The 70,000-nt window shown below is 38.8% G+C and overlaps 7 protein-coding genes across 15 annotated transcripts; 4 read left to right on the top strand and 3 right to left on the bottom strand.

Annotated features, from left to right (window-relative positions):
* The first annotated feature begins 2,960 nt into the window (after positions 1–2,960).
* On the top strand, positions 2,961–8,047 carry LOC112184766 (beta-glucuronosyltransferase GlcAT14A). Of its 8 annotated transcripts, none has more exons than XR_005806555.1 (10): positions 3,571–3,826; positions 3,913–3,988; positions 4,123–4,238; positions 4,650–4,723; positions 5,865–5,926; positions 6,335–6,387; positions 6,713–6,760; positions 6,850–6,933; positions 7,333–7,399; positions 7,676–8,047. XR_005806555.1 is itself a non-coding variant. In XM_040514725.1 (7 exons), the coding sequence occupies exons 1-4, from the start codon at positions 3,490–3,492 to the stop codon at positions 4,673–4,675; spliced, it is 555 nt and encodes a 184-aa protein (XP_040370659.1). In that variant the 5' UTR covers positions 2,961–3,489; the 3' UTR covers positions 4,676–4,723; positions 5,865–5,926; positions 6,335–6,387; positions 7,333–7,399. The 8 variants fall into 8 exon arrangements, 2 of the variants coding, with proteins under 2 accessions (XP_040370659.1, XP_024178773.1); XR_005806552.1 differs by having other exon boundaries at positions 6,335–6,501; XR_005806554.1 differs by having other exon boundaries at positions 6,335–6,506.
* A 3,154-nt stretch (positions 8,048–11,201) lies between these two features.
* On the top strand, positions 11,202–13,202 carry LOC112187128 (GDSL esterase/lipase 1). Its single transcript, XM_024325786.2, has 5 exons — positions 11,202–11,573; positions 11,646–11,767; positions 12,010–12,234; positions 12,306–12,561; positions 12,776–13,202. The coding sequence occupies exons 1-5, from the start codon at positions 11,312–11,314 to the stop codon at positions 12,997–12,999; spliced, it is 1,089 nt and encodes a 362-aa protein (XP_024181554.1). The 5' UTR covers positions 11,202–11,311; the 3' UTR covers positions 13,000–13,202.
* An 8,965-nt stretch (positions 13,203–22,167) lies between these two features.
* LOC112184764 lies at positions 22,168–23,296 on the bottom strand. The gene is made up of 2 exons (XM_024323004.1): positions 22,975–23,296; positions 22,168–22,877 (listed from the first exon to the last, which is right to left on the bottom strand). Exons 1-2 carry the CDS (start codon positions 23,294–23,296, stop codon positions 22,168–22,170), a joined length of 1,032 nt encoding a protein of 343 aa, XP_024178772.1.
* Positions 23,297–35,178: 11,882 nt separating this feature from the next.
* On the top strand, positions 35,179–42,568 carry LOC112186927 (phosphoinositide phosphatase SAC2). 2 transcript variants are annotated; one of them, XM_024325495.2, is made up of 17 exons: positions 35,179–35,307; positions 35,469–35,702; positions 36,364–36,568; positions 36,653–36,818; positions 37,509–37,731; positions 38,005–38,081; positions 38,423–38,610; positions 38,694–38,791; positions 38,928–39,061; positions 39,181–39,309; positions 39,476–39,845; positions 40,404–40,525; positions 40,629–40,742; positions 41,201–41,380; positions 41,601–41,777; positions 41,874–41,964; positions 42,140–42,568. In XM_024325495.2, exons 2-17 carry the CDS (start codon positions 35,604–35,606, stop codon positions 42,242–42,244), a joined length of 2,478 nt encoding a protein of 825 aa, XP_024181263.1. In that variant the 5' UTR covers positions 35,179–35,307; positions 35,469–35,603; the 3' UTR covers positions 42,245–42,568. The 2 variants fall into 2 exon arrangements, with proteins under 2 accessions (XP_024181263.1, XP_024181262.1); XM_024325494.2 differs by having other exon boundaries at positions 35,198–35,702.
* Positions 42,569–43,133: 565 nt separating this feature from the next.
* Positions 43,134–45,057, bottom strand: LOC112190786 (40S ribosomal protein Sa-2). Its single transcript, XM_024330264.2, has 5 exons — positions 44,819–45,057; positions 44,412–44,674; positions 44,112–44,309; positions 43,782–43,983; positions 43,134–43,482 (listed from the first exon to the last, which is right to left on the bottom strand). The coding sequence occupies exons 1-5, from the start codon at positions 44,961–44,963 to the stop codon at positions 43,385–43,387; spliced, it is 906 nt and encodes a 301-aa protein (XP_024186032.1). The 5' UTR covers positions 44,964–45,057; the 3' UTR covers positions 43,134–43,384.
* A 909-nt stretch (positions 45,058–45,966) lies between these two features.
* On the top strand, positions 45,967–52,980 carry LOC112186888 (CCAAT/enhancer-binding protein zeta). Its single transcript, XM_024325444.2, has 16 exons — positions 45,967–46,738; positions 46,884–46,959; positions 47,354–47,473; positions 47,673–47,748; positions 48,048–48,116; positions 48,254–48,334; positions 48,595–48,666; positions 49,256–49,348; positions 49,596–49,751; positions 49,984–50,067; positions 50,145–50,288; positions 50,651–50,740; positions 50,939–51,021; positions 51,107–51,472; positions 51,691–51,913; positions 52,118–52,980. The coding sequence occupies exons 1-16, from the start codon at positions 46,084–46,086 to the stop codon at positions 52,775–52,777; spliced, it is 3,048 nt and encodes a 1,015-aa protein (XP_024181212.1). The 5' UTR covers positions 45,967–46,083; the 3' UTR covers positions 52,778–52,980.
* Positions 52,981–52,997: 17 nt separating this feature from the next.
* On the bottom strand, positions 52,998–53,872 carry LOC112186889 (17.4 kDa class III heat shock protein). The gene is made up of 2 exons (XM_024325445.2): positions 53,586–53,872; positions 52,998–53,496 (listed from the first exon to the last, which is right to left on the bottom strand). Exons 1-2 carry the CDS (start codon positions 53,811–53,813, stop codon positions 53,239–53,241), a joined length of 486 nt encoding a protein of 161 aa, XP_024181213.1. The 5' UTR covers positions 53,814–53,872; the 3' UTR covers positions 52,998–53,238.
* Between the last annotated feature and the right edge of the window lie 16,128 nt (positions 53,873–70,000).

Below are 70,000 nucleotides of genomic sequence, written 5' to 3'. Positions count from 1 at the left end.
TACAATTTTAATAGAGTTCTAGTTTATCTGCCATGATAGCTTATGGGAGTAATGGTTGAGGTTGCTTGAGACCAGATGGGGCCCGAAAACCAAGAGTCACAGATGGTGACAGATGGTGATCAATGGTTGATCTGAGACCAGATGGGGTCTAAAGATCATATGTCACAGATGGTGACAGGTTGCAGATGGCGACCTTGATGTTGATTTCATGATCAGACGGAGTCTGAAATCATATGTCACAGATGGTGACAGGTCGCAGATGGTGATCAAGGCAGGAAATAAGTAATCACGTCCTTGGTAGGACGAGTGATTACGATTTCAATAGAGGTCTAGTTTATCTGCCATGATAGCTTATGGGAGTAATGGTTGAGGTTGCTTGAGACTCATATGTATGCAGTTGAAAGGAGAGTTCAGATGGCATTCTTCTTTAATTGTCTAGATGAGACTTGAATTGCTACTTGATGGTTAAGTTAGCAAATAAGGCATGGTCACAGCGGTGACTCATGTTGTCCTTTCTGTGGAAAGCATATGGAATGTTAGAAGGAATCATGGTTGCATGTTTCCTTAAGTAGATTGATGTGAGTTATTGATTGATGTTCATGAGTTACTCATACGGGCTTGCAAAAGCTTACCAGGTTTGTTGTTTGGCAACCCCTGTGCACCATTCAAACGGTGTAGGGGCTAATCCTGCAGGTCAGGAAAATCATGGCTGAAGCTGAGGTAGCTTGTTGGCAGCAGAACGGGCAGGAAGCAAATTTTGTTGGCTTTGCCAGTATATGACTTCCGCTATGTAGTAAGCTCTGAGGAGCATTTACGTTTTATTTTGTGATGACAATTTAATTCGTAAATTTGTGTAATATATAACTCTGTGGAGCGAGTGTATATTAACTTGGATGGTTCAGTGCATCAGTAAGTACTTGTTTTAAGGGAAAGATGTTCCAGGTATTTGTATTGATGACTGAACATTCACGCATGTATAATTATGTGATTATATATATATCGATTTTTATTATTGTTAAAAATCATCACGCATGTATAATTATGTGATTATATATATCGATTTTTATTATTGTTAAAAATCAGGGGCGTGACATGACTATTGGATTGTCAGTTACTAAAGGTAAATCACAAGTGCTTCGAATATGGCGAATCATGGATCTTAACCAAAAACATTCTGGGCCAGCTTCATATAATGCAATTATTTCTGAATGATTAGAGGAAGTTGCCACGAGTGTTTGCTTAGATGATCGCCATGAAATTGCCGTGTCTCTACAAGTAAAACATATCCTGTTTAAGAGAGAGCTCTATGCGGATTAGAGAGATATCCTACATCAGCATATCCAGCAATCGTGGGATTATCAACAGATTTATTTGTATAAAATAAACTTATCTATGTTGTACCACTAAGGTAGCGTAAAATGTCTTTTATGCCTTTTCAATGGTGTGATGTTGGAGCAAAGCTATATCTTGCCAACACTCTAACTACAAATGCAATGTCTGGTCTTATACATTGTGCCAAATAAAGTAGGGCACCAATAGCACTAAGATATGGTACTTCTGGACCAAAAATAATTTCATCATCTTGTCTTGGACAAAATGGATCTTTCATAGTATCAAGACTCCGAACAACCATTGGGGTTCTCAATGGGTAAGCTTTGTCCATACCAAATCTCTTCAAAAAAATTTCTATATAAGCGGATTGATGGATAAGAATCCCACTATCCAAATGCTCAATCTGCAGCCCAAGGCAATACCTTGTTTTTCCAAGGTCTTTCATTTCAAATTCTTTCTTTAAATATTCAGCAGTTTTTCCAAGTTCTTCAGAACTTCCAATCAGATTCATGTCATCGACATAAACTGTGACTATTGCAAAACTAGAATTTGATTTCTTAATGAACACACAAGGACATATAGGATCATTGGCATATCCTTCCTTAAGTAGAAACTCACTGAGGCAATTGTACCACATTCGTCCAGATTGCTTCAATTCGTATGAGGATCGTCTCAGTTTGATTGAGTATATATTGCGTGGTTTTGTAGTTGCTTCAGGCAACCTAAGTCCTTCTAGGACTTTCATGTAGATATCAGTATCTAACTCACCATATAGGTATGCAGTAACAACATCCATAAGTGGCATATCAAGTTTTTCAGAAACTACCAAACTTATTAGATAGCGAAATGTGATAGCATCCATTACGGGAGAATATGTTTCCTTATAATCTATCCCAAGCCTTTGTGAAAAACCTTGCGCAACGAGTTGCCCTTTATATCTTCACTACTACACAAAAGGCTTCACACGACGCCTCTCAGACGACGTAACACTGTTTTCCGTGGTGTGAATAATTTCTCATTATTGAGACGACGGTTGTAAAATTTCCGTCTTCTAATATGAATTCAACCAACGGGTGTTTTTCATGCTGAAATTATGTATTGCTTCAGAAGACGTTTATAAATGGAAGCGTGGTGTGAGGTTAAATTATTATAGAGGCGGCAAGTTTCTCACAATTTGGTATTCCTCAGCATGTAGTGGTGATACGACGGTTTGTTTAAAACCGTGGTATGAATTTATAGATTTGCAAGGGCAAAACATGTCCACCAACATTCCCTTCAACATTTCCCTCTTCACCCCTCCAAATCCATTTCCCTCTTACCGGACAACAAGAGGCGGCAAAACTGAAAATTTTAAAGTGGCATTCAGACAACATATATGTGGAAAAACATGGTCTGATGCCTTGTACATATATGTGAATCAACATTAATGGCCGTGTCCTAGCTAGCTAGACAACTACACTAGCATATATCCATTCAGACCAAATTATTAGAACACTAGAGAAAAAGTCTTTCCAAAACTAATGCCTTAACTTAGACCAGCCAAGCCTATACCCCGACACGGCATTCACTCCACAAATCGACTCACCCCGACTCTCTCTCCAACTCACTCCGACTCTCTCGATGTCTGACTCACTCCACAGCCACCCCGACTCTCTAGTACCCAACTCTCGTGGTAGCATTCACTCTCTTTCCAAAACTCCACTGCTACTCTGACAATCTCTTTCCCAATCCCCGACTCTGAAGCCCTTGACCACGAATCCACCGCCTCCGAGATCTCTCTGGTACCCCTCTGATTCTCCCCTAGTCGAGCGAGCTAGGCGCTGGGAATAAAGTCGGCCGCCTAGGCGGCCTAGGCGGGGCTGGGCGGCTCTGGAAGGTCGGAGCCTAGGTGCTTTCTCCCTTTCTGGGTTCGAAATCAAGAAGGAACGCCGCTCCTCGATCAGTCGATTCTCAGACTCTCAGTCTGGCAACCTCCGAGAAAGCATAAAGCCTCCAAGGAGAACCCGCCTCCGCCTTAGATCTCATATATACGGCCTCGGATTCAAAGCCTTCGGCGGCGGCCAAGTTGAATAGTTTGTTGTTGCCACGGCTACCGCCATTAAATCCTCTCACGGAAGCTTGAGATGCTTCCTGAGAACATTAACAAAGAGGCCTGAGATGCAAAGCAGCACCACCGGGTCTAAAGGCGAGTTGGGCCGGATCATCTGCCTCCTCTACGCCACCTACCACCCCAGAAATCAATACCTCCTCCACCTCGACCGCTTTGCTTCCCAGACTGACCGTGACCAGTTAGCCCTCAAGGTCCAATTTGTTCCCATTTTCAGAGCCGCCCAGAATGTCCATCTCATCGGTAAAGCTGACTTTGTCTACCGAAAAGGGTCGTCTTCGATCTCGTTCACTCTCCACGGCGCGTCGATTCTGCTCCGGTTGTCAACCAATTGGGACTGGTTCATAAGCTTCACTGTTGATGACTACCCACTTCTCAAACAAGACGGTACTAGTTGAAATCCGAGCTCAGTGTTTCTGGGTTGCTTGTGTTTTTTGTGTTTTTGATATGCTTTTGTTTTTTGGGTTGTGTAGATCTTCTTCACATTATGTCATTCATGCCCAAAGATCTGAACTTTGTGAATCATTCGAGTTACATTGGCTGGAAAGAGTAAGTGCATTTGCTTTTTTGTTTTTTGTTTTTTTTGTTTTATCTATTGTTTTTGAGTTTTGTGTTATTGGTGTTTTGAATGTTGTGGTGGATGCTGAAGTATGTGAGGGTTTGAATGTTTTGTGGGGCTACAGGTCGAAGAGATTGAAACAGGTCATTGTTGATCTGGAGCTTTATCTTTCTGAGAAAAATGTGATGTTCTATGCGGTACAGAAAAGGGTGTTGCCTAATGCTTACCGGTTGTTTACAGGTTCGTTTCTTTTCCTTACTTGGTTACATATTTGCAGTTTGTTCCTGCAAGCTAATTTGAGAAATCTGTTTGTTTTTCATGAACTCTTGTGGTTTTTGCTTGTGTTTGGGACTTTTGTTAATGTTGATTTGGTTATGGAAAGTCCAAAAAAGAATGTTTGTGTTCTGCCTCTCTGATTTTTGGTTTGTACATCTTTGGCACCGGTTTGATTTTGGTTATCAATTATTATGCATGTGGCAGGAGATCGATGGGAAAAAGCCTTGGTAAGCTAATTAAATCTGGTTGTTGGGTCTGATATAGCTTTCTTGATAGATATTGGAGTTTCAAACTTTGATCATATTTGAGATGTATGAGATATTGGTAATTGGTTTTATATAGAGAGATTTTGGTCTGATATAGCTTTCTTGGTAGATATTGGAGTTTCTGAGAGATGGTGACAAATATGTGGCAGAGTTGATGGATATTGGGAAACAGTTTCTAGGGAGGTAATGGTTTGAAGATTGTAACCATTATCAAGTTTCTCTTATTTAGTTATGTGGACCTTTATCAGGATTGCCTAGTTTGTTGAACTGTTGGGATTTATGTGTGTATTTATGTGCATATTTCTTTTCAAAACGGGAAGCAAGTTCTTCGGGGTGTTCAATATCTTGAAAGTTATGGTGTAGGTATAATGCTCATTCTCATCTTTGTTAGTTTGAGAAGCCAGAAACATATAATTTACTGCTGAAAAATTTGTCACAAATATGTTATTTAAATCTAAGTGAGCAAAACTTCCCAAAGTTTGATTCTTTATCTCTCATATTTTCATTTGGTTGTGGAAACAGTTTGTTGGGTTTTGATTTGTCTGTTTTGGGTTTGATTGCTGTGTGTGAATGGATTGATTGTCACAATACTTCGGGATCCGAATTGGGTGTTTTGGTAAGAGAAAGTTTGAAAATTGGGTTTATAGAAAGGGAAAGATTACAATTTTATACCATATAGCAAAACAGAACTTAGAGCTTCATTGAGGGTCTGAATTTGTTTTGTTTTGCTATTTCTTTTGTCTTACTTTTTGTTTTGTGGAATTTCTGAAGTGCAATGTGTAGCAGATGAGATTAGTTTATAGGTGTCATCAGATTAAGCTACTCTAGTACAAGGACTAGGACTACCCTGAGAATAAGTTATTGTGTTGGAACCATTATAGATTAATGTGTTGAAACAAGGTCTACATTGAGAATTTGCTTTCAAAGATAGTGATATGTGTCTGTGTGTCTGTGTGCTGCACTTTTGTTGGAAATTAAAGGTTATAATTTAGAGATAAGTTAGCTAGGTATATATATATATATATGCCTTGAGAATTAAGATGCATATTTTTACCTTTTTTTTTTTTTTTTGGGTTTATATCAGTTGAGCTGAAAAATGACCAGTAATTACTCAAAACTTAATTTGGGTGTGATCGATCAGGTGAAAACTGGTTGTAAAACTTTGGGTTTAGTTATAAGATCTGTGGTGTTGGCAATAGCAACCTTTTTGGAACAGTAATTAGCTCTACATATTTAAGTAGAATTATGGAGAAATCAGGTAGAATTGGGTGGGGCATATATGGCATTCAGATCAATCCTCTTGATCGAACATATAATTATGCAGTTGCCTGCCACAAAGCTGGAATACTGGACTGTTCAAAAGCAAAAGCATGTGAATTTGATTCAGTAAGTCTGTGCATGATACAATTATATTATGGTCAATTTGTCCAATTAACTCTACAGCTATCATTATGATTGAGTCTGCCAAAAATTGCATGTGATCAGATTATTGCTTTCACCATATAGTTATACACATTACTAATCATGACTAGATTAACAATAATCATCGAACCAGTACTACTTGAAGCTCAAGTTCATATGCCATATGATTCCTGTGTATACATTCACTACACACACATATATATGCTACATCATACATATATCTCATATATAAATAATTGTAAGTAACTCTAGGTGAACATTAGAACCTATGTTTTTCATATTAATTATCATGGAAACTAATAGTCTGTGAACAAACTCTTATGTGAACATTAGAACCTACATGATACACTAATAAATAGTCTGTGTTTGCAGTGAGAAAACTGGCAACTCAAGTGGAGAAGCTATCCCATCTGGTCTGCCAGGAGGTACCTGGAACTCTACTTTCTCTGAAACTCTCTGGCCTTGAGATCAATGAGTTCAATTTCATGTCATGTAGATGTTTTGTATCTCTTACTTGAAGTTCGAAGGCATATAAACGAGTAATGTATACTCCTCTTTATCAAACACGACCATATTCTGGTTTTTATGGTCTGGTTTTACGTCTCACCTTAACTTCATGTCTGCAATGTCCAGTTCTTTATTTGGCTTGCTTGATATATCAGAGATTTCTTATTTTGTTTAGCAGTTAGATTGATATCTTTCAATGCTTTTTTGGGTTAATTGAAGATTCTGATGGTGTTTTGTTATTAGCTTGATCTTCGCATAATCCATACTTTTATCTGGGACTAGTTTGTATGGGTAAGCTTCAGCAGTTTCTTGTTTCATCAAAGCATAAGAATACCTGCTGTTGTTAGCTTGAGTCTCATATGTACTTTGGTGTGTATAAGGACTTGAACAACTTTGAAAGTGATCCGGAGGAGTTTGCTAAAACCTTGTGTGCAGATTTAGGTGTTCATGACCCTGAAGATGGTGTAAGTCACTGCATTTTAAATCATTCTTGTTTAACAAATGCAATTTTTTTTTCATTAGTAAATGCAAGGCGTTTTGGTTAAGACTCTTGGTTTGTGTCAAAGTTGGAACCTTGATCACTTTTCAGTGTGCTAAAAGAAGTAATTCTTATTGCAGCCTACTATTGCTTTTGCAATTAGAGAACAGCTATATGACGTTAGATTTTATTGCTTTTTTTGTACCTCACATGAGGTACATTGTATGTGCGATTAATTTAGTCTTTGTTCATTTACTGTGGGGAAAATGGTGAAATTGAGGTTGTGTCCTCTATGAATGAGGGCTTGGGGAAACCTGTGAGGAATAGATAATGCAAGGAAATTGTGAGGGACTGTGACATTTTGTGCTCATCTACTTTTTTGTAGATGGGCTGGAACATGGAGAAGAGGACATTGTTTCGTAGATGGACTAGAACATGGAGAAAAGGTTAAGGTATGTAATTGATTTCTAAAGTTTTATGTTTCTGACTGTAAGTTTCTTTATCTGATAGTTTGTCAATTGGTATTTTTAAAGATTGTCTCAAACTTCTTCTCTTCAAAGAAAGACAATTTGAATATTTGGATGCTAATATCTCTATATTACGGATATTCCAATGTTGATTTCATATTGTTGTCCTGCGAAGGCTGGCACTAGTTTATTTTGCTGTCATTATCACAAGTTAAAATTTTATGTAGATCAGTGCATGCCACACTGTTTCTTAATCTACAGATGCACAATTCCAGAAATCTACATCGCTATGAGAACCTTGGTGGTAAAAGGAAAATGTGACAATTCAGTATCCTTTTGAGGCATGAAGTTTGACGTGGTGGTTTTGTTCTGCAAGGAGAAGTGGAAACCCTATCTTTAAAAAGCACATTTCTGGCCAAGTTTGTTGTGGTGGTTTTGTTCTAAAAACAATGATCCAGGTTTAAAGGCTGCTTATAAACTGGACAATCATGTAGAAGATGGAGCAGTGACGAAAGCTTTTGAAGTGATAGAGAGAAATTTGTTTAGCTAGTAGTTGTACTGAGGCTAGAAGTTGGTCTTTTTTGGTTTGTCCTTAATTGCAGTTCTCCTATAGATGTGATTATGTGACATTTTTAGGTACATTTCTAGATGTATTTTGTTATAAGAGTTTCAAAGATGTGATCCCTTATTTTGTGGATACAATTAGCATTATCGGATCCATTTAGATTGCTATGGGATTATAACAGCTTTCTATTACGATTAAATTACTACTCTTTTGGTCATTTTTGCTTCCAGAATCTGAATTTTGCCATTACAACAATAGTAGGAAAATATGTCGTCTGCTGAGGTTTTTAGGGTAGAATCAAACAAAATTTCTACAATTCAGACGACGGTTTGTATTGATGTCATTGTTGGATACACACAAAGACAACAACTATTAAGAAAAACCATGGTCTCAAATGTCATGGTACAACAATTTGAGTTATATGTGTCGTGTGAAAGCATACATGCACTGAATTTTTAAGTCATCACACCACATTTTATGCTGTAAGAACTGTCGTGTGTATACAATTCACACAACGTCTTAAAAATAAAAAATGACTTCTGAACAACAAAGAGACAAGGCTAGAATCCTAAAAACGTGGTATGAATAGAAGTCACACCACGGAAAATATCTAAAACCGTGGTATGAATAGAAGTCACACCATGACATATTTCTGTCGACAGCCTGTCGACAGCATGTCGGTAGATCTGCCGATCCATCAGAGGACAGAGTTAGCTACAAACCGTCGACCCAATGATCGGTATACGACGGTTAAAAACCGTCGTCTGACAGCGTTTCATCAGACGACGCCTCGATAGACCACGGAAATGCAAAATGTGAGACGACAGTTTTAAACCGTCGTGTGAAGCCTTTTGTGTAGTAGTGCTTGCAATCTCATTTTTCTTATTTCGCTTTCTTACAAATACCCATTTATATCCAACCGGTTTGACATTGGGTGGTGTTCGGACAACAGATTCGAAAACACTGCATTTTTCTAGAGAATTTAATTATGTTTGGATTGCATCTTTCTATTTGAGCCAGTCATGTCTCTGTCTACATTCGTTAACAGAGCAAGGTTCAGTGTCATCGCCTTTTATTATTTCAGTAGCTACTGCGAATGAGAATATATTGTCTATGATCATATCTCTACGATCCTACAACTCATTGGTGTACACATAGTTTACGGCAATTTCCTTATTTTCAGGTACCCGAGCCTCTTCATGGGCTTATGTCTCACCGATGTCATTTTCCTCTTCTGTAGTTACATAGTCATGAATTGTGGATCGGACATTAATGTCTTGCCCAATATTCTCTTCAGGGGTGATTTTATCAGGATTCAAATGTGCCTTTGATTTCCTCTTTCTAGAAACTGAATCTTTTGAACCTACATGTCTGCCACGCTTCAGGTGTGCAACATATGGCTCATTGGCCGCCACATTATTTTGTCCAATTTGGACATTAATTCTTTCCGGTGCATTTATTGCTGGGATATGTGATCTTGTCACTTTTGCAGTGTTAGCGAATGCATCAGGCATTGTGTTAGCAATATTTTGAAGGTGCAGAATCCTTCATACTTTTCACTTTGTTTGGTACGAGGATCAAGATGAGATATAGTGGGTACAGTCTACATTAACTCACGACGTTCATTTAGAACAGTCTTATCTCCCCTTAACGACGGGAATATTGTCTCATCAAAATGGCAATCTGCAAACCGCACAATGAAGGTATCACCCGTCATAGATTCTAAATACAAAATAACGAATGGTGAATCAAAACCAATATAGATTCTCAATCGACGTTGAGGACCTATTTTTGTACGTTGTGGCGGTGCGATAGTTTAGGCACATAATCAGCACAACCAAATGTTCAAAGATGGGAGATATTGGGCTGGCTCCCAGAAACAAGCTGTAATGGGGAATATTGATGGTTGGCTATGGGCCTCAATCCAATTAAAGCTCCTGCATGCAAAATTGCATATCCCCATGTAGAAACTGGCATATTTGTTTTCATTAGCAAAATGTGCGCTATTATTTGAAGTCGCTTAATAAAAGCTTCTGCCAAACTATTTTGTGTATGAACATGAGGAACCAAATGTTCAATTTCAATTCCCATAGACATGTAATAATCGTCAAAGGTTTGAGATGTAAATTCATCAACATTGTCTAGATGAATGGACTTGATAGAGTAGTCTGGGAATTGAGTTTGTAATTTTGTTATATGAGCAAGTAGTTTGGCAAATGCCACATTACGGGTAGACAAGATGCAAACATGTGACCATCTTGTAGAGGCATCAATTAGGATAATAAAATATCAAAATGGTCTACAAGATGGGTCAGTCGGTTCACAAATGTCCACTTGAATTCTTTGTAGAAAAGATGAGGATTCAATATCTATCTTTGCATAAGATGGTTTAACCACCAATTTCCCTTATGAGCAAGATTTGCAAGGGTTGCTTGGCAAAACAATATGTTTAGTCATCAATGGATGTTCTTTGGAATTTGTAATGATCTTACTCATCATCGTGGATCCGGGGTGACCCAAACGGTCATGTCCAAGCATAAATGTATGTTGATTTTTGAACTGCTGGTTCACAGCATGATATGCCTCAATTGGTTTAATAGTTGTGTAATACAACCAAGATGATAGGGCAACCAATTTTTCCAATATCTACTTTTGACAGTTTTTATTGGATGTAATGCAAAGATATTCCACATGATTATCATTTGTGGTCTCAATGTGGTATCCATTTAAGTGGATATCTTTAAAACTGAGGAGATTTCATCTAGATCTCGAAGAGTATAAAGCCTCTTGAATGGACAATTAAGTTCCATTTGGTAGCCTAATGTGGGCTCTTCAGGAGCTCTCAATCAAGTCTGCATGACCTGATATAGTAGCAACATGTAGAAGATATTAAAGTGGAGAAATAAACTCGATCAAGAAAGATCGTGTGTGTAGTGACACCGTCAACAAGACATATATTTTCTCCATCCTCCATAACTTGAGAGCATCTTAAATCCATTTTCATGCTTTGTAGAGTGTCACCAGATGCAGCAGGTTTAATAAAAATAAAAGAGCCGAAGCATTAAGGGCAAAGTTAGACGGAACAGAAATAAATCAATAAATAATGAATATGGCAAATGGTGTTGTGAACTACCAAAAGTCACCTCCTACCAACAAGTCAACGCTCGACAACGAATAGTACTATTTATACCTTTTGTAATTGTGTTTTAGTCAAGTACTTTCAACTTTAATTGTTCCTCTGACAAAGATTAAAGTTGTTGCAGAACATAACCCATTTGAAATCAGACATAAAAGGATCCCCAAACGCTAGTCTCCTACTGAAGTAACTCACCATGGCCAGTCTTGGATACCTTTACTCTCTGTTACTAACCCTCGTCAATTTCGACCCAGTAAGCTTCTCTCCCCACCGATCCACACCAGAAGCAAACCACAAGGCCCTGTTTGTGTTTGGTGATTCACTCTTTGATGCCGGAAACAACCAATACCTGAATGCTAGTGTGGAAGGATCAGCAGTTATCTGGCCATATGGGGAAACCTACTTCGACCATCCCACTGGTCGAATCTCCGATGGCCGCATTGTCCCGGATTTTATTGGTAAGATGATCGGTCAGTTATGAGTTGTTGGTTTTCTTGATTAATCCTTAGTTGCTTGTTTAATGGCTGCAGCTCAGTTTGCAAATCTTCCTTTGCCACCACCATACCTGGAACCTGGTGCTCATCAATTCAGTGATGGAACCAACTTTGCTTCTGCCGGAGCTGGTGTTCTGCCTGAAACTCAACCCGGAACGGTGGGTAGAGGTCACTTTCGTACTTCAGAAGTTAGTGTTAGGTCCATATATCTTGCTTAATCCTTAACTAAGTTAGCTGAACTAGTATTCTTGATAGATTCTATATCAGAATAAGTTAGTTGGTCCAATTAGGAAATCACTTTGTTACCAAAATGTTTAGTTTAAGTGGTTTTTAGTTTTATATATATATATATATATTTATTTATTTATTTTAAGAGCTGAATGTCCCTTTGATTTCCCAGATAGATCTTCCAAGTCAGTTGAGCAATTTTAGGGACATGAAGAAGTCACTGCATCAGAAATTGGGTGACAAAGAGGTTAAGAAGTTGCTGGGGAGAGCTGTTTATTTCTTCAGCATTGGAGGAAATGATTACATTAACCTCTTTTCCCAACAGCCAAAAGCTCCTCATAGCTACAAGAGGCAATATGTAGCAATGGTGATCAGGAACTTGACCATTGTGCTCAAAGTAAGAACATCTGCTGCTCTGCAATGGAACTTGGATTTTTTTTATGAACTGACCGAACTTCATTTTTATAGGAAATATATGATTTAGGAGGAAGGAAAATTGCATTTCAGAATGTGGCACCTCTGGGCTGCATACCTGCAGTGAAATCAGGAAATCCTGATGTTGGTAGTAAATGTCTTGAAGAACCATTAAAGCTGGCCAGACTACATAACAGAGCTCTTTCTACTGCCCTCAAGAAGTTAGAGAACCACTTACCAGGATTCAAGTACTCAATATTTGATTACTATAATGCACTTGGGGACAGAGTTAACGATCCTTCAAAATATGGTAGGGCTATTTCATTCATTGCATTCAGTATGCTTTTTGGCTAGCATTGCTTATTGTTGGTTCCTACACATTGGAGAATTGGACCTGTTGTCTCAATTTTGGTCTCTAAACTCTAATTTAGAGACTAAATCAAGATAAACTAGAGTTTCGGGTACCAAAAGCAAGATTAAAAAACCCTAATTATATTTCTTGTTTTGATTGCTGAATTGTGAAGGCTTCAAGAATGGGACATCTGCTTGTTGTGGTAGTGGGGCATTTAGAGGGTCTAATTGTGGGACAGAACCATACGAGTTATGCAGCAACGCCAGTGAGTATGTGTGGTTTGATGGTGGTCATACAACTGAAAGTGCCAACCTCCAACTGGCTGAGCTAATATGGAGTGGACCTTCAAATGTGACCGGGCCTTACACTATGAAACAGCTATTTGAACAATCTTGATTCTAACAGCATATGCCCTTCAGGCCTTATGAGTCCAGGCTGCTTTGTAGTTCTAAAACCTCTTTCATTATCAGTCTCCTAAATTTGTGATTTTTAGAGGGCTTTTAGATGTTCATCTTGGAAGCCATCGAAAATTCCTTTAATTATCACGGGTTGTATATAACCATGTATTTATTGTTTTGATAGTATCTTTTTTAATCACGCCTCTGCTGGTACTTCAATCATTCTGGAAACTAGAAGTGAGGGTCTTTCCAGTCCAGACAGGACCACAGTTTGTTACCGAACAACTAGTGAAGAAGACAACATTTTTCCCCACATGTGCTTCAAACTTCAAAATTCAAAAAATGAGTACTAAAATATCTGCAATGTTTTCTTCTTCAATTACCTAGAAATGTGAAGCCACAGTCCCCCGTATTTAGATTTCAGGTTTAAAAAAACTCAGGGAGGTTTTATTCTGCAAGACCCATTTAAACCGCAATTCAATATTAATTGGTACACTTTGTGCTCAGCATAATGTGATCTCATGGCTTCCCAAAGGACAATGGAGGCTTATCAGGGCTGTTATCAAGAAGCATGGCCTACGTTTCAAACTTTCAATGATCCAATTTTGGGTGTGACGAGAATAGCCACTCTCTTTTCATAACATCTAGGCACTAATCAAGGGTTCAGGTTGAATTGGCCAAACTGAAGATCAACGTCCATTCCAAACTAGGGTGATTCATAACTCGCATGATTTAAACTATATTATTTTGGGGAATAAGCCTTTGATCAAGGCCTAACTATAGCATCTTCTCAAAAAAAAAAAGGCCTAACTATAGCAATTATTTTCTGCGACATAATTGTTCAAATGGAATTGTGGAAGGAATAAATTAACTGAATCACAGTTTGGTGAGTTATATGTGCCTATGTGGTAATTGATATCACAATTAAATATTATCGAATTTGGTCTTTTTAGCATTGTTTAATCTTAACTACCATATCATACGTTGTTTCATAGAACTTGTCATATCATCGTTATGGTGACATTTCCGGAGATGATTTGAATTAGCTCCAATTTACTTTTGTTGTCAATAGGCTTACAAGCCATCATTGAATGCGTTTTAGTACATTTTGAACATGGGATGAAAAATGACGTTTGTCTTTCTGCTAGTTGACTTTAAGATGTTATTGAGATTGTCGGGATTATTCATTAGTTATAGCCTATAGAAATAGGCGATTAATTTAGTTGGAGTTTGGCTTATTCAGCTCAAGGTATCTATAACCACTCATGGAGGTTAGGTCTTAGGACAATCAAATCTGTTTTCTTTTTTTGCAAATATGTTTTCTAGTTGATTGAATGAATTTCTTTTTTCTTTTCAAAAAAAATGTGATGGCATAATAAAATGCGGTAGACTCAAAAAAAAAATGATAGACTTTAAACAACCTAATTTGCTCACTGTACTTACCAATGTTCTAATATCGCTAGGCGGTAGGGAATTAGAAGAGCACATAGTCGGATGTCTATTTTATTTTTATTTTATTATATACATAAGTGCAGTTAAAACCGAAACTATATCTAGGCTCTGTTAGGTATTGAAGTTTCATGAGAATTTCTGCTTATTTGAATTTCAGTTCGTTTGATTTTTTTTGTTGTTGTTGTTGTTGAAAGAATAGATAATTTCATTACTTAACCATAGCCAGAAGGCACGTACATCAATCGTTGTCTTATACCAAAGTCATAGGTGGCACAAGCCGCCAAACAAATTAACATGTAACCTTGATTGCAAACAAAATTAGCTCACTTATTGGAGCCTAAAACAAAAGGACCCAAACTCTCACTATCTAACTCTCCTAAATAATAAATCTAGTCGCCTAGTGACCTCAATTGGTGTACAAGTACAACCTCAATCGATTCCCTTCTTCTCTGGATCTGGATGGCGGTGGTTCTAGCGGGAAGCATTGGAATCCACTGGCTCTGGCAGGATTCGGCCTTCCTATTCTAACGTGCAGGTCTTCGAGCACTATTGGGGATGGTTGGAGGCCGAGCTTACTTGCCTGGTGCGCCGGTAGAGACAGTCGAGGCAAAGAGATGCTGGAGGCAGGCTCTGTGCTTTCGAGTGGAAGTCTGGCTCGGCACTTGGAGGTTTTGGGGGGTTGGGTCTGGACTTGGGCTTGGCTACGGAAGCGGCAGTGGTTTTGATTAGAACAAAGGCGGTCCTGAGTGCTGGGCTGGCTGTGGCAGGCATGATAGCCGTCTGGAAGCAGATTCCGACAGCCGGGGTCGTGGCTCGTTGTGGACTGTAGAAGAGCTAGGGTTTCTTTTGGGATCAGGTCCTCAAGTTGTTGGGCTTAGTATGTGGGCCCTGCATGGCATGGAGGTTGGTGGTTTATTGTGGCAGTTGGTTACTTTGGGTCTTGGGCTGTCTCTACGTTTGGGCCCTTCCTATTAGTAGTTTAGTCAAGTGTTACTTGAACCTGAGGGCGCCTCCTCTGCGTAAGGTGGTCCAAGGTTCGTAGAATAAGTTCTCTCCTAACATGGCTTAATATTGACATAGCCCTCTTAGGTAAGTCATGTTGTGTAATTACCTATATTTGATTATATTAAGGTGTGACGTCCTTCTCTTTAAAAATAAAAATAAAGTATATATAATTTGTTAGAGAATGCCCGTGTTTGACAAGGCAAGATTATGTTCGCCTCAAGAGTTTAGGCTCTATGGTCTATATAATACTTTTTTTTTTGTTATAAAAATGGTGGTCGGGTGGGACTACCACTCCGGGGCCGAGAGCAACATGGGTAAGACCCCTCCCCATAGAGTGTTTTTCACATGCGGATGATCGAACCAGGGACCTCCTTACTACCAGGAGTATCACTGTAGCGTTCGCCCAACATGCAGAAACAGCTTGCTACCACTGCACCAAACCCCATGGGTGGTCTATATGATACTTTGGCCTAACCTTCGTTTGAATAAGTTCATTTCCTTGAAAAGTAATATAGAAGAAAATTCAATGACAGATAATCAGAAATTGTACTCATCGAGTTTTGTGGTGATTTTATTTTTTCCGCTAGAATGGAGGTTCATTGCTGACTAGATGTTGCTCCACAATCATTAAGGGTTGAACCAATTCGTGTATGCATATCCTACACGTGAAAGAGCAATTTTGTTTGTATGCACATAAAAAGGATTGGTGAAGATGTAGATTGGAGAATAAACTCGCGAAAGTTATATGCCACAAGTTGGAAAAGATAAAAAGCTGAAAGAGACTCATTGGAGACTAAAGACGCTAACTTCCCCTCTGGAAAGCAGAGTCAGAAAACCATGTTCATCTCTATCTGATATGCTCTACCTATTAGTAGTTAGATGCTGACACTTTATGCTCAATTAGGTGGATGGAGAATCCAAAGAACTCAACCTCCCAGAGTCCCACTCTACTCATCAGATTGGGAGGAATCATTAGAAAGGCTTCTTTGACAATTTCACGCAAAGTGAGATTTGAAATCAAATGAAATATGAAGCACCTAGCTTTCACTGATCTCACTCTCTCAATTATTGCCCTCAAAATTATACGGGTCTTTTTCTAATGCAAATGCAGGCAGAGGTCCACCACGTTATGATATGATTAACCCTCACTTGGAAAACAACTCTCTGCCTAAACCAAGAAATTATATGGAAATATGCTATTCATACATCTCAGATTTTAAGCTGATATGTGATGCTGACAAGTGTGATGTTATTTTTTCTCTTATCTTTCCACTTTTATGTGTGATCCAACAACCTAAGATAAGATTTTCACCAAACAATACCAACTTAAAATGTGTTTTTCTCTCTACTGTCATAACATATGTGTTTTGAAAGTCTTTTTTTTTTTTTTTGAATGGGGGGTTTGGAATCCAGTCAAACTGGGAGACTCATCCCCACGCCTCTATTATTAGAGTGAATTTGTCGCATCGATGGGGATGTAATACCGATACCCCGAGCGCTCATAGAAACATTACATAAGTCTTCATAGAGGACATCTTGAATAAATCCCGGCACCTCATTTAACATAAAATCAATAGTATGATCTAAACTAGCAAAGTGCACTAACCTGTTTTTCTTTTTCTTTTTTAGTAGTGAGGTGTTTTAAGTCGTTTTAGTCTTCTTCTTTTTTTTCCTTGAGAGGAAATAAAAGAAAGCAAATTTATCCCTTATGGACTATAGATCAATATACAATTATCAAAATATATAATAGCATACACCTCTTTAGAAAATTATCGAACCATATACAAAGTTTTTTTTTTCTCTCAAAAAAATATGGTAATAGGTCAGAGAAGAGGACTTGCGAGACACCTTTAGCAAGTTGTATAATAGATATTGAAACGCTTTACCTAGATCAAGCGATAATTCAGTGTATGAGTTTTTGTTTGGAACACAGTCATATACGTTAAAGATTTGAAACTTGTAATCACCACGACCTGTATTATTGTTGAGGATATATAAAACCTATCCAAGCCTATTGTAATGCCCCAAGCTGCCCCTCACCAGCTTGAGCACGTCACAGTGCCACAAGCCTCTAAAACATAAACCGAACGCTTGATTTACATTCTAGAGAACCGCTAGGCATTTTGTTTAAAAACTTTTCGTAGAAACACAGCGGAAGCTACACATATTTTTGAGGTGAAAATAATTGAGTTGCTAAAATTTATTTCATTCGTCTAGAACTTGAAATGAGTTCTCACACAAGAGGTACGAACTCCAAGGAAATGAGAACTCAACCAACATTGACACAAGGCTAACTATTAACAAGTCTCGGAATACGAAGTTCGAGAAATAGAATTTAGATATAAGGTTCAAACGACGATTTACCGAACTTGTTTCCGCACACCCAGCTCCTTCCGTTATTGTCCCGTCACCAGTGCACAGTACCTGCATCCACACTGTTGTAGGGGTGAGATTTCGTCCTCGTTGCTCAACAGGAACTCTGTCTCGACTAGATTTGAAAATCGATAAATAAATTATTGAGGCCTCAGTATGAAAACATGCTTTAACCAAATATTTCAGTGAACGACAAAACTTTTTAATAATGCTTTCTGACTCACAAATCGATGCAAGGTACTTAAGTAAACATGCGCGCTGAAACTTACCGGATGGCCGGTCCCATAGACCCACTACACGACCTTATCTCAATTAATCTGTAAACCAGGTAAGCGTAGCGAGAGCGTCCACTACCTAGCTACACACACGTACCAGGCCCGTCATTACGATCGGAATACCCGGACGACCGGTGTAACTAACCCTCCGGAGGTTTTGGGGATCGAACCTAAGGAAGTCAGAGCCACCCTTCGCTCTCAAGCCATCACATTTCTCACATGGTTTGGTTAGTATGCATTGTATTTGAACATAACCAAACCATACCAACTAACATGCATCATTTAATAACAATATAAGAAAATCATTAACCGAGGAGAGTCCTGAATCCCCACCTGGATTTCGATGCTTTCTCTCACGTACTCCGAGAGTCGCGAACCTTCCGTTCCTCGAGTAACTGGATCCTAGATTCTGACATTTCGACCGTTAATATCTTTTGAACAATTATACGAAATCTCGACGATTAACAAATCGTACAACCAACTTTTCCTAGTTTGACCAGGAGTTGACCAACTTTGACCATTGTTTGACCAATCGAGATAGGTTCGATAATTAACTTAGATTATCGAACATTCACTTGAAGTTACGTTATCCACCAAACATATATTGAGTGCACCCGATTTACTAAGGCCACCCAATACATGTATACACATTAATTTCTTTTCTTTACTTAACGATTGTGTCGCACAATAATTCGGCGGAATTACTAAGGACACCCACACTACTTTAGGCCACTTTCACCATATAATTTCACTTTAACACTAATCCCAAATACTAGTCTTGAATAAAAATGCATCAACAATATCGTTCAACCAACAGCCAAGGCAATGCTAACAAAACATAAACTTGATCATCCAAGTTCATTCAAATAAATACACGACAACCCATTCTGCCTATGCATTCAAACTTATAACCAGGATATCTCAATCTCAACCACAGCACAACAATTCATTCAATCTGTCCTCCCAGTTCAAACATATTGTCAAACCACCAAAACTACACAATTCAACCAAAACCAACCGGCAACAGTAACCAAAATACCAAGACGGAAATAATTCAAGAACCCTTCAGCCCACAAGTTCGAATTCGTCACAAGAACAGCCTTTCAATTCAAGGTTTGAAATTATACCTTCAAAACTCTACGCTGATCAAGCTCAGGTTTACAAAACCTCTTGCCCGAAACTGGAACGTTGCTGAGCTGAAGATTTTGATGCCAACAACCCAGCAAGCCTCTTAATTCCTCGTCTACAGGTGACTCGAGATGGAAACTAAGCCCAGAAGGCGCCCGAAATGTCTCCAGTGTCGAAGAACACGGCGGAGCCGTGGCTACCCAGAAACGAAATCGTCAAAACTTGATTAAATCGAAAAACTAATTTTACTAGGGTGTTGAGCATGACGAGGAGGTGAGTTTCCATACCAAATGCAGCTTAATCGGTCGCCGGAAGTTGCAGAGGTGGCCTGAGATAGATCGGGGCTTCCCGTCGTTGCTGCTCCGTTCATCGCAGGTGCATGGACGATATGAGGATGTAGGGAGGTAGGCGACGCGGAGATGAAGCTGGTGGTTGTCCGTCAGCGATCGGTGGCCGGAGGAGCGGTTTCCGGTCGAACCCAGTCGCGGGTCGCGTTCCGAGTCGGAGAACTCTGGTTCTCTCTCTCTCTGTCTCTCGATCCTTCTGGATCTCCCAACAGAGCAGCACTTAGATATATAGACTGATCCACTTAAGGATGGACGGCTAGGATCAAGCGGTGGGTGAATCAATGGCTGGTATTTCACCACCTATTTTCTATTTTCTTAAATGATTTCCAAAATCTCAAAACTTTGGAAAATCGTTATAAATAGCTCGGGTAACCAGAAAATTCCCCGAAAATTTCCACGAACTCGTCGTATCGTGCAGTTTATCATTCAATCCTTAAATCGAGGATTTCACTTTATGAAAATTTAAGAAAATTTTCTCGAGCATCTTCACCTTTATCGAGATCGTTGAATAATTTCTCGTACAATCTCCGCTAGGCTCGATATATTTTTCCGGGGCTCACACCTATCATGCATGATGAAGACATCTTAACTATCAATCCGAATTGAGTTTATATGTAGTGAAAGGACGGGGTTCAAAGCAGGGACACAGCTATGCTTAGGGCTACTTAGGCTGTAGCCTATAGGAAATTTTAGGCCAAAATCTACCAAATAGGGGTATAGCCCAAATAAATAAAAAAATTATACTAATGTTGTAGGTCGACACACTCTCAGACTCTCCCGTAGGGGCTTCCAGCCATGACTCCTTCATCCCCTTCCAGTCCACCATCGAGCCACCTCCACTGCTCCACGCGGTCACGCCTGAGTCCCCTTATGTTTCCGGCCTCTTTGTCTATTCCAACGACAAGCAAAAGCTGCAAAACCCTCTGCTAGTCTGCTACTTTGCTTCACAAAATCCCAGGTAAAAACGAATGTCTTCATACCCTTTAACAAATAGAAGGAATTAATGGCCACCCATGTCTTTAACTCTTTGTTTTTGATCGTTTGTGTGGGTTTTGGCCTTTTGATTGATCTGAGATTTGTAGTTTGTGGGTTGTTGATAGGTTTGATTATTTTAGAGAAAAATTCATTGTTAGTGCCTGAACTTAGGTGCCAAGGCCAACGTGATACCCAAACTCTCAAGTGTACTAATGTGATACCTGAAGTCCTAATTTCGTATAAACATGGTCCCTCCGTCCAAATTCTGTGACGGCTCCGTCTAAATGCTGAAGTGTCATCCAAAAGATAAGCACAATGACATAAATAACCCCATGGTTCGACCGAGATTGGATTACCTCTAAATTTGATTGGGCCCACCAAGTATTCCCTCCATATTTAACCGTTCCCATTGTGATTTTCCCTCCAAAACATCTCAATTGTCAAAGGCAACTGACCTGACTTCATTTGGACAATTGAAAAACATGATTTCACTATATTTCAACCTGATTGAATGACATTATCAATGACAAATAATGAAACATGAATAAGCAACAATCAGGTGCATGTAAGCAAAACATATAATTTGTTACTGTATTAAGCAAAAGATGCTCAGAAATGAACATTAATACTGATTCAACAGTACATATAATTTGTCCATGAGTCAAAACACATACACATAAGGGGAACAGTTCTTGAAAAATGAAATCTAAGAGAGATTGGAACAACCAACAATGGTTTAAACTCCAGCATATTCAGAGGAAGGCTAGTTGGTTTGCATAGGCTCTGATGCACCTCTGTTAGGACCTCTTGTTGGATTTCCTTGAAAACCTCTTGCTGAATTCCTTTGACTCTTCCTTGCAGCAATTCTTGCTGCAGGATTCTGGCTACTTTGAGTAGGAGGTTGGTGAGTAGATTGGGAAGTTGATGCACCAACATTGGGACCAGAAGTACTCTCCACTGTGGTCTTCAATTTCTTCCATGTTTTCCTCAATCTTATGACTTGTTCCTTCACATTAGTGCTCCTCTTAGGGGCAAGGGCTCTTTTAACCTATAAATGAATCATAGAAGCCAACAGAACAACATAACCATACATGATGGCCTTCATTGTGTTCAAAAATGACAAATCAACAACTAGCATAAAATGCATACCAACTCAATTCATTTGTTTCAACACAACCAGCAAAAAATGCATACCAACACAATTCATTTGTTTCCACACAACCAGCTAAAAGATGCATATGAGGTTCAGAAACACAAACCTAGTTTTTCTGTCTTTTCTTACTTCCAGCTCCACTTAAGGTTTCCTCTCCCTGTTTCAATCAATTAGTTTAGTTAGGTGATAATACATAAGCATTTAAGCTAAAAGATCCATAAGAGGTTCATGAACTCACAGCTGCAGCCCTTGGTTATAGGACAACCCAATTTGTTGTGTCCTTGTTGGCCACAGATCTTGTAGAACATCTTGATTCCAGTTTTAGGCAGTTTACCCTCTTTAGGAGCAGGTGGTGGTGGGGCCTTTTTCTTCTCTCCTGGTTCCTTATGCCTCTTCATCTTAGGCCTACCAGGCTGCACCTCAAAAGGTAGAGGTGCAATGAGATAGTCAACTGGCTCTCAGTCATCCTCCCCTGCAATTGGATATATCATTGGGTTGTAGGACTCCAAATAAGATGAAGGCATGAGGTAGTCATCACAGTATAGGGCTGTCTCCTGCTTCTTGAACCTGATTGCACATATAGCATGCACACATGGTATCCCACTGAGCTGCCACCTCTTGCAGGTGCATGTATGGAGTCCTAAATCTATAACATGCTTACTGCCCATGTCACCACTTCCAGTAATTTGAAAGATAAATTCCCCACTTCTATGAGCTTTATAGCATGTAGCCCTCTGCCCAATCTTGTCTAATATCTTTTTAATCATAGGACCAACTAAATCCTTCCACCTCTCACAAGCAACCCTTCTATTTGCATTCCTAACCATCAAGTCCATCCTAATCTCCAACATAGTGATAATAGGCTTATCCCTAGCATGTAGTATGGTTGAATTAAAGGACTCACACAAGTTGTTTAGCAGGATGTCACACTTGGACTCATCTCTGAAATAGGCCCTACTCCACTGTGCAGGGTTCTTGTCTTCAAACCACCTCCATGCTTGCTCATTCAACACCCTCAGCTCCTCCATGTGTCTGTTATACCAGACCACAGTACTTGATCTGGCAGCATTCCAAACCAGCTGTTTAAGCCCCTCACCTGGATGCTTTGCCTTGAAGTTATTGTAGAGATGCCTAACACAGTGCCTATGCTCTGCATTTGGAAATAAACCTGAAACATGCATAAAGAAATAGTTAGCATTCCATATCTCAATTACATTAATAAACAGCAAACTGTTATCTCAACACTTAGATGCATAAGTACTAACCTGCAATGGCATTTCCCAGCCTCTTTTGCTTATCAGTCATAAATGTGTAATTGTTGTCCCTTTTTATTTTGATATCCCACTTCAGATATTGAAGGAACCATGTCCAAGTCTCTTGGTTCTCAACCACTGCTATGGAAAATGCAATTGGGAATATCCCATTGTTATCATCGATGCCAATGGCTGTTAAAAGTTGTCCAAGGTGATGCCCCTTTAGGTGAGCACCATCCAAGCCTATAAGAGGCCTGCAACCCTTCATCCGACCCTCCTTCCATGCTGCAAAGCATATGTACATCCTGTGAAACCTCCTTACAGGACCATCCATTTGAGTCTTGATTTCCACAGTAGATCCAGGGTTGCTTCTCAACAGCTCTTCCTATATGCAGCAAGCTTGTTGTTCTACTCAATATAGTACCCCTCATTTATCCTTTTGGCGGCTCTTTTTGCTCTGGTTATTGTTTGCACACCCACGTCCAACTTGAACTTCTTCTCAATGTGGTTGTGGATGCCTTTCCTAGACCAATTCTCATCCATCAATAGTTCTTTAGCTACCTCTTGAGCTATTCTTCTATAAGTCAAAAAATGACTTGTTTCCACTGGACTGCAATTATGCTTGTTGTTCAGAGTCTTGATAATCAAGGTCTCAACCTCACCTTTAGTTGTGCTAGCATACAACCTAAATGGCCAATCCAGTTGACAATTCACCTCTATCTTCTTCTTTGAATTTTTTTCAAACCATTTTCCCAAGTTGATTTCTGATAGCACACTCCTTTACAGCTTCCTTCAATTGCTCTGAATTTGGGAATGCTAGACCTAACTTAAACTTAGGATTTTTTTATACCAACAGATCTGATCCAAGGTCTGATCTTCACTCCCTTAAATCCCCTCTTTGGAACTGGATTTCCATCTTCATCTTCATCAGTCTCACTTCCACTTAAGCTATTTAACTCATCTGAATCATGTACTTTATCTGAGCAGTAGCCACTAAAACCTATCTCATCAAATTCTGGCACAACCCTTGGTTCAGAGACATTTCATTTTCTTGAAACGCCACATCAACAAACTTATCAGCATGCATTAAGATCAAATTTGAGTCAACATAAAAGTATCACCCTTCATCACTGTCTCCATCTTCATCTACAACTTCATAATGCTTCTACCATTAGTTCCTTGTGTTGTACCTAGGCTTCCTACCCCTTTTCTTTCCCTTACCTTCCTCAGCATTTCTCTTCCCTTTCTCATGTGCAGCTCTCCTGATTTTTTCCCAGTTCTCTTTTCCTTCCTCCTAGCAGCCTTCTGTTTCTTTTTAGCTAGTCTGGTCTCAACTCAGCAGCTAACTGCTGCCTAACAGCAAATGCATCTGCTGCCCTCTTTTCAACAGCCTGTCGTTCTCTAACCTCAGCCTCCTCTCTTGCTCTCAACTCAGTAGCTTCCCTTTCTCTTTCCTTTACTATCTCAGCAGTCCTCAACTCAACCTCTTGCCCACTTAAACCTGTAGAAACCTGGCTCTCCCTCAACTCAGCAGCTTCTCTTTCAACCTTCTCCAAGACCTCTTGTAATTTCTTCTCAGCTTCCTCTTTTTCTCTCCTCTCTATTGCCTCAAGTTTGCTTCTCAAAGCAGCCCTAACAATAGGGCTGGCAATTTCAGCCGAGAAGAACCGTACCAGCCATATTTGAGCATAACCAAAGCAATTGGTAGCCGACTTCATCGGTAACCGAAGTGTTGATACGGTTATACCGAACCGAATCCATGTAAACGGTACGGTAACGGTATTAATTTTTAGCTAAATACAGTATATCGTACCATACGTGTATTTCATACAAACCCCTAAAGAGGTCAGATCGGGTTACTCAGTTTCTCAATTTATCTCTCAGCCTCTCGCCTCTCTCTCTCTATATATATATATCGAACCGTGGAAGGTAGAACACTATAGAATCCAATCCAGCTATTGATTCAATCCAATCAATCCATGGACTCATTCCATCATCCTCTCGATTCAATCCATGATTCCATCATCCAGATGATTCAAATCCATTCTTCCTTTCCCTCATCAAATCTCAAATCCAAAGCTAATGGTTCAGTTCATATCACAGGCATCAAGCTTCTCAGGCCAATTGATACTCTTGTTCTTGGCCAGATGTAAATCTTCATCGATGAAAAAAAGCAACAAACAAGAAGTCTAATGGAAATTAAAGTAACCCATTAAAATGCCCAGCCAAATTGAAACAACCCATTAAAACTGAGAAGAAGCAAGGGGATGATGGACTTCATTTCATGCTAGAGAGAGAAATCCAGGTGAGATTCAACTAGAAACACACAAGTAATTGAATCTGTAGCTGAAGATAAGAAGTTAAGAACCTTGGTCTTGACTCGGTTGGATCAATTAATCAATAGCTGCAAACCCACTTTCTTATTCCCCCAGAAACTGTTAATTATTGAAGAAAGTAGATCTAGATGATAATGGAATATCAAATTGGGGTATTGATATGAGTTGGGAGTCTTGGAGTCCTAAGAAACATGGTGATCAAATAGATGCTTGAAGGAGCAAAGCCCGTCAAGTGTCTGCAATCGTGTCTTGTTCTTCTCTTTTGGTGGGTGTAATGAATGCGTGTCAAATTGAGTTTGGAGGGTCAATATGAGCACCGATTATTAGAAGCTCGGTTAGAGGCCAAACCGTACCTACCCAACCAATTAAGTCGGTATACCGGATTTTGTGGTCGGTAGTGGTATGGTTTTTAGCCTACCAATCTAAGTTAGTACGGTACATGGTATCAGTCCGAAGGCTTCAGTATCGAATCGAACCGAGCCCAGCCGTATCTGGCAGAAGCAAAAAAAGGCCTTCTAACACAATGTTTCACCCTTTTAGGTTTTGCTTCTCAGGTAAGTTACCACAATGCCTCTGTCCTTCACCATTATTACCACAATGCCCCACCTCAGGTTGGCCTCCACTAGCTTGTGAACCCATGTTCATATCCTTCATTATATCAGACAAACTAGCAAAAGTTCCCTCACTTGGTCCACCAACCTTATTGTTTCCCCCCACTATCCATATTAATTAACACCCTTACCCATCCTATTGCTGCTGCCTTCACCACATTAACTTCAACATCCTCATCATCTTCCAAGTCAATGACATTTGGGCCTGGTATGGCATTTCAGGGTTCTTCTTCTGACCATTCTGCATTAAATGGTTCTTCCTCCCCCATATCTGGTTCACTATAAAGCTGACTGGCCATCAGGTTTGCTTTAAAGAAATCCCTCTCCTTCTGTCTTGAAGTCTGGTTGTTCAATGGATTTTCCCAATCTGGGTTTGGTGGCAGATCAAACTCGAATCCAGCCTCCCTTTTCCTCCTTCTCCCACCACCAGTTATGTAAACATTAATCTGCCTCTTCTTCAATGGAATCACTTTAACCATCTCCACAGCATCTCTATCATTTCGGATTTGAATCCATCCTTCACTAGGGGATGTTCTGGGTAGCTTGAAGTGGTAGGAAATGGGCAACTCCCTGTACCCCAATACATGGGCTATGTTATCCATCTCTACCCATGATATCTTCTCAGGATCTAGCCCATCCAAGTATATCTAACCCCCCCCCCCCCCCCCCCAACTTGTTAAACCTAGGAACCTTATACCTCCTCGTCCCATCTAGCTGCTTGTCAAAATAACCTTTATGGAAAATCTCCATTGTAAACAAATGATCGGGAACTGAAACTAAAATTTAAGGAAAACTAGAGTCAGCTTCTTGTAAACCCTATACCCATCTTTCAATCATCACTAACCTAAACATAAAACTCCATAAAAACTACACATTTAATATTGAAACCCAACATAAAATTGATTATTTTTCTCATTTCTAGATTGGGGATTTTAAAATTGGAAAACCTTAATTCGAAGTCAACCATGTTCAACTACAATCCAACATAGAAAACATTAGAAAACCCACAACACACAATCGATTGCCTTTATTCTCTATTGTTTATTATTTAAGAACTATGAAACCAATTTTTAAATCTTGGTCGATGAAACCCAGATTTTTTTAATTGTTGTACGAGGTGTAAATTCACTAGATACTACATAAGAGACAAAACGATTTTGAGATAGAGTTATTCAAACACTTACTGTGTGGTGGTGGTCCAGATTCCCTAAAAATCCCCCACATCTTCGTCTCCTCCATGATCCTCTACTGTCAGAGATTCGCGAATCTCGTCTGTATCCTGCGGTGATCAGACTGTTAAAGCTGATAGATTTGGAAGGGTTTGGGTATGTCTTTAATTAGGGTTAGGAGATAATGGATACACAATGGAGGGAAATCAGGTTTTAATTTCGAGGATGGCTCCATTTAGATAAAATGTCCCTTTTGCCCTTTTTTTTGGGGCACATGCTTGACACATCCGCATTTAGACGGAGCCGTCACCGAATTTGGACAGAGGGACCACGTTTATACAAAATTGGGACATCATGTATCACATTGGTACACTTAAGAGTCTAGGTATCACGTTGGCCTTGACACCTTAGTTCAGGCACTGACAGTGAATTTTTCTCATTATTTTATGATGTTTGAATTTTTTTTTTTTTTTGAGGGAAACGGAGTCAGTTCCATTAATAATATCAACGACCTCACTTGGTCAAGCTAGAGAGATTGGAAATCCCTCGTAATACAACTCGAAGCACAAATCAAAGCTACCCAAAGTAGAAAGACCTAAAAAAACAAAAAAAACCATACTAAAAAAAGAAAAATGCAAAAAGGAAAAAAACCCTACGCCTATCCAATCCTAAATCAGAGCCACTATCTTGACAAGCATTGACGCCTAAGACCTCTATGGTGTACATCACCACTCATTAACCAGTATACGGCTACAATTGTGGCAGAACAGGTAAGAGAACTTATTTGAAATAGAAAAACAAAATAGGGCTTTACCACTCCCCCAAAGTCCACATCAAGCCCAATCTAACAAAGAAAGGTGATAAGAGATTGGGATCTCCCAGCTAGACCATAAAACAGCAGCCCAGCCCAGGTAAAGGCCCAATTGCCCTAGCCCACATCCATAAACCCTTCTCCCCAAATTGGTCTGCACCAAGCCTTCAAGGGAGCAGCCTCCCCTCAGCGATCCGGGGGCTGGAGCGATGCTCCGCCATTGTCTTGGTCAAGGGAAGACTTGGCTCAAAAGATGAACCCGCTGCCTACGCCGCTGCAACAAAAATCGATCAAAATATCGCCTCCAAACTCAGAAAAACATTACCTCAAAAGTTTGCACCCGCTGCTGCTAACCCCCGACAACAGTCCCTTGCGCACCTAAGCTAGAGCTCTCAACTGCCTTAGCTGAAACCACTACGAATCAGAGCCTTACCATCGAGCAAATCGATCTAGAACAACGCTGCTAAAGAACCAACAAGACTACACCACCTCCTCGTGCCCTCGCCGTCGCTGCCTGGTCTAGGGACCATGAGATCGCCACAGCCAGCAAACTAAACCCTAGGTTTCGCTATCGAGGTCGCTCCGTATTGCTCGAAGGCCTCCAACATAGGTTTTGTTTCTTTTTTAGAAATATGTTTGATTGTTTTGGTGTTTGATTGTTTTATGATATTAGAAAGTGATTTCACTGATTTGGTCATTGAGTTATATCTTTTGTGGAGTACTGAGTATCTGAATATGTTTTGCATTAATACTGATTTCCATCTTCCTTGTCATGTTTGTGAGAAGTTGTCGTAAAGTGATATCGTTTCACATGACTTGAATTGCTTTGCAATATTAACAAAGTAATATTCTATAGAAAGATAATTCATTGGAACTCCTTGTTCTTGGTGCTACATTTGATCCTTGTGATAATTTTGTTTCATTCAAATATGAAGATGTTTGCAATCTTGCTTTGAAGTTTTATTCTCAAGATTTTACATCATTTGACATGTTTGCTCTAGATATGGAGTGTGGGTATTTTCTAACAGATATTCAAAGGGATACAAGATTTTCCAAGATAGCTTCTGTGTCTAATTTGTGTCGGCGGATAGTTGTATCAAGAAAGTCAGCATTATTTCTTATGATTGACTGGTTGATTTGCCTTGTTTTGACTCTGCCTGTTTCTACAGCAACAACAGAGCGAACATTTTCATCTATGGACATCATAAAAAAAAATAAAAATAAAAAAACTTCGAAATAAGATGGAGGATGACTTTCCTGATGATTTGATGGTTCCCTGTATACATTGAAAAAGAGTTTGCCGATAATATTGATAATGATTAAGTGATTGCTAATTAGAAGTCAGTGGGCCTCAGAGGGTACAATTCAGTTAGATTTATACTTTCAATTTTTAATTTATGGAGTTTTGGTTTTATGCCCCCCCCCCACAATTGTAAGTTTTAATAATTATGACGTGAGGATGAGTCTCTCACTGGGTTCCAAATCTCAGGAAAATAAATAAATTTCTTTGCAAAATTTTTGTATAGCTAAAATTACCCCAATCCTACATCAATTCTAGACTACGTCCCTGATTCAAAGCCAATAATTTTGTTAACTTTCTTCTGAAGTTTATGACTAGTAATGTGCAAGTGCCAACAGAGACCTATCAATTAGAGCATGTTCTGGTCAACTCTAGGCCATATCTTTTGGATGACCCTAATCAATTTAGAAACGTAACATCAATTCCAAATCGTAAATGTCAAATACATCTTTCATCTTATTTGTCACTCTCATATAATGTATATCACATTTTATAAATATGAAGTTTATATAAAATTTTACACCTCATATATAATTCCTTTAGTTGGGTCTTCATGATTTAGAAATATGATGAAAATCATATTGAAAAATTACAAACGTTGTTTTAAGCACCACAAACTGACAAACGTTATAATACCATGACAAATTGCTGGCAAAGCGAGTGTAGAAACGAGTGGGATCGGAGTTGCTGCAAGTACTAGAAATTTCCCTCTCGGATTCCATAAATGATTGCTTTGATCCTTTAAAAAAAAAAAATTGATTGCTTTGACCAACCTTATGAATTACACGTGGCGTCGCTATCGAAGATAATGTCGAAGTAAAAATCACGTGGTAGAGAGGAAAAAGGTACACGTACTGCCACATCATCAACACGTCTGTCTCCAGCTAGGTCCAAGATCTGGACACGTTGACAAGTAATTTCCAGTGGACATTGTCGTCGTCCTCGTCAGAAACCCTAGGAGGAGAACCATCAGACGGCCATGCTTCAATTTTATCCGCAACATTTAATGAAGATTTTTCTTTTCGTGCGGCGGAGGCAAAGATAATGAAAGATAAGGATGAAAGAAGATTAGGAAATGGGTTATTGTGTGAAGAACTAAAAATGAGAAGTGGTCATGGAGGATACAGCTAAACGTGTTGAATAGGTTGCCCACTTCATGAATTAGGTCATTTCTTATGCTTTAGTAGGTTGAATTAAGACGTTTAATCAAATTCTATGTGCAGCTATGTTCATAAGCCAAAGCAATCATAATCATATGTTTCGCGTTGATAAATATAATAATATTATTGTTTTAAGAAATTTTAAGCTTAGATGTTTCTAGCAAGTTATGAAAATTTTGAGCATCTTTTAATATTATGAAGAGCAATATATAAATTAATTAGCCTCAAATGATTGATCGATAGTGTACTGTTCATGTCGTGATCATCGATCTATTTAGAATTGTCTCATAAGAAAGGAGTTGAGATCATTATTTCATTTGAGATATGAATGAACCATTTGATTTTTGGATGCAAGAGGGGTCAAATTTTTCATGTGAAGTTTGAGAAATTTGTGTTTAAGTTTTGTTATGGAATAAACAAGTCGCTAAAAGTCTTCTATAAAATAAAATAAAATAGGACATACCTCTTCCGACAATAATTTTCTAGGCAAAAATCTCCCATAAATAACAAAGTAGAAATACAAAATATAAAATGGATACATCTTTTGTTGATAAATTAGTCATCGGTAAAATCCTCCCACAAAAAATTTATATTTATACACATCTACCAAGGGACTCTCTCGTCATCTATGGTACAGTGCAACACTCCCATAATTCGCCAACTAAGACAATGCTTATATTGCTCCACCAAAACACTTTGTTTTTACAATTTAAGCTACTCTTATTTCGCTGGATGCTAAAAGGTAAAAATTCATCAAGATAACGAATGATAAGCCCTAGTTTCAACTCCAACTTCTTCAATCTCTTTTCTTCTTTATTACTCGATATTGAAGTTTGAAATTTCTTGATAGGTAATTTTATTGTTATATATATATATATATATATATTTATGAATTTGATTTTCTATTAATGTGTTTTTCATAATTTGATATTTGTTATCATTCGCAGAAACAAGTTTTTGATTAAAATGCATTCATTCACTCATTTATTGTAATATGCAAATCTTTTTTTTTTTTTAACGTTGGTTGATCAATATAAATGCATTAATTGGTTTCAAATTTAATCATTCAAGGTCATCCAAAAAAAAAAAATTGATCATTTAACATGATGTTAACATGGCAGCAATTGTATGGAACAGAAATGGGGTTCTAACCACCACACTCTTCCTTGATTGCATCTGCCTTTCACAAAACAGATGATGGTTACATTAACATGTAGACCCGGCTATATTAAAATTGTTCTTTGAATTATAAGAAAGAAAAGAAGCATGTGTTCTCACATCTCCGACCACTTTGCCCACCCATGCTTATCATGTGGGTGGCTTCTCATCAATTGGTTTTGAACACTCCAAAATAATTGCTTAGTGCAAGTAACCAATTCCATTTAATTGGTTTCAGCCTCTCTTAACACTTAACAGTGTAGTTTTAATTGTACGCGTCATTTGTCACACGGATAACAGAGTTGAAAATGAGAAGTGTTACCTTTCTATATAATTGCTTTTAGTTAAAGGGTCAACTAGTTAGATTATCATGTGGGTGACTTCTCATTAATTGGTTTTTTCACCCTCCAAGATATCTTTTAAGTGCAGTAACCAATTTCATTAATGGTTTCCCCCTCGAAAGCAATTCTTTTACACACAAAATTGTAGTACCAATGACTTGGGATGGGAATGCAATTGGTCAATTGCCAAGTGAGTTTTTTATGGATATGCATATCTCTGGAAATTATTCTATGCACCGACGGTGTAAGTGACCCAACCCTTATAAAATAATCTCAACCCTTGATATTTATTATCAACTTTATTTTTAATAAATAAAAAATGTATTTAATGCAATCTAACCATTCATTTATGTTGGTGCAAGTGCACGGCGGTGCTCTGAATAATCTCTCGCATATCTCTGCATGTATATATAGTCAATGCGATTGATTTTGAAGCCAAACATTTATTTCTTTCAAACAGGTTTGGGATGACAAATACTTATTGAGTGGTGATGAAAACATTGTGCTCTTTATTTATTTTTGGTTTGTAATGTTAGTAATATTCGGGACGGGATTTAAACCAAAAAAATACGTACGTGAAGAATTCAATAACTTTAGTGAAAAATACTTCCAAAAATTTGACCATAAAATACAGAAATGGCAAATTATAACTTCTAATATTTAAATCTTCAATCAAAAATCAAAGTGAACCATAATTTTTTTTTCCAAATATTACTATTGATTCTCCTAGGTGTTTGCAGATAGTGTTGGAAGTGCTTCATTGTTTGGATTCAAATTTGCTCACCACAACTCCATACAAAACTGGCACGTGTTATAAAACATAATTATAGTTTATCATGATGTTTTATTAAAAAATTATATTTTAAGTATTCAATTAATTCTATATGACGTGGCAAGTTTTAATAGGTTGGTGATATCATCACAAAATAAATATGGTGAACAAATTTGAATCCTTCATTGTCTCTAGAAAAGTTGATTTTACTTAGATAATGACTCTTTAAACAGTCCCACATGGACAGATCGTGATGTGTAATCTTGGTTGAACTATAGATGAAATCAACATAAAGAATCCCTAGTTCACTTTGTGCCACTTGGCTACACAGGCCTACGAACCCTGGGGCAAGACTCTCAACCAAAGAAGCAATTTTTGAATGGATGGCCAAAAAAACCCTTTTTTATTTTACTTTTCTTTTCTTTTCTTTTTGATCATAAGCTTCCTGATGTATACGGGAAGTGTATTAATTGCACGACCCTACGTTACATACTTAGGATGAGGGAGTGTCAGAGTGGGAATGTAAGTTTAAAAAGATTTGAAAATCTCCTATTACGGTAACTGTTGTTTTTCATTTGTTTATGGTAATTACTAATTAGAGAAATTAGGTCATTTAGAAGAAAAATGACTGGATCAAACGGACTGGGCGGTGGCGTAGAAAATCCATATAATTATATTTCATTTATTTTTTTTGACTTTATTAAATAAATATAATTTATTTTCTTAGAGCATTTTTAGCAGATTCTGTATTGTGGCTCCTTAACTATGTTAGAGAGCATGTTTAGCCTTAATCTATTGAGAAATTTTTCTATGCTCCCGTCACACCACTTCAATCGTGTGACGCCCCAACTAAATTTTGACACATGTTCTTTTTTACACAATTAAAACTCCTTAACTTAACACCGTTAAGTATTATGTTAAGTATTATGAGGAAAGAGATTGATATGCCGCTTGTTATCTCTTTTTGACTCTCTATCAAACTCATCAACCGTAACAAACCCAGATTTAAACACCATGTTTTTCTATTTCAATCTTTTTCTTCTTCTTCTTCTTCCCCTTAATTTTATATCTATGAAATTACCATCATCTTTGAGACAAATTTCCACTAAAATTCTTAAATTAGAAAACCTAATACTTTTATGCAAAAGATTTTACATACCCTTGTTTTTCCTGACCCAGAAATTCGTCATTAGGGATCTGGCCATTTGGATAAGATAACCAAATAATCCCTCAAACCTGTGTATGTCTTGAGAAGAGGAAATTTGACTTTTTCTTTAAGACCAAAATACTCCCAGATCTTCACGAGTATGGATATTAAAAGCAATAGAAGAGAAAGACGATGTGATTGTGAAAAATAAAATTAAAGAAGTTTTCTTTCTTGATTATCAACAAGAGATAAAAGCTTAAAGTTGAGGTTGAATATGGGTTTGATGAGCTAATCTGCAAATGAGATGAAGAAAGTGCAGAATCAATGATGTTGAAGAAGAAAACGAGAGGCCAAGGTTATTTGGGTGTTTTAATATTTTATTATTTTGTTTCTTTTCAAAAAACTTTAACTGCGTTAAGTTTTTAAGTCTAATTGTGTAAAAACAGATATGTGTCGAAATTTGGTTAGGGCGTCACACGACTGACGTGGTGTGACGATCGCATGGAAAAATTTCCCTTATCTATTTTAGCAGCTACACCAGACTCCTAGGTGGCTATTTATTATAACTTTTAGCTATATCGCTCCTAAATATAGAGAGCTGGATGAGACTCGCTATAATTAAAAACATTCACTTTAAGTTATTTTATGTAATTTATAAATACATTTAAACTATTTAATCTTCATTCAAAAAATAATATTAATTCAAAACTAGCTAAAATAGATAGCACTGATGTAGACGTATTTATAAAATGGCTAGCCAAAATGACTTTTTAGCTACTTTGGCAAAACTTTGACTCAAAAATAACTAATATTGCTAAAGAAGCTCTTAGCTTTAGCAATGAGAGAGGGGGAAGTCGAACCAAAATTTAGATTTTTTTTTTGAAAGGCCAAAATTAAGATTCTTGGAAGAAAGATTCTGTTGTATTTGAGTTAAGTAACTTACGAGGACATGTAGTTTCAATACAAACTAAATTCTGTATTTCATAACAGTGAGGAGAGAAGTTGAGGAAGGAAAAGGCATATAAGCACACTAATTCTCACTCCCATGATATCATCTCAAAATTTTTGTTTTTCAATTTAATACAAATGTTCCCTTTTAAAAGTGAATAATTATTGGGAATAGTGGAATACATGTCCCCCACCTCCAGCCAAGCGAAAAAATTAAAGAAATAAAAAATCATTCCTCAAACACTGGAAATAAATTTATTTTATCTCCCTTTCCCAATTTATTTAAATTCCCAGAAACAATTTATTCAGTTACGGTAAATTTTGAGTTGACTCACCGAGTCATTGCTATTTCCCCGTGAAAAATTATGGAGAAATTTTAATAATATATAAATTTGACCCAGCAAAAAAAAAAAAAATTCCTTGAAGAAAAAAGAAAAAAAGATTGTTTTTTGTGGATACAGTAGCCGAAGCTGTCATTGCCTTTCTCTTCCTGCTTTAGGATCTGAGGCTTTCTCTGTCTGCTTCGCTTGATAAGCAAAACTGCAAAAACAGAGAGTCAGAGAACTCTCAAAGTCTCAGCCTTTTTGTCTTTGTAAATTGTTTCTCCTCTTTCTTCTTCTATCAAAGCTTTGTACTTTCTCAAACATATATATTCAAAATCTTTACAGACTCTCTGAGTCTCTTGTCTCTCTCTCATTGTGTAACGTATGTATATTATGTCTGTGTCTGTATATATGTGTTGTATATATATAGAGCAAATTTCAGGGTCTGAAAGATTTTGTGGAGTTGAAAGAGCTGCTGTTCTTGAAGTGCTGCAAAGGTTCTGAAAGCAAAAATCTTTTTGCCCGGGCTTTTTTTAGAGCCTCGGGTGGGGTTTGATTCAGAGTCATGACTTCAGAGAAAGAGCTACCGAATCGGGTCGACCAAGAACCAGAACCCGGCAGTCCTTGCTTTTTGCAGAAGTTCAAGCTCTACGAGACTCGCTCGGTAACTTTACTTGTTCTCCCATTTTTGTGATTCTGTTTGATTGATGGAGTTATGTTGGTGATATTGGTTTTGTGTTTTGGTCATTGGCATTGATTGGATCAGAAGCCTATCATGTTAATGTTAGTTTTCTGAGTCTGGATTTGACTTGACTGAGAATGGTGTTGGAACTCATTTCAATTCAGTTTCAGAGTCTTGGAACAAATTTTCGAGATTTAAACGGCTTTTGATAATGGTTTTCGTTGTTGCACACAAAATGATTTGGTCAACTTCATGATTTTGGTTTTCGGAGGGTACTGATTTTGAGTTCATGTATCTCAGACTTTACTGATGCCGATTTATTGACAGACCTGTATATTGAATCTGCTAGTCTTTTATACTGAATCAGAATTGCAGGAAAATTTTGACTTGATTCCAGTCTCGTTTGATATTAATATCAGAGCAACCAAGCTCGAGTTCTTGTCTTACAATCTTCTACTCCTAATCTGAATCAATTTGGAATTCTTATGTCTTTGGACTTGTTTTCACTTGTAATTGCTTTGATCATTGAAAGCTGCTGTTGTTTAACTTCTTTTTGGATATAAGGGAGCAAATGTGTATATATGTTCCTTAGTTTCTTTGTTTCACCCTGATTATTTACTAACGGTACTCTTGTGTACAACAGAATTTTTATATGATAGGAAGAGACAAAAGCAGAACCTTTTGGAGGGTGTTAAAGATTGATAGATTGGATCCATCTGAGCTTAACATTCTTGAAGATTCCACAACGTACACAGATATTGAGTGCTACGACCTTCTAAAACGGATACATGAAGGAAACAAGTCAATGGGTGGACTTAAGTTTATCACCATTTGTTATGGAATTGTTGGTATGGCTTTTTGCTTGGTTTTATACCTTTGCACATTTGTTGCCTTCTTAGTTGAATTCTCAAGATCTTTTCCTATCATTTTAGGGTTCGTGAAGTTTCTGGGACCTTATTACATGCTTATTATTACAAAAAGAAGGAAGATTGGAGCAATTTGTGGTCATACTATCTACGCGATTAGCAAGAGCGAAATGATTCCAGTTCCAAATTCTTCTGTGCGGTCAAACTTGGCTTATTCTAGAAATGAGAACAGGTCTTTTGTCCATTCTGCATGTAAATGTAATATGTACCTGATACTTCTAAAGAGATCTAAGAAAGTAGCTTTCAGAATTTTACATCGTCCAGTTGTACTTTGATAAGAATCATGTCATAGTGTTATTTTAGTTTCATTCAACTCGTCTGGGCAAATAGTCTGGTGTTATGATATTTTAGTAGTAGAAAGTTCTTTATTTTGGAGGTAATCTCTGTACTAGTTAATATACCCTTCAACGTGATATTACTGATGTGGGCCTTGTCGATTCAATCTTGGCTCTTGTTCTTCTAGTAGTTTTAGTTTGTCTTTACTAAGATAAGATATTCTTACGGATATAATTTTGATAAATATGAAATGTCTTTGTTAGATCCTTTTTTGGTTATACTGTTCTTTTAGGGGCTATTGCCACTTGCCTAGCCAGTTCATTCCTGCAAATGTGCAGGGGCAAACTTCATTGCCGTTGTGATGTTAATATAAGATGTTGAATGAGACAAGGTATCATCAGGGTTTCGCCGGGAAATGACTTTCGTTTTTTCCTCTGATTGTTTTTTCCCTTTTCTGGTTAATATTTGCACTTTCTGAAAGTTGTTCTATCTCTATTATTTCTCTTTTGATTAAGCTATAGATCTATTCGTTGATGACCTGGATACTCATGTTCTTCTGTTTTTTGGTGTTTTTTGGTGGACGTAGATACAAGAAGCTCTTATGCACAGTGGACCTGACAAAGGACTTCTTTTTCAGCTACTCATACAATGTAATGTGTAGTCTTCAAAAGAACTTATGCGACAGTAAGACAGGACCATTCCTTTATGAAACAATGTTTGTCTGGAATGAGTATTTGACTCGTGGAATCCGAAATTGTCTGAATAATACTCTCTGGACAGTTGCCTTAGTTTATGGATTCTTCAAACAGGTATTAACTTTAAACTCTTCAGTGGCAGTGCTATAACCAGAGATTTTTCTTATTGGTCACTCGAGCAGGTTGCAACTCTTTTTCTACTTTAACTGCCCAATTTGGAATTGTTTTTCCCTGTATCTAGTGCAGCCATTCAGTAAAATCTTTGTTTCTTGTGTTATTGTAATGTGTAAGTTTGGATATTTGCTTGTTATGCACATTGTTTTGTACTTATATGGTACACTTGAAAAGTTTGATATGATATTAATGGTTTGATGCTTCTATATTCAGGTCAATCTTTCTGTATCAGGTAGAGATTTCAAGTTGACTGTCATTGCCAGACGTTCCCGTCACTTTGCTGGCACCAGGTTTGGACACTGCTTATGAATGTTTGGACTCTCATTGCCAGATGTTCACATCACTTTTCTATATTCTCTGTACATGTTTCATACGTTTAAGTTCCCGTCTGCATGACCTATTTCCATACCATTATCTCCTCTTAGTAGTGTATGAGGAGCATAGTGGAATATAGCTAGTTCCCTGATTTTGCAAGAAAGTAAATTCCAAAGTAAATTCCATCGTATATTGGCCTGTGCTTTTATTGCATAGATTCATAAAAGCTGAATAAATTAATTTTCTTTTCTCAAAAATGAACTTCTCCTGTTATCCCAGGTTTGATATTTCTAATCTCTCCCTATTGTCTGTGCAGATATTTGAAAAGAGGTGTAAATGAGAAAGGTAGAGTTGCTAACGATGTTGAGACAGAGCAGGTTGTGATTGAAGATGCTTCTGAAGGATGCCCAGTGCAAATAAGTTCAGTTGTGCAGAATCGAGGCTCAATTCCCCTTTTCTGGTCCCAGGAAACCTCACGATTAAATATTAAACCCGACATAATATGTATGACTTGAGAAATATCCCCACATTTTTTATTCTCTGTGGTTATTTCTCATATATTCTACTGACTCTTTATGTTTTGCCAGTATCAAGGAGGGATCAAAATTATGAGGCCACCAGACTTCATTTTGAAAATCTCGTCAAGAGATATGGAAATCCAATTATTATTTTGAATTTGATCAAGGTAAGAGTACTTATTTGAATGGTCATCCATGCTCTCTTTTTACTACTTGAAATAAAGAATAACCTCAAATGTGGTGATGCTTGAACTTGAACTTGAACTTATTTCTCATCTTTGCTCTCATGTTTGTAACTACTAGACATGTGAGAAGAAGCCTCGAGAAACAATTCTCCGTGCAGAGTTTGCAAATGCTATCCGATTTATCAATAGGAGTTTGTCAAAGGAGAGCCGCCTAAGGTTTCTTCATTGGGATTTGCATAAACATGCCAGAAGGTATTAGCTTTCCCTTTTCTTTTCTTCTTTAATTTTTTTTTCTGGTATTGTTTAGGAAAAAAAAAAGGTTTATTTCCTAATTGTAAGGTTGAGATGAATAGAACCTGCATCATTTGCAGCAAAACAACCAATGTGTTGGCACATCTAGGAAAAGTGGCTACATATGCATTGTGCTTAACTGGAATCTTCTATTGTCGAGTAACCCCAGATTTAAGGCCTGAGGGTTCATTCCACGGCTCCTGGTTTGAGTAAGTTCTTTTCATGACAGCACATTTCTTTTCCTAAAATAGAAAAGAAGGGACATTTTTGGCACTGTATTCTTTGTTATATGTTTTCTTGCTCAATTGTTTTAATATTCTTTCTATAGAAATGCTAGAAGCTATTGCCAAAGCTAACAAGTTTAATGTGATGCAGAAAAAGTGATGATGGTGGTGACTGCTTTTCACATAACTGTTCCAGTAAAGATGAGGATCTTGATAGCCTAGAAACAGAAAATAGCAATGGAAGCGGTGGTGACGATAGAAGCAGGAATCACAATGTCAAACCCCCAATGTTTCAGAAAGGGGTCCTGAGGACCAATTGCATAGACTGTCTAGATCGCACAAATGTAGCCCAATATGCTTATGGGCTAGTTGCTCTTGGACAGCAGTTGCATGCTTTAGGATTTATAGAATCCTCAGATATTGATCTAGATAACCCTCTGGCAGAAGATTTGATGAGAGTTTATGAGGCAATGGGTGACACTCTTGCATTGCAGTATGGTGGTTCTGCAGCTCACAACAAGGTAACCCTTCTATACATGCTACAGAGGAGAGTACTTACAGTGCCTGGTTTCAGATCCCAACTTCCACTCTCTATTTTTGATGTTCTTCCAATGTGGGTTATCTGATATGAATAACCTGTGATGAATCTGATTACGATGGGAAAGTGCTAGTGATAACTGTTAGTACATAGTCTCAAAGCAATTTACCATATGTTATGCTTGTTTCTTGGTCAGTATTCCCCTGCGAGATTTTCCATTGCAAGCTCTTCATTAAATAGTTGGACATCTATGTTGAGATAGTGTAAAATACTGTTCTGATTCAAAACTGAAAATGCTATCCTGGGTTAAAACTCTTCATTAAACTGTTATCTTGCCTTTTTGAGTGGGTGCAAGGCCCATGGCAAGACCATGACTTCATCCAATTCTAAGAGGCATACTCCATTTTTCAATTAAGAGTATAACCTATTAGATAAAATTCACTGTGTTGGCTGATCTCATTAAGAGTATAACTCATTTCAATCTATTTCCTGACTGAACTTCAGCCTCTATATTCATTTTTGCCTTGCTGATTTGAAACAGATATTCTCTGAGAGAAGAGGTCAATGGAAGGCAGCAACTCAGTCCCAAGAGTTCTTTAGAACCCTTCAACGATTTTACAGTAATGCCTACGTGGATGCTGAGAAACAAGATGCTATTAATGTGTAAGTCAAATTAGCCAAAGTTTTTAAAAACGTTTCACCCTGATATACTTGCTCACATTGCCATGTAATACACACATTGTTATTTCAATTTATTATTGTGCAGATTCCTAGGGCATTTTCAACCGCTGCAGGGTAAACCAGCATTGTGGGAGTTGGACTCAGACCAGCATTATAATGTTGGGAGGCGCAATCCTAATTTTGCCGATGACAATGGCAGGTATGAAATGTTTTGTTTCTGTCAGTTTTTTGTAATAGCAATTTAGAGGATGTCACCATATAGAAAAGTAACTCGGAAACATTCACACACAACGATGCACCTGATGTTATTTTATATTTCTGTAGTTGAAATTATGTACTTGCACGTATCATTATCTTAACATCTTGTAAAGTAATTTAATCATTTTCATAAAGATGTTAATTTAATCATTTTCATAAAGATGTTAATTGTCACCTCCATTTCAAAGTCATATCCAATCGGATGATATATAGGAAATGGGTGCTATTTTTAAAACAATCATGTGCTTATGAGGATGGGAAATAATTTGATATTGGTGGGTCTTATAAAAAATAAAAACAAGTCAATATTGCAGTGTGTCTGGGTATATAGTAAAAGTAATAACTAGCATATGGCTTGCTTTGACGTTTAACTTACGAGATGGCTCTCTATATATGTAGTTCATTTATGAAAAGATCACTATCAGATGGCAATATAATTCATGAAAGTGATTCACCTACGGAAAATACGGATGTTGGACACAATCAGCCTTTATCTGAAATTTCACAAGGAAGTAGCAAGGGTATTTCAGAGTCCGCCCCTACAATCTCAACTTGTGAAAGTGCAATATCTTATCGCAGGTATGCCTACATTGCATTCACATACATGTTACCAAGAGAAGCTGTTTTAACAATTCTAGGTTTCACACTAAATGGTCAGTCTATCTCTCTATTGGTGTTGGACTAGTAATTTTTTTCTTTTTCTTTTCATTTTCTTTGTTAAGGTTAAAGAATAGTTGAAGTTGGAGGTTGAAAAATTTGTATGTCAACCCAACTTCCAGTCTAATACCGTCTTTTGTAGGTTTACTCCCTCAATGCCATGCAAGCAGCTGTTTGATGGAATGCAAGAGGATCAATGCCTTAACAGTGATCACATTTATTATGATGAGCATGATGATGATTGTAACTTCTCAAATTTTCTAGATGCGGACTGGTTGTCTACATCCGGAAATTCTTGTGAAGAAGAAATGTCTGGAAGGTACTTATTCCTACTGTCTCACATATAATCATGTAGATTACATCTGGAAACAAGTCGTTTCAATCTGACAACTGACAATTTTTTTGTTGGCTCAAGGTCCATTGCCAGCCTTTCATCTGAGAATCTTGTGAATGCACCAAAATTTGAAACGAGCACATCTGCTAGCGAATCTGAATCCACAAAAAAGGTCAGTTATTTATATCTTCTTGCCGGAGTTGGCATGAAATATTGTAAGATCTACCTTGTTTTGAAATGAATACCAGACATTCTGTTAGGTCTATGAGACTGTTGATATTTGTTATCTTATTTTCTGCATTTAAGAGTTGAAGAAATGTTAATTTGTTCCTTTTCTTATTTATTAGGGAAGAGGGCAGAGTGAATCTGATCTCGCATGTGATAATATGCCACCCGAGTATTCCAACAGCTTCATGAACTGGGTAGCTAACGGGGAGTTGCTGTTTCTTTGAAGCTAACTAGAAGGTTTTGCATCATAACTCTAATTCAACCCGTCCGAAGGATTTGGGTTTTGTACAGAAAATAAATGGTAAGATGCCAACAAAGAGAATAGCACTGGATTTGGTGAGAAACACATTCTTCAAGGTGGAAATTAATTCGTCGGGTCATTGAGAATAGGGGAATTAGAGATAGGTATCAATAAGCAAACTCTCAACTCCACAGCTTCTTTTAGGTTTTAGATTGTCAAAAGTAATTACTTGTAGATATTAGATTACAACTAGTTCCCTCCTTTCCAGGTCCTGATTACATTCAATTTCATTTTCTTTTCATGTTTATTCGAACATTGCCAACTTGGGTTTTCTCTTTCTAAGACTTAAATTACTAGAAACTGAAAATTGGAATAAGGTCGGAAACTCGGAATAATAAGACATGATGGTGTCAAAGCCAAGAAATGTCACCCCCAAACGAATAAGGTTGGAATGATACTAAGGCTTGATGAAAATAGAAGACCTCAACTGTGCGATAAAAATGGACTTTGGAAAAGAGAAATGACAATCGAATGATGTGAATGTAACACTTGATAATACAATATATCTAGAAAATGACGTCTCTTTAGAAGTCCGCGTCAGAGTAGTTATTGAAAAACCACCACCATACAAGTCACTCCAATAACATCTACGGCTATCAAAATGTGTAACATCTTCTGGAAGATGCATGTAACAACACAACATGTTCAGTGTTGGTGTTGTTATTCAGAAAACTGCCATGAATCAATAACATCTTTGCTAACAGAATCTAACTCCAAATCAAGTTCAATTAATTGTTTTCCTCTAGGAATGGGATAAAAATGGACATTTTGGTTTTGCAAATGCTTCTAAGCTGTTGTATGTCTGGTTTCCATTGCGACTACAGAATTCCTTTCCCAATTCAACAAAAATTGAAATCAAACAGACACCATTGCAATTGCAGTCTACCGTTCCTGTTTTTCAATTAAACAAAAATCTAAAACAAAAACAAATATTCCAGTACATAAGAAAGGAATTACTGTATAAACTATTGTGTAAAATTGATACTCATAGAAAGAAACATATTAAATAACTTCAGCATCAGATAGTAATCTTCTTCCATGATGACACTACCAAACAAAATCCTCAATCCCAACCACTGGCCACTACGGGAGCACCATCCTCAAGGATAGGAGCGGCGACCACTGGTGCAGGAGCAGCATCCCAACCTTCTTGTGCCACACCTTCAAAGATTAAAACAAGAAAAAAACACAAAGTGAGCATGGGTTGTCATTATAGGCCTTTAACTCCCCTTCACTTGCCAATATTTAAAACTCTCTCTCTCTCTCTCTCTCGAAATACATAGAGAAAGCTTTAGCAATCACATTGTAGGTGTCTTCAGACCAAAAACTAAAAGCATGCAAAATTATGAGGATAGACCATGGCAAAGCAGTATGTTCAGAAAATCCCTAGTGACAGAGACGATAAAATACAGACAAGTACAATGGTGCTAGCACAACAAAGAAAAAGGTAGCAGTGAAACCTGGTTCTGCAGTCCAGCCGGCAGCAGGAACTGCTGGGATAGCTGGGGCTGCATCAGCAGACCAAGAAGCATCAGCAATTTGGGTAGGCCACTGATCGCCACCAAGACCACCAGAATATTCAATGTACTCTGGAGCTTGCACCGCTTCTTCCTCCTCTTGTTGCTTGGCCTCCTCAGGCTCTCTATAGAAGAACAGATCCACCTGCCCATTCAAATTTGCGTCAACACAAGAAACATCGATACATTCTTTTCTTCCAAATAATTCAATATTAAGGCATCGAATTTCAAATGAAAACAAACATTGTTTCTCTAGCAGCAATTATAGCTTACCATGACATCCCACTTATGTCCTGGCCTAACGGAACCGCGCATTTGCAAAACCATCCTTGCCAGCAACCAGAAAAGACATCCAATACTGTGCTTCCCCTTATTATTGGCCGGGATGCCAATGTCAACATAACGCATGGGTGAATCAGTATCGCAGAAAGCGATGGTGGGAATGTTCCCAAGTGCAGCTTCCTTAATTGGCTGCAAGCACAACAACAGTTTTTAGCAATCCAAACAGCATAAAATTGAACACAATGCCACACAAATCATAGGACCCTGTCTCGAAATTTAAGCGACTCTGACCTGGTGATCAGTTCTTGGGTCGGTCAAAATGAGGAGCCGGGGCTCGTTGAAGGAAGTCTGAAGCTGGTTGGTGAAAGTACCGGGAGTGTGCCTTCCAGCAATGGCATTAGCACCAGTGTGCTGAGCAAACTTGAGGACAGCCCTCTGCCCATAAGGCCTGGCGGACTGCACAATGATGTCCTTGGGGTTTTCAATAGCAACAATCACCCTAGCAGCTAGCTGAAGTTTCTCCCATGTCTTCCCAAGATTGATGATATAAATCCCTATACAACAACCACATATCACAAAATCAACTAGGGTTTAGGGTTTACAATCAAATCTTGAACCAAGATACAAAAGTGTCGAGTGTCACAGATAAAAAAGGAATATTGTAGGAAAGAGTAAAGAGGCGGTGGTGGGATTCGAACCATCGTTGCGGCGCTTGAAGACGTAACGCTCCATCTGAAAGTCGCAGTTTTTGGTGCCGAGATGGACCTCGGCGGCCAACATCATCTGGATGTCGGCCTCCTTCTGCGAGAGCTGACGTGGAGGAGCGGCGGTTGTCGTCGCCATGGCTTAAAACTCAATGGAGATTGTGAGAGAGAGAGAAGAGAGAGCTTGAGAATCTCCGAACCGAAAACAACTCCGCCTCCGCCTCTCCCTCTCTTAACAGGGTTTAATGACTGTGAGAGTAACCCTAGTGGGCCTGGTATTTTGGGCCTCCGATAACCATGGAAAAGAAAAGTAAATTACTTGGGCCCATATACCAAAACCAACACAGCTTTTCGGTCCTGTTCTGTTCATTGAAATGATCCAGATTACAGCGACAGTTAGTTTAAAGGGAATTGTCCTGGGGTTGTTGGTTCATTTTCTTAACCATGCGACGACCCATGATATGACCTCGTACTAGAGTCATCATCAGAAGCAAGCGAATTGGATCGTCTGTTGAATTTTTCGAGTTTGACACTCTCTTCACATGATCTCTTGTCTCTAAACTTTTTAGGGTGATGATAGGTTGGCAAAGCCCTTAGGAGGTAGCGCCACGAATGTTGTGGGTTGAGTATTTGTCACGTTTTGAGTGACGTGACTAGATGATCCGCTACTTGAAGTGGTTGCTGGCTTGGATTTGTTCACCGGAATGACTTTAATCTTCTTGGAAGTCATTTCTCGATATGAATTCATACGAGTTCTATAGAAAATAGATGAGAGACAAAGATATCCCACTACGTTTAAACTACAGGGTTACAATCTTTATTAAAAAAAATCTTTTGATTATATCTTCGTTCTTGCGCTTGATTCAAGGGTGTTAATCGCTTGATCTTGAAATCTTGAATCGATTGATTTTCACAAGAGTTGTGACGTTGATTGATGATCCTTGATTTTGAATGATAAATGAATTGGATATTCATATAGCTTAATGAATTGGATATTCTTCACGAAACTTTAGAAAACAACAAAAGATTAAAAAAATATAAGCAGAATAAAATCTAAGTCAATTATATATATATATATATATATATATATATATATTATTTTGTTTTAGAACTAGACTAGATGTTCATTTAGGCTAAAAAGAAAAAAAGAAAAAAGAAAAAATTACATTTAGGCGTCTAAACCCTAGCCTAAATTTGTTTCCTCATCTAAAACCCTACTCCAGTCCAGTCCCGAAAGCCTTCATCTTCCACAGCCAGCAATGGCGGACAGAAAGAAATCCAAGAAACCCACAAACAACAACATCGAGCACCTCAAGACTGACATAGCCTCCTTCGCTTCCTCCCTCGGCCTCTCTACCTCCCTCCCTCCCTCTGATTCTTCAGGCTTCAACGATGTCGATTTCCGCAACCCCAAAAAACCCCAACAGAGGCCTAAACCCTCAAAACCCCAGAATTCCAAACCCCAAAATCGAAACACCCAGAACTTCAAACCCAATGAAAGGCCCAATCTTTCGAAACCCCCTTTTCCTTCAGTCCCTGATGTCACCAGCAACAGTGAAAAAGCAAAGACCTTTGAGAATCTTCCGAAGCTGCCGTTGATTTCAGCCACCAACATTGGAGTGTGGTACGAAGAAGCTGAAGAATTGGAAGGCAAAGTGGTCGGGAAGATGAAGAAAGCCGAGGCAAGGAGTGACAAGGAGTGGAGTGGTGAGGTGGCCAAGAAGCGAAAGCTTGGAGAGAGGTTGATGGCACAGTACACGGCGGATTACGAGGCTTCGAAAGGGAAGAGTGGGGATATCAAGCTGTTGCTGACCACACAGAGGTCAGGGACTGCTTCTGATAAGATTTCGGCGTTTTCGGTGTTGGTTGGGGATGATCCCATTGCCAATTTGAGGTCTTTGGATGCACTTTTAGGTAATCTTTTGTTTGCTGATATGTGTTACATTTTGCGGAAGACTAAGTTACTTTAAATGGATAATGTCTCGTGTAATTTGTGTTGAATTTTCTATCTGGCCAAGTATGCTGAAGTTTAATTGGGGGTGCTTGTTGTTTGTTGCAGGAATGGTAGCATCAAAAGTAGGGAAGCGATACGCATTTGCAGGTTTTGATGCATTGAGGGAGTTGTTTCTTACAAGGTTCTTTCCCTCGCTCTTTTGCTCTCTCAGCACCATATTCAGAGGTTATATAGAATAATAGAATTGCAGAATGACCAAAACTTCATTGACTGAAGCAAAACATGACCTAAATCACCAAGAAAATATGAACTACTAACAAGCCTACCCTAAACTATTATGTATCTATGTCAAATTGAACTGAAGTAGTCTGTGCAAGTGAACTTGATGGTTCCCTAGTTTGGTATGCTGCATGTTATACCATGTAAATATTAGTAAGAACCCATTATTGTTGGTAACTGTTTGTCCATTGGAGTTTGTAATAGAACTTTGACTCACTATTGCTGAGCTTCTTGTGTTTATGGGTTTATCTGCCTAACTGTTGATCTGACATGTCATATATGCTTCCTTTTGCTAGTTTATTACCCGATCGTAAGCTTAAGAGCCTCTTACAGCGGCCTTTAAATGATCTTCCTGAGACAAAAGATGGTTATTCTCTTCTGCTTCTGTGGTATTGGGAGGAATGCTTGAAACAAAGGTATTTGGTTTCGTTTTTTTTTTTTTCCACATCAATCCTACTGTGCCCAGCGTACAGAGTTTTTAACTACGAATGTTCTGCTACCCACCAAACACAACCCACACACAAAAAAAAAAAAAGGAAAAAAAAAGAAAAGAAGGAAGAATGGCTTGTACTCTGTTGGAGAATTGTTTCTATCCTAACCTGATTCATATCTCAGGTATGAACGCTTTGTTATTGCTCTTGAGGAAGCATCAAGAGATATGTTACCTGAACTAAAAAACAAGGCATTGAAGGTTAGAGTTCTCCCTGATTTTATAGGCTACTATGCTTCCAGCGTAAAACGATCGAGTAATGACTTTATTGTTGATTCCTCATGAGCTTCCAACCTTCATTTTTCTCCAATAAAATTTATTTGGTGATAAGACAAAGCACGGCAATATACTATTGATGCAGGGCCTTTCTTATAACTATCTGAGGCATATTTGCTTGAGAAAAAATTGAAGTCAATAGAACAAGAATTCCAAGTTTCTTATGCCATAAATAAAATGAAGTTTGTTGTATGCTGACATAATATCCTCTCAACTACTTTCAGACTATATATGTATTACTAAAGAGTAAATCGGAGCAAGAGCGAAGATTACTGTCTGCCCTAGTTAATAAAGTAAGTTCACGCTGAATAAGCCTCACCTCTGAACATGTATTGAAGATTCTCTCTCTCTCTCTCTCTCTCTCTCTCTCTCTACTGCTAACCTGCCTTATTACTTGGTATTATATATTTTTTCTTTTTATTACTTACAGCTGGGAGATCCTAAAAATAAGGGTGCTTCAGATGCTGATTTTCACTTATCAAACCTTTTGCGTGACCATCCAAACATGAAGGTACTATCGTACAACCAGCTAATCTAATGCTTGTTGCATTGCCGTTTGAATACATTTTCTGTTTTTGAACATCAAGCTTTTAAAGTCTGCTGCTTTCTGATATATGCATCCAATTTTATCTCCATGATATTGACGGAGCAATTGTTATCATGCATCTAGCAATTGTTATCTCTTTTCACCCCTGATTATTTGTCTATCATAGTAATCGTTTTGGTGCTTTTGCATCTCTTATCTGACTAAGAGCTGTGGTAATTGAACAGGCTGTGGTGATTGATGAGGTGGACTCTTTTCTCTTTCGGCCGCATTTAAACATACAAGCAAAGTACCATGCGGTATGTCTCATCTTAGATTCTAGTAGTTGTGGTGGATTTCTGAGTTAGTAGTGCTATGGATAGTTCTGTCTTGGCATAGGTTTAGTGAAGTATAGAAGTTGGATTCATTTGGCTTTAGATCTTATGGAATTCTTAGGTCTTACTCATTATGATGGTGGATCTATAGCTAATGCTAAGGATTATGCTGCCTTGGCATAGTGGTTTGGTGTTTAGAGGAGTCGGGTGCAAGTCATCCTCAAAGCAAGAAAAAAAACCAACAAAAGCTCCTCATATTGAAACCAATCATTAAAAGGGAAAAATTTTGGAGACAGGTGACTGGGTGTATATATTATAGAAATAGGTTCTTCATATTATAGAGATAAACTGATAACAGATGGAACTTTAAGATTTAGTTTTGTCAAGAGATACTTACATATTTGCATACAAGAATGCATGTGTTTTGCCAGGGTGACGTGTTCTGTCAATTGAGTTTCTGTCTGAAACTTCCTCTGAGCATGTACTAGGTCAATTAAATTCTGGAACTGCCTGCATTCATTTATTTTGATTTAGTACAGCTTGAAACTCTATTTGAACTACACTTAAACTGCAGGTTAACTTTTTGAGCCAAATTCAACTAAGAAATAAAGGAGATGGACCAAAGGTGGCAAAAAGTTTGGTAGATGTATATTTTGCACTTTTCAAGGTATACATTTAATTTTTCTTTTGAATACAATTGCCTATATGGTTGCAACCCCTAGTTTCTACATAAGCAAGTAATACACATTTATGGATCATTTCACCTATGTTGTTGGATATCTCTCACGAGGAGACAATTAGATAATGCTTGAAGTATATTATGTCAATGCCTAAAGTATGGGTCTTTTATTTTATTTTTTCTATGAGCTTGAATTATGAATTTGAAAACAAATATTAATGAAAGTATGTTTCAGGTACTGATTTCTGAGGCAGGTGGAGGTGAAAAGACCGAAAAGAACGAGAAAGTAGGGGGTAAAAAACCAGCCGGTTCTCGTAAGGATGGCAAAGGCAATAGTTCATCAGATTCTCATTTTGAATTGGATTCACGTCTTCTATCAGCTCTATTAATGGTTGGTACAAATTGGGTCTTAGTAGATAGGATGCATTTTTTAGCTTTCAGTCAAAACTTGATGCTATACTGCCCCCAATGTTCCTCTTGGTGCTTTTCAAGCATTAAATCACTGAAAGAAAATAAGGAACGAAACAGAAAAGCTAAGCTTAAACTTTGAGCTTGGAAAGACCTTTTTTTTTTCAATATACTTTTCTAACTGCTTTGCATCCCTTTTCTTGCCAAACTAACAGGGAGTCAATAGAGCATTCCCATATGTTTCAAAGAATGAGGCTGATGATGTTGTTGAGGCCCAAACACCAACGCTTTTCCATTTGGTAAGCTCAAATCTTTGCTGGTGTTACTTGATTTACCTATTATCTGAGCATTGAATCTGAAGTTGACCCTTATGCAGGTTCATTCTACTAACTTCAATGTAGGAGTTCAAGCACTGATGCTTCTTCATCATATCTCATCTAAGAATCAAATTGTCAGTGATAGGTTTTACCGAGCCTTGTACTCAAAACTACTCCTTCCAGCTGCCATGAATACTTCCAAGGTAGGTGAAATTGGGATTACTTGAACTGTTACATAGTATGTGTTTAATCTGGCTTTATTATGGTTTGTTGGAATGTTTCTTTCGATCAATGACTTTACTCTTGTATAATATTCTCTTAAATGAGTAAGATGATATTGACACTCCAAAAATGACTTCTGCATTCCCTCTCACTCATGGTGAGTGCAGAAAGTCAGTTTCAGAGTCCAAGTATCATTTCCTTTTTTTTTTTTTGTAGGTAGTTTGTTTTATGATTTTTTCCCCTAATTCAACACGTTTAGTGTCTTTTGTTTTTGCTTTATGGTTCTATCCATTTTTCATGTTCTCTTGTTTCAGTTGTATAACTTCCCATGCTTTCTTTTTAGGCTGAAACATTTATTGGACTTCTTCTGAGAGCAATGAAATCTGATGTCAATGTGAAGCGTACAGCTGCTTTTGCAAAACGTCTACTGCAGGTTGGTATTTCATCTATCCATCTTATTTGTATGCCCCATGAGACCATAGTTTCATTTTAGATAGCTTTATGTGTAGACAATCTTAAAATTCAGTCTAAAACTACACGTCCTAGAGAAAAACATGCAGTGTGTAATGTAGATTGACTGCCCTTGTCCTTTGCTTATGGGGACACTTTACTTATCTACTGGCTTTAACAGGTCGCCCTTCAACAGCCGCCTCAATATGCATGTGGATGCCTCTTTCTTCTCTCTGAAGTTCTAAAAGCACGGCCCCCCTTGTGGTAAGTGTAGGGCTAATCTAAAGATATGTGCACTATATTTATTCAACAAGGTCATAATAAACACCTCTCTACTTATCAATTGCAGGAACATGGTGCTCCAAAATGAGTCAGTTGATGATGACCTTGAGCATTTTGAAGATGTGATAGAAGAAACCGATAACGAACCCAGCCCTGTCCTGGAGAAACAAGAAGTTGAACTTGTTCATAACAGTGATGAAAAAAGTGATACCGTCAATTCCGATCATGATTCTTCAGAAGATGATATTGACTCTTCCGCCTCATATTCTGAAGATGAAGCTTCCGATGAAGCAGATGAGTTTCATTTTAGAAATGATTCAAAGGACTCCAAGACGGTGCCTGATAGTAGCGTGCAGCAACCACAAGTAGTGTCCTCTGAGAAGACTTCACTACCTGGAGGCTATGATCCACGACACAGAGAGCCCTCTTACTGGTTAGTTTTCTTTTCTAAGCTTCTCTACGTTGTATCAATGGTAGGACCTGTTATTTCACTGCTTCTGATGGATATCAAGTAGGGTTCATGCAGATGCTAATGGTCTTAATAGAGAATGAAAGAAGATCAAAAGAAATTGTGTTTTCCTTGTACCCTATATAATTTCTTGCTTTTATTTTCTTTTGACTGTCTACCACCTGTTTCTTTGTGGTGAACAGCAATGCAGATCGTGTAAGCTGGTGGGAGTTGACAGTACTTGCTTCACATGTGCACCCTTCAGTTTCTACCATGGCAAAGACACTTCTCTCTGGGGCGAATATTGTCTATAATGGAAACCCACTGAATGACCTATCACTTACTGCTTTTCTGGACAAGTTTATGGAGAAAAAACCAAAGGCAAGCACATGGCATGGTGGTTCGCAAATTGAACCTGTGAAAAAGGTCTTAATTCTTAACTTCTGTGCAAAGTTACAATTTTTGCTTTATGTCTTCATTTATGTCAAACTTGTTTTTGTTCTCTCTCACTTGAATGATTGTTATTGTTTTGTGTTCTCTCCCGCTTGAATGATTCTAACAATCATACTTGTGAGAACTGCCCATTGAAGCCCCTAAATGTGTGATGCTGACTGAGCTTTTGTGTTCCAGCTTGACATGACCAACCGATTTATAGGACCAGAAATCCTCTCATTGGCTGAAGAAGATGTACCTGCAGAAGATCTCGTCTTTCACAAGTTCTACATGAATAAAATGAATACTTCGAAGAAACCAAAGAAGAAGAAGAAGAAGGCAACAACAGAAGATGAAGATGCCGCGGAGTTGTTTGATGTGGATGGTGGTGGTGATGATGAGAGTGATAATGAAGAGATTGACAATATGCTGGATTCTGCTGGTATTGCCATGGATGCAGATGGCGACTATGATTATGATGATCTAGACCAAGTAGCCAATGACGACGATGAAGACTTGGTTGGTAATGTTAGTGATGTCAGTGATGCTGATCTTGACCTGCCCTCAGATATTGCAGAGGGTGAAGATTTTGATACCACTGCAGTTAGTGATGAAAGTGATGATGGCGATGATGCTATTGATATAGGAGATGTTGATGACGACGAGGTTGAGGACGAGGATGTCCATATTGAGAGTGTCCAGGGGAAAAGTAAACGGAAGCGTGGGAAGGCTGCAGCATCCCCATTTGCTAGTCTGGAAGAATATGAGCATTTGTTTAACGAGGACGCCCCTGCTGAGAAGGAATCTAAAAGCAAGAAGAAATCCAAGCCCCGAAAGAAGAGAAAGTCGTCTGATTAAACCTGCGTTTGCCTTTTTTGTTTTCAGACTTCATTGCAAACATACTTTATAGCCAAAAACGGTAGAAAATTTTGTTTAAGCTTTAAGCTTTAATCTGTTATTGTACCAGTAAGTTGTCAGCTGTTAAAAGGAACCTCCACATCATTGTACTACCATCAATATTGTCAATGAAAGAAGCATGTGATATGCCATCACTCCCCAAAGGACAGAAGCGTTTTCATAGAAAGAAACACTCGCATGAAGCATTCAAATTTAGAACACAGATTCATGGTCTTGGCAAGTTTTAGTTGCATACAACAAGAATTCATAACAACTGGGTGTACCTAAGCCTGGAAACACTAATCTATTATCTATCCACACCATGCGGGTGACAACACAAAAATAGGCCTACAAAATACATCGAGTCCAGCCTAGCTAGCTTCTTCTACATCAAGTCATCATCCCCAATTCGCTTCATTGCTTCAAGAGACGTTAACTGCGACTGTTTTGGGCTTGGGAAGTGGGGGAAGCTTCTCAACAACTACGGTCAGGACCCCGTTTTCGCATTTGGCAGTGATGGCTCCAACATTCGCATTCTCAGGCAATCGGAACTTCCTCAACATCTTCTGCGGTGCCTTCCTCTCAAGCCTAACATACTTGCACCCTTCCTCCTCTCCATCTTCACGCTTCCTCTTCCCGTTGCTCCGAATCACCAGAGTATTTTCATCTTCAACAGTTACCTGCACAATATGCAAAGGTCTTCATTCCTCAGCTAACACATTGCAGTAAAATCCAATTCTAAATCAAATAAGTAAACAAGTTTTGATACCTGAATATCAGATTTGGACAAGCCAGGGACGTCCAAGTAGAACGTGTAGTCCTTGGCGGAGTCCAAAATGTCGACCGGAATGGTAGAGGCACCTTGGTTCTCTTTGGCTCCATGAGCAGCCCGAGAAGGGTACATGTAGGTGGGGATAGTATCAGGGAAATTCAGAAGGTGGTTCACTGCTGCTTCCAAGTCCACGCTGAAGGGACTCGAAATCTCTACTCGGCTCATTTTTCAAAGCGCAAATTTCAGTGCGTGATGTTGCAATCGATTGTTTGGTCCGGCGAGAAAAGTTTGGGGATATAAGGAGGCAGGGAAAGTTCGGGAAGTAAGGAAAAGAGGGAGAGGAGTAGAGAAGCGTCTGGATACGTCGCGGGTAATGGAGACTCCTGATCTTACACGTGTTACTGGTTTCAACGTGGGTTCGACTAGAAGTCACCACGTGTATGCTCAAAATCACCAGATTGGAGACCTCTTGCAATGAGAGCAGCGATGTTGGATTAATAACTTCTTGAAAATGAAGTACATGTTAAAGGAAAAACACATTATATACTTTCGTCAAAGAAACAGATGAAGAGGGAATTAAGGAATTGCAATCACATCACAATCAGTATTTACTATCATTATTGTAATTGATATTAATCGATATTTCCATTATAATTCTATCATTATCCTTATATAAAGGGGCTATGAAATGAAATCCAATTCTCATTTTACTTTTACACGTTATTAGCATGCTCAGAGCCAATAGCCAATAGTAAAAAAAAAACCTAGCTTTGAAAAAAAAACTTCTTCTCCCTCCCGTCAACCCCACAGCGCCTCCATGTCTTCACACTAGCATAGCAGCACCTTGCCCAGCACGGACACTAGAGATCAGATACCAAGAAGACTATCACGAGAGTAGAAAGACCAGCCCAGGTCATCGGCGTGCTGCAGCACCAGACCCCATTTCGACCTCAACGTTGACTCAGCTCCAAATCGAAATCCGGCGACCTCGACGCCCGACTCGACCTCGAATCTGATTCTTCTTCATCCAGCCCTTGCCTTGGTGCCCCCGTCGACCTACTCTGGCACTCCAGCCCAATCCACCTGACCTCGACGCTTCCTCCGTCAGCCGACATCCATCACCACACACCCCCTGCATCAGCCTCACCCTACGCTACTGCCCCAACATCCACCGGCTTCCCAGATCATCGGCCATCTCTGACAGAAAGGACACAGACCACCGGCGTCGCCCTTGAGACCCACCGTGTTGAAAAACCAACCCTAAGCAAAATAACTCTCTAGTTTTGAAGGATGATTCTTATTGAATGAATTAACACAACTTGGCTTTTAAAGCCAGTTCATGAAAACAGAAAGCAACGTACAGTTCTCCACGTCTTTAACAAACCCAAGATCGTGGTATTTTAACTAAAGAAAAGGTCTAACCCTAACTGACTTAAAAGGCATGCTCCTTATACATAGGAGTTATTGAACAAACACATAACAAGGAAAAACCCTAACAGATTACTACAAGATAACCCTAACAACCATCCATTCAAACTCCAACGGCTCCAACAAATCCTCCCCTAAACTGAAATTGCTAAAAGCAAGCAGTTTACATCAGACCTAGCCTTCACTCCAAGTAGCCCACGAAGCTTCACAAAACTTTCAAGCCTCAAAGGTTTAGTCATGATATCTGCAACTTGCTCACTGGTACCACAATGCTTTAACTCCACAACACCATCCTTTGTGAGATCACGTAGAAAATGGAATCTCACATCGATGTGCTTACTTCTCCCATGCATAATCGGGTTCTTTGATAATTTAATAGTAGAACTATTATCACAAAGCATTGTAACGCACTTACATTGAAAAAGACCAAGCCTGTTGAGCACCCTTTGCATCCAGACACTTTGACACGCACAAGCAGTAGCAGCGACGAACTCCGCTTCTGTTGTGGATAAAGTCACCACTGGTTGCTTCTTTGAGGACCAAGATATCGCTCCACCACTTAGCATGAATACATACCCTGAAGTACTCTTCCTGTCATCTACATCACCCGCATAATCGCTATCGGTATAAGCCACCAACTCATCTGCGGCACCTCTTTTGTAAAACACTCCCAACTCAGCTGTTCCCCTCACGTACCTAAACACTCTCTTCGCAACAAGCATATGAGCTTCAGTCGGATTAGCCATGTACCTACTAATGAGACATACAACGTACATCAAATCAGGTCTGGTAGTGGTTAGGTACATGAGACTACCAACCATTTGCTTAAATAATGTTGCATCAACCTTGCCTCATTCCCCTTCTTTCGTCAATTTCGAACCAGGAACTATGGGATTTTTCACAGAATTGATTTTTTCCATCCCAAACCTTTCAAGAACTTCTCGAGCATACTTCCTTTGGCATATGTGAATACCCTTTGAACTTTGTTGAACCTCAACCCCTAAGAAATACCTCATCTCTCCTAGGTCCGTCATTTCAAACTTAGCCTTCATGGAACTCTTAAACTTCTGAATCATGCAAACATCATTTCTGGTGAAAATTAAATCATCAACGTAAAGACTTACAATCAGAATGCTTCCTCCATCTTCTGCCTTGATAAACAAGGTATGCTCATGACTGCACCTCTCAAACCCTTCCTTTGCAAAGTACCCTTCAATTCTGCTATACCAAGCCCTAGGTGCCTGCTTTAACCCGTACAAAGCCTTCTTTAGTTTGTAAACTTTGTGCTCTTCTCCTTCCCTCTCATATCCCCGTGGCTGTTCTATATACACTGCTTCACTCAATTCACCGTGCAGGAATGCACTTTTAACATCTAATTGAAACATAGTCCACCCTTTTTGAGCTGCCAAAGCCAACACCATTCGTATAGTGTCCCATCTAGCCACAGGAGCAAACACTTCATTGTAGTCTTGTCACGCCCCGAATTTTGAATAATAAATTCAAATCCGAAACATGAATTAAATAATAAACGTTCTGAAATTTTTTCTCAGAAGTAAACACACCTCGCATCACTCAATAATACAAAACCAAATCCTCAAGAGTTTATTATTACAACACACTCACTCCAAATTTAAATGTAAGCTCAAATGAGCATAACAACCTCACAATAAAGCTGTAACTCAATTACCACTACTCTAAGCAGCCCGATCACCTTCCCGATTCTCCTGACCTGTAGAATTACCCGCTACACCGTTTGAATAGTGTACCGGGAATTGCAACAACACAAAACCCGGTAAGCTTTTGACAGCCCGTATGAGTAAAAGAAAAGAACGGTTGATTTAATATCTCACAAATACTTTTAACTCAAGTAACAACCAACAATCTCAACACTCACCACTTGACACACTTTAAATAATAAGGGTGTATACATAATCACGAGTAATTCTACCTACTCGCTGCTTTCATGTCATACGTCAATTTTCAAAAGTGTATTCATGATCACGAGTAATTCTACTACTCGCTGCTTTCATGTCATACTATGGCAGACAGACTAGAGCTCTAACTGAATCGTCGTAATGTGTCACCTTGGCCAAGGTTCACTCTTACGAAAATCTTGCCTCCGTCACCACTGGTGACCAATCCGTAGATCAAAACATTTTAATTTTAAAGGTCATCCTATCTGACTCAAATGTTACACCTCGACTCACTTATGCTATCTCACAAAAAAAAAAACAACAATATAAACAAGGTAATTAAAGACATTTGGTTCGTAATATGAACCATGTGAGATTTACTCACCTCGATATTCCCGCCGCGTCTTCAATTTAACACAATACACACCGAAACAGCTCACCCAAGGAAGACCATCGATCACCTAATCAAACATGACCTTAACTTAGCCAATAACTCAAAAACATACTCAAACGACAATCCAACGGTTGGATCCTCACGGATCACCTTTAGGATCATCCTCCAAAAATCATCACGAAGATCCAACGGTCGGATCTTCCTGAATCGTCCTTACAACATCTTCACAAATTTATACGAAAATCCAACGGCCGGATTCTCACGAATCGCCCTTCAAATCACTATTTCACAATTATACGAAGATCCAACGGTCGGATCTTCGCCCATGACCACATAAAGTCACTGGGGCAGGCGTACGATCAACATATCAAAACTACAAGTCCATCGGACGGTTAGATCTTCACAGATCATAAATCAAACGATTCGAAATCGATCGAAACGTAAAAATTCATAACTTAATCATATGATATCCAAAAATTGCATATAATATAACAAAATGATCGTCTTAACATGTAGAACATAAAAATGGGCAGAAACTGCCCTTAAGGTCCTCGGAGATAGCCCGAAAAGGCTGCCGGAGTTAGTGGCAGAGCCGCCGCCGACCACCACCAATGGTGTCGGGGCTGGGCTACACTTCTTCCTCTCATCATGCTTAACCAAAAATTCTAAAGGCATGTTATCAGAAAACATCAAGAAGAGGTCGAAAATTACTGAAATCAGTCATAGTGGCCGGAATTTTTCCAGAATCCTGCGAGTACTCCGATCCACGTAAAAACTTCAACAACTCGCTTCGATCCCTTCTGAAGATTTGTTCATAAACTCAAGGCAAGCTCACCAGTTCAATAATCACAAGAAATGGTGGTCTGTAGCTCGAGATATCAGGATCGATATTCTGGTTTTCGATTTGGATCGGGTCTGACTTCCAGCAGCCACCACGCGTAGCGTCGCGATGCAAGGACACTTATGGAAGCTTCAGGAGGTTGAGGTGAGCTCGAGGATGAAGTTTGGTGAGGATTGATGGCCGGTAGCTTGAGATATCACGCTTGGAACCAAAACGAGCTCAAACCGGCCTCGTGTTCCACCGCCGTGTACGGTTCAAGAGCCGGCGAAAGGCTACCACCGGCAGCTGCGCAAGGAAGAGGCGAAGGCGTGGGACGTGGTCTGGGGTCAATTGATGTCCTGTGGAGCGAGAACCAGCTTGGAGAAGGAATGCTCTGTTTTGGTTGCTGGTTTCGGCAGAGAGAGAGAGGGAGAGAGAGAGGGAGAGAGAGAGAGAGCGAGAGAGAGAGAGAGAGAGAGAGTGTGTGTGTGTGTGTGTGTGTGTGTGTGAGCCTTTGCTGGTGTCGTTCATTCACTTAATCACTCTCACTTAATCACTTTCAAGCAGACAAAATCATGAAAGGTAAAGCCTTAAAACATGGAAAGTAAAGCAATGCCATAATTAAGTTTTTGCTTTGATTAAAGAAAACAACCGGGTATTACAAGTCTATCCCATGCTTCTGAGTATAGCCCTTTGCAACTAACTGGGCCTTATACTTATCAATCTCCCCAATCTTATTCAATTTAGTCTTGTACACTCACTTTACTCCTATCTTCTTAGATCCTACAGGTAGATGTACCAGCTCCCAAGTCTCATTCCTCACAATTGCATCAATTTCTAAATCCATTGCAATTCTCCACTTTTCACTCTTTGCGACTTCCTCGTAGCATGTTGGATCTTCATAGGAGATGAACATGGCCAAGTTTTGCACCTCTTCTCCTTCAGATAGGCCTTCCCCACTCACATAATCCTGCATCCACACAAGTATTCTTTTATTCCTTCCTTCAGGCGAACTTGGTGCACTTTCTGCAGAAGACTCACTTGAACCAAGCACTTCACTTTGTTGATCTACTTCACCTTGTTGACCTTCTTCTGTGTCATCTTCACTATCACCTGAATCACTTAATTCCTCATCACTGTCACTCCATGCAAGTATATCAAGTCTGCTTTCTTCTTCACTCCTCCCCCAGTTCCAACTTTCATTCTCATCAAACAAAACATGTCTGCTAATCACTACCTTCTTAGTTACAGGATTAAAAAGCTTGTAAGCTCTAGACTCCTCACTCATACCAAGCAGCACGCACTTATAGCTCTTGTCATCCAACTTTAATCTTTTGGCATCCGGCACATGCACATGACCTATGCAACCAAAAACTCTGAAATACTCTACATTTGGCTTAACTCCACTCCATCTTTCTTCAGGAGTCTTATCCTTCACCGCCAAGGTAGGGCTACGGTTAAGTACATGGACAGTCCATCTAGCTGCTTCTGGCCAGAAGGGCTTTGGCATTTGCTTCTCTGAAAGCAAACATCGAACCATATTCATGATGGTACGATTTTTGCGTTCTGCAACCCCATTTTGTTGGGGTGTGTAGGCTGTGGTGAGCTGTCATCCTATGCCATGAACTTCACAAAATTCATTGAACTCTTTTGAAGTGAATTCTCCACCCCGATCTGTTCTCAAACCACATATAGACATTCCTATCTCCTTTTCCATAAGATTTTTGTAATTTTTGAATGTCGTAAAAGCTTCACATTTTTCAGCTAGGAAATATATCCAGATCTTCCTACTAAAATCATCAATGAGGCTCAAGAGGTACCTTTTGTTACTGTTCGAGGTAGGGGTTATGGGGCTACAGATATCAGCATGTATCAACTGAAGCTGTTTTGATGCTCTCCATTGGCTTTTCTTTGGTATAGCTTCTCGGTGCTGCTTTCCCACCATGCAACTTGTACACATCTTGCTTGTGGCTTTGAATTGTGGCAATCCCTTCACCAATCTCTTGTACTCCAAGGTTCTGAGGTTCTTGTGGCTCAGGTGCCCGAATCTTCGATGCCAAAGATCAGTGATATCTTCAGAAGCTACTTTGAAACAAGTTGGAGATTGCGGTATCATAGTTGCTAGTACAACGAACATCCGGTTTGCAGACATTTGTGTTTGCATAATAAGCCCTCTTCTAGGATGATAAATTTTACAGACTCCATTTTGTATCAAGATGGCTAGCCCCTTCTCTTGTAACTGACCAATACTTAGTAAATTGTTTTGCAATTCAGGAATGTAGAAAACATCAGTCACTACCTGAGTTAATCCTCCTACTTCCAATTTGATGTTCCCTCTTTCCATCACAGGCATCCTTGTGTTATTCCCTAGTTTCACAGAGTGCCTGAACTGCTCATTCAAGTCAACGAACCACTGCTTGTTACCTGACATAGGATTGGAGCATCCGGAGTCGAGAAACCAAACTCCTTCCCTGCTTGACTTGTTGAGCTCTACATACGACATCAAGCGCAACTCATCTTCTTCATCCAACTCAGCATAATTGGCTTTCTTTTCCCAACTAGGGCATTCATATTGAAAATGCCCTAACTTGTGACATCTGTAACACTCAATCAAAGCCTTATTAAAGCTTTGTCTTCCTCTACCTTGACCCCTCCCTCTGAATGTTCCTCTTCCTCTTCCTCTTGCTCCAAACCTGTTCTCAGAGGTGATCTTTAATGCTTGCTCTTCACTCTGATGGCCATTCATTCTCTGCTCATGCACCAAAAGGCTACTCTGAAGCTCATCTATCGTCAGTTTGTCAAGGTCATTTGATTCCTCAACTGAACATACTACATAGTCAAATCTGCTCGTCATGGACCTCAGAATCTTCTCTATAATCACCACTTGCTCCATCTTTTCCCCATGAGTTTTCATTTTGTTCGCAATTGTGAGTGTTCGAGCAAAGTACTCGTCCACTCGTTCACCTTCTTTCATTTAAAGCACCTCAAACTCTCTTCTTAAGGCCTGTAGCTGTGCTCTTTTGACCCTTGTAGACCCTTGATACTTCAATTTCATGGAGTCCCAGATGCCTTTGGCTGTGTCTTTGTTGAGTATCGTTTCCATAATGGTCCGATCAATAGCCTGAAATAAATAGTTCTTGACTTTGAGGTCCTTCACTCGTTGATCCTCCATTGTTTTCCGCTGAGCTTCAGACGGTTCCACACCTTCTCCTAGTACTGTGATCCCTTGTTCCACCAAGCTCCAGTAATCCTTCGATTGAAGGAGATTTTCCATCAACATCGACCAATGGTCATAGTGGCCATCAAATCTAGGAATGGCCAGCTGAACATAATTCCCTTCTGCAGCCATATCTCACACTCCTCTTCTCTAGCTTTCTTTTCTTGTGTCTCTCTCAATCAGGCCCCAATAAGGAGCTCTGATACCACTTTGTTGAAAAACCAACCCTAAGCAAAATAACTCTCTAGTTTTGAAGGATGATTCTTATTGAATGAATTAACACAACTCGGCTTTTAAAGCTAGTACATGAAAACAGAAAGCAACGTACAGTTCTCCACGTCTTTAACAAACCTAAGATCGTGGTATTTTAGCTAAAGAAAAGGTCTAACCCTAACTGACTTAAAAGGCATGCTCCTTATAAATAGGAGTTATTGAACAAACACATAACAAGGAAAAACCCTAACAGATTACTACAAGATAACCCTAACAACCATCCATTCAAACTCCAATGGCTCCAACACACCGATCTCTACCCAGACCCGCCTGCACCATCTGTAAACCAGAAAAAAGGGAAGACAGAAAACCATAAAGGAAGAAGAAGACGAGAAGAAGAGAGAAAAGAAGAAATAAAAGAGAAAAAGAAAAGGTAACTCGGCCCAAAGAAAAGGACCAGTCCAACAAAAAAAAAAAACAGGCCTGCGGCCCAAAAAAAAAAGAAAAGGCAAAGAAACAAAAGAAACCGGCCCTGAGGCCCAGAAAAGAAAAAAAGAAAAGAAAAAAGCAGGCCACGGAAGAAAAAAGAAAAACAAACAATAAGGCTCCGTGGCCCATTGTTGAAAAAGAGAGGAAGCAGCCCAGTTTTCTCAAGCCCAAAAACATCGCTACACACGCCTGCATCAACACGCGCGTGCGCTAGGATTGTTTTATTTTCTTGAAATCAACTATGTTTTCTTTATTTTATTTTATGATTTTAACCAAGCATGTGAATTTTATTTATATTTTCTATTTTTAAGCATGCATTATACTTTATTGTTTATGCTTTTATTATATTTTGTTATTGAACATGTTTAGTTAGATAATTTTGATAATCTCAAGCATGCCTTGTTATTTATGATTATATTTAAGCATGATTTATAATTATGTTTAAACATGCTTTATATTTTATTGCTTGTGTTTTTATTATGAAATTTTTAAGCGTGTTTCGTGATTTTTATTTTATGCATGATATATTATTGCTATCATTATGTGTAGCATATATTTTGTTGTATATTTGTGAATTTTGAGCATGCCATGTAATTTTTTTTATATATGCTATGTTTTATTATTAAATGTGTTATGGTTATTTTTGTAATGCAACATATAAATTCCGTTTTGCCATGATAATAAAAATTCATGCGCATTATACATACACAGTTACCGTGATAAAGTATTGTCACGCCCAGAATTTTGAATAACAAATTCAAATCCGAAACATGAATAATAACCAAAACAAATAACGTCCCGAATTTTTTTCTTAACCAGCGTCTCGCAAACCATAATACAAACCTCGTAGCAAACTATCTCTCGAGTCAAATATTACAATACCACCATAAATAAAAGTTACGCTCAAAAGAGTCTACAACACACCAAAAATAGGTTAAGTGCTGACGTCAATCCCGCTGCTCTACTTAGCTCGCTCTCCACCCTGATTATCCTGACCTGCAGGATTATCCGCTACACCGTTTGAATAGTGTACCGGGATTGCAACAACACAAAACCCGGTAAGCTTTTTTCTTCAAAGCTCGTGAGTAAATAAGAAATGAACGGTTGATTTAGTAAATCACAATTCTTTTAATTCAAGTAAAACAATCAAACAATCCGAACACACACAACAACCCTAACAATTTAATCACCAACCCAACTCACGTGGCACAAAGTACTCACAATGCAATAACCTAGTTACCACCATGACCGTACTCCCACAACAGACTAGAGCTCTATCTGAATCGTTGGCCCAGGTGCAAGCATCCGATATACTTTGGTTAATACTATAACCGTCGAACTTTGGGCATTTCTACCCGCAGAACAAAATACTTCGTTTATCACAATGATAACTGTCGAACTTTGGACATTGCTGTCCTCAGAACAAAACACTCTGGTTATTATAACCATCAAACTTTGGACATTTCAGTCTGCAGAACAAAATATAAACAGAATCCCACCCGTTTCACAATATCACGTCTCCACCCAAATCATTCTCACAACAATACCAATTATCATAATAATCATGGCAAATAAATCCTTCATTCAAGTATAAAAACGAAATCATAAAAAAAAGACATATTTCAATGTCACACCATTCCGTATAAAATCACGTAAATATATATATACGTAATCATCCACTCAGGAATGACCACTAATACCAACTATAATTCACACGTAGTAAAACCAAGAAATTCATTTTCCTATATACTTTAAATTTCATTTTCTTAAAACCATTTTCTCACACATAACAAATAATTGTGCAATAAGGAAATTCGGTTCGTAAATGAACCATGTGAGATTTACTCACCTCCAATCCTGCTGCGTCTTCTCAACAGCTTAAAATACGGTTTCCAATCGTCCACCAACTCAAACCGTCAATCACCTAACCAAATACGGTAATTAACTTAGCGTACAATTCAAGAATGCACTTATATGAAGATCCAACGGTCGGATCTTCACCCGTGACCACACAAAGTCATCGGGACAGTCCTACGATCATTATATCAAAACTATAAGTCTATCGGACGGTATGAATCTTCACAGATCACAAATCGAACGATAGAAATCGAACGAAATCGTAAAATTCATAACTAAATCATACGATATCCAAAATTCACATGCTATATATCGAAATGATCGTATAAACATATAGAACATAAAATGGGTAGAAACTGCCCTTAGGACCCCCGAAGGCGGCCGGAAAAGGCCGCCGGATTTAGGGACAGATCCGCCGCCGACCACCGCCTATGGTGTCGGGGCCGAGCTTTTCCTCTTCGTTTAATCATTTTCCTCGAAGTCAGAAAATGAACGCAAGTGATCGAAAATTACCAAAATAGTTCGGTTTGGCTGGAAAATTTGCAGAAAACGGCGAAGCCTCCAACGAGCGTGAAATTGATCTCCCCAGGTCCGGGCCTTCTTGGAGCTTGTTCAGAAAGTTTAGGCGAGTCTAATGAGCCAAGAATATCGAGTTTTGGTGGCCTGTAGCTCGAGATATTCACTTCGCACTCAAAACGGCCGGAAATGGAAACAAGCTTCCTGCCGCCTCTACAAGCCGTGCCACGGTGCAAGGCTGCCATTGGCAGCTGCACAAGGTCAAGACGAAGTCGTGGGAGGTGGTTTGGTGTGGTTTGGTGGCTGGAGGAGGGAGAACGGAGCCGGAGACTCCTTGCTCTGTTTTCGGCTCGGGCTCAGGAGAGAGAGAGGACGGCTGCCCAAAATGGAAATCCTATTTCTGGCAACTTTCCATTTATATATATACCCAATTTGGCAACTTTTTTCAAATGTTATAACTTCTTCATACGAACTCCGATTCTTGCGTTCCACATATGCACGAACTCGTATCGACGGGTTCTACAACTTTCGTGAAGGAAGTTTTCTCAAATTCCGTATGTATAAAAAGTCAATTTTCACGACCCTCTAAATAACGTTTGTTTCGAAAACAAACTCATTCGAAACCAAATTTCTCATATAACAACATACGAATCATGCCCAAAATTCATATATCATATAATTGAACAAATATCGAATTACGAAATATTTAACTGAGAATTTCGGGTCTTCACAAGTATTTTCACATAGCATCGAAAAAAAAATATGTGACCTTTACGAATCTTGGTCTTGAAATCTAATTCATATTTTTGGAAAATAATTCACGTGGATGTCTTTATGACTGCGTAATTTATTTCTTCTCTCTTGTTTATGTAGATGGCTGATCCAACTCGACCTGAATTTGACATTTTGGACTCAGAAGGACTTGAGTACCTCTGTTGGGTTTCTGATGTAGAAACTGCCTTTGTGGCAAAAGACTACACTGCCACCATCAAAACTCCCACTGACTCCAAAGATGATGGACCGTCTGACAAGGTGAAAGCAAATGCCTTAATGTTTCTGAGGCGACATATTGATCCTAGCCTATGATGGGAGTACCTTCAGTTGAAGACACCTAAAGAACTGTGGGATGCCCTTAAGGGACGTTTTGGAAACATTCATGACACCTTACTCCCAGAACTGACCGTTCAGTAGAATGAAATCCGCTTGCTTGACTACAAAACGGTCAACGACTTCAACAAGGATATGTTGGGCCTAAAGGCACGTCTAAATTTCTGTGGAAAGGAACTTACAGAAGATGATATGATCTAGAAGACTCTTTCTACTTTTCCTACTTCAGTGCTTATACTAGCGAACCAGTATAGGCTGGAGTATGACAACAAAAGAATCACAACCTTCAATCAGCTGATCAACCTACTGCAAGTGGCTGAGAGGCATAATGAGGTTCTGTTGAACAACAATGCCAGACCTGTTGGGACAAAGAAAATTCCCGAGGCTAATTATGGCAAAGTGAAAGGTGGAAAGAACCCCAATGCAAAGGGGGTTGGAAGTGCTGATCTCTACCCACGTAGCAAGAATGCATCACGTGGCAAAGGACATGGGGGTCGTGATATGGGTCTCCCAATGTATGGCGCAAAGATGGTGGTGCTGGCCCTAGTGGTCATGGAAATAAGGTGCAAAGGGAACCTAAGAACCCTTCAGTCAAACAGGATAGAGTTAGTAATGAATCATGCTATTAGTGTGGAGTCATTGGGCATTGGTACAAGAATTGCCAAGCAAGTAACAGAGTAGCAGCCAATTACAAGAGGTATATGGAGTCTAAAGAACAAGAGGCTCACTATATGGAAGAAGGAGGCCATGACCAAGACGTCAACCTCACAATTGCAGACTTTAATGGCAACAAGGAACTTGCTCAGTCAACCGATGCCCCAGATTTTGATTGATCTGCTTTATTTATTTTATTTTTCCAAAAATAGTTGTGAAGGCATAATGCCTCATTTTTAATTAGACTATTACTTGGTCTTAAATTTTATTTCAATAATGATTTGATGAATTAGATTTCTAAACAAGATCTTGATTCGATTATCGTTGGCTTATCAATAAATTTCATATTTTATTCTGAAGCATTGAATTTATTTGATTTTTATTTACTACACATATTTACATTGTTCAAAATAGCACTATAAAGATGTAAAGCAATACATCTAGAAAAAGAAAAATTATTTGAATGAAAAGATTATCATTCTACCTAAAATAGAAATACTCTAAAGAATATGAGATATATTTAATGTCACAGACGCTCTGTATGTACCAAGAGCTAATCGAACCTTGTTAAGTTTCAAAGATATTCGTGTCAACAGTTATCATGTAAAAACACATTGTGAGAATGGAACTAAATATCTTTATATTACCACTCATAAATGTGGAAGGAAACGCATTTTAGAGAAACTTATGAGTCAATCTAGTGGACTGTACCTCACTATGATTAGGAGCATTGAATCCTATGTTGTCACCAACAATGAAATGTGGGACATTGACTCATACATGCTTTGTCACGACCGCCTAAGGCACCCCGGTCGTGACATGATGATCCGTATTTTAAAGAACTCACACAGACATCCCTTCTTTCGAGTGAAAAAAAAAGGGAGAAAAATCCGCCACACTGCAAGGTATCGGTCCTAGTACTGCTCAAATGTAGCCATTACCTTCTGAAGTACTAGAAACACTACCTCCCTCCCATTATGCCTCATTGACTATTTCAAAGGCACATAAGTCGTTTTGCAAAGCCTGCTCTTTAGCAAAAACAGGATCGAGACCTTCCTATGCTAAAGATACAAAACAAAACATTCCATTCTTACAAAGGATACAATGAGATATCTGTGGACCTATCCATCCAGAATGCGGACCATTCAAGTACTTTATGGTTCTAGTGGATACCTCGACACGCTGGTCACATGTCGTTTTATTGTCTACAAGAAATGCTGCATTTGCAAAACTCCTTGCACAGATTATACGCTTAAGGGCTCACCACCCTGATCACCCTATCAAGTCTATAAGGCTTGATAACGTTGGAGAATTTACATCAAAAGCATTTGATGATTATTGCATGTCTATTAGGATCGATGTAGAGCATCCTGTACCCTATGTGCATACACAAAATGGTCTAGCAGAAGCCACTATCAAAAGGCTACAGATGGTAGCTAGGGCATTGGTTATGCGCACCAACCTGCCTATATCTGCATGGGGTTATGTAATATTGCACACAGCTTTACTTATTCGTTTTAGACCCACTACTAGCCAACCATTTTCTGCGTACCAGTTGGTAACTGGATATGAGCCTGACATTTCACACTTAGCATATTTGGTTGCGCAGTATATGTGCCTATTGAGCCCCCACAGTGCACCAAAATGGGTCCTCAGAGAAGATTAAGTATTTATGTTGGATACAAATCCCCAACAATTATCCGCTATTTGGAACCCTTGACATGCGATCTCTTTACCACTAGATTTGCGGATTGTCACTTTGATGAGACAGTCTTCCCGTCGTTAAGGAGAGATAGGAAAAAGGATTTTCCAAGGGAACGACAAGAATTGTCGTGGTTTGTCCACACTCTGTCTCATTTTGATCCTCGCACTTCACAATGTGAAAGTGAAGTGAAGGGAATAATCAATCTTCAGAACGTAGCAGATTCGATGCTTGATGCGTTTACTGATATCGCAAAAGTGACGAGATCACATATACCAGCTGAAAATGTGCCTGCAAGGTTAGAAGTCCCCAACAAGGGGCATAACGCAGCAGATAGAGGCATTGCAACTACACTTAGTGGAGGTGTGGTTGAGGCTGTGTCTCCCCAAAGGAAGAGGGGGAGGCCACTTGGTTCGATTGACACTCACCCAAGGAAGAAGAGAGGGAGTAAGGCACAAACCGATCCATTAATCATCAATGTAGAGAATCCCTCTCATGAGATTGTCTCTGATTATAGTTATATCCATGAATCATTTGATGATTAATCATCAATGAACTAATTCGTCAAACTTCTTTTTCTTGTTTATTGCTAAACGTGTCCTTAGTTTAGTAGCACCTTCATTTGCACCATTACCACCAAAACACATAAACCATTACCACCAAACTTCTAACTCTAACAACCCTCATTGCCACTCTAACCAATTCTAACTTCTCAAAATCTTGCACTACCATGTAAATCTCTGTACACACTAGCAATCTGTTTCACCATAACTTCGCAAAACAATGTCAGCTACTATGGATTCACATAAACCATCAACAAATGAAACACAAAAATAACAATAAGCCAAAAAAAAAAAAAATCAGATTCCACCAGACAGAATCGGAAATATTTTCTTCGTTTTCAGTGCTAGCATTGTGATCAGAAATCTCAATATCCAATTGTGAATAGAGAACTTACAGCTGAATTTGGATGCAAATTGTGATGCGGAACCAGATTTGGCTGAGACTGTGAATTCAAATTGTGTATATGTTTTTGGCGACCTCAATGGCGATCCGAAGCTTGAAGGCTGTGAATTCTGATTCTGATGAATCTAGCGGCCCTAACTGAAACTTCGGGTTCGACCCGTCCACACCAGTTTCGCCGGAGACACCGTGATGCTCAAGGGCTCTGCGGTAGAGGTTCGCCAAAAATTTGAGGAGAATAGGGGTGTGACATCAGAGGAGGAGGTCCAGAGACTGCTTGGCGAGGCATACGAGGCCTCCAGCTTCATCTCCACCATGATCGTCCAGGCCAAGCTCAATTCCGGCGGAGGCTACATTTTTCATTCCTAATAATTTCTGGAATTAAGTCCTAATTTGAAGCAGGGAGTGTCTTGTATGTGTTTGATAAAATGCTCGTTATTGCTGTCTGGTACTGATTTTGCATTCAAACGGTTGCCGGAGTGAAGGCGGAAAAGGACCATGCCGGAGCTACGCTTGAGATTCCTTCTGAAGAAATTCTTTGCAAATCTTAATGCAAGATTTCTGAAGAAGAATTGAGCACGGATCGGGTTCTCTGAGCTCCGGAAGTGCACGGGAAAGTGGAATCGGAGGCTTTTGGCTGGAGTCGAGTCAATTAGAGCTTCAGTGATCTAAGCTGAGCTGAATTTTGAAGGTAGTTTATTTCATAATTTGTGAGATTTTTGGGTATTGGGTTAGTGGCAATGCTGTAAATTGTAATGAAACTCGAGTATTTTAGTCATTTTTCATAAAAAATTGGGAGTCAGGCTTGCATCATTTGGTTTTTGGGTCTGGGCTCATATCCTTATTTGTATAAATCTTTTTGAAAGTGGGTTTTCTGTGTTTACATCTTTGGTTATGTGCTACTATGTAATTTTCTATTTTTGTTATATTTTGTTTTTATTTATGTGTTTGTTCTCCATCGTCTCACTCATCCCTTGTCATCAGTAGAGAATTGGATCTCTCTAAAATTTATTACTGCCACAGATCACCGAAATAATTCTAGTGGAGTTTGGATATTTAATTTGACTATATTATGGTTGGTTTAGATTTTTCGCCATTGTGTTTGGTATTGATGGTATCACTTAGGCCTCATTGAAATG

The sequence above is a fragment of the Rosa chinensis genome, chromosome 2 (assembly GCF_002994745.2).
Source record: "Rosa chinensis cultivar Old Blush chromosome 2, RchiOBHm-V2, whole genome shotgun sequence".
NCBI classification, from domain to species: domain Eukaryota; kingdom Viridiplantae; phylum Streptophyta; class Magnoliopsida; order Rosales; family Rosaceae; genus Rosa; species Rosa chinensis.
Note: the sequence above shows the minus strand (reverse complement) of the source record. Positions and strands in the feature narration are given on the sequence as shown.

Excerpts from the sequence above, each read along its gene's own strand:
- LOC112184766 (XM_040514725.1), top strand. The coding sequence starts at position 3,490 with ATGCAAAGCAGCACCACCGGGTCTAAAGGCGAGTTGGGCCGGATCATC. Across the intron at positions 3,827-3,912 it reads CCCACTTCTCAAACAAGACG|ATCTTCTTCACATTATGTCA; the intron begins GTACTAGTTGAA and ends TGGGTTGTGTAG. Across the intron at positions 4,239-4,649 it reads TGCTTACCGGTTGTTTACAG|ATATTGGAGTTTCTGAGAGA; the intron begins GTTCGTTTCTTT and ends CTTTCTTGGTAG.
- LOC112187128 (XM_024325786.2), top strand. The coding sequence starts at position 11,312 with ATGGCCAGTCTTGGATACCTTTACTCTCTGTTACTAACCCTCGTCAAT. Across the intron at positions 11,574-11,645 it reads CATTGTCCCGGATTTTATTG|CTCAGTTTGCAAATCTTCCT; the intron begins GTAAGATGATCG and ends TAATGGCTGCAG. Across the intron at positions 12,235-12,305 it reads ACTTGACCATTGTGCTCAAA|GAAATATATGATTTAGGAGG; the intron begins GTAAGAACATCT and ends TCATTTTTATAG.
- LOC112184764 (XM_024323004.1), bottom strand. The coding sequence starts at position 23,296 with ATGGATGGTCCTGTAAGGAGGTTTCACAGGATGTACATATGCTTTGCA. Across the intron at positions 22,878-22,974 it reads GCTGGGAAATGCCATTGCAG|GTTTATTTCCAAATGCAGAG; the intron begins GTTAGTACTTAT and ends TGCATGTTTCAG.
- LOC112186927 (XM_024325495.2), top strand. The coding sequence starts at position 35,604 with ATGACTTCAGAGAAAGAGCTACCGAATCGGGTCGACCAAGAACCAGAA. Across the intron at positions 38,082-38,422 it reads CGTCACTTTGCTGGCACCAG|ATATTTGAAAAGAGGTGTAA; the intron begins GTTTGGACACTG and ends TTGTCTGTGCAG. Across the intron at positions 39,310-39,475 it reads TTCCACGGCTCCTGGTTTGA|AAAAAGTGATGATGGTGGTG; the intron begins GTAAGTTCTTTT and ends AATGTGATGCAG.
- LOC112190786 (XM_024330264.2), bottom strand. The coding sequence starts at position 44,963 with ATGGCGACGACAACCGCCGCTCCTCCACGTCAGCTCTCGCAGAAGGAG. Across the intron at positions 44,310-44,411 it reads ACCCAAGAACTGATCACCAG|CCAATTAAGGAAGCTGCACT; the intron begins GTCAGAGTCGCT and ends TTGTGCTTGCAG. Across the intron at positions 43,483-43,781 it reads CGGCTGGACTGCAGAACCAG|GTGTGGCACAAGAAGGTTGG; the intron begins GTTTCACTGCTA and ends TAATCTTTGAAG.
- LOC112186888 (XM_024325444.2), top strand. The coding sequence starts at position 46,084 with ATGGCGGACAGAAAGAAATCCAAGAAACCCACAAACAACAACATCGAG. Across the intron at positions 49,349-49,595 it reads TATATTTTGCACTTTTCAAG|GTACTGATTTCTGAGGCAGG; the intron begins GTATACATTTAA and ends AGTATGTTTCAG. Across the intron at positions 51,022-51,106 it reads AAAGCACGGCCCCCCTTGTG|GAACATGGTGCTCCAAAATG; the intron begins GTAAGTGTAGGG and ends TATCAATTGCAG.
- LOC112186889 (XM_024325445.2), bottom strand. The coding sequence starts at position 53,813 with ATGAGCCGAGTAGAGATTTCGAGTCCCTTCAGCGTGGACTTGGAAGCA. Across the intron at positions 53,497-53,585 it reads TGTCCAAATCTGATATTCAG|GTAACTGTTGAAGATGAAAA; the intron begins GTATCAAAACTT and ends CATATTGTGCAG.